This window comes from Cardiocondyla obscurior, linkage group LG04 (assembly GCF_019399895.1).
Source record: "Cardiocondyla obscurior isolate alpha-2009 linkage group LG04, Cobs3.1, whole genome shotgun sequence".
NCBI classification, from domain to species: Eukaryota; Metazoa; Arthropoda; class Insecta; order Hymenoptera; family Formicidae; genus Cardiocondyla; species Cardiocondyla obscurior.
In genome coordinates, this window is record NC_091867.1 from 5,606,310 (window position 1) to 5,678,398 (window position 72,089).

The 72,089-nt window shown below is 44.3% G+C and overlaps 1 protein-coding gene across 1 annotated transcript; it reads left to right on the top strand.

The window, feature by feature from the left end:
- The first annotated feature begins 11,730 nt into the window (after positions 1-11,730).
- On the top strand, positions 11,731-24,047 carry LOC139101475 (uncharacterized). Its single transcript, XM_070654630.1, has 3 exons — positions 11,731-13,367; positions 19,278-19,466; positions 23,354-24,047. The coding sequence occupies exons 1-3, from the start codon at positions 12,657-12,659 to the stop codon at positions 23,480-23,482; spliced, it is 1,029 nt and encodes a 342-aa protein (XP_070510731.1). The 5' UTR covers positions 11,731-12,656; the 3' UTR covers positions 23,483-24,047.
- The last annotated feature ends 48,042 nt before the right edge of the window (positions 24,048-72,089 follow it).

Here is a 72,089-nt window from a genome sequence, read left to right on the forward strand (position 1 = left end):
GACAGAGTTTCGCTAGCAGCTTTTTGTTGGCCGTCCGCTTTTTCTCGCGACTCGACCGCGCTGAACCGTTAGTGGAATTAACCGTCGAAGCGGCTTACCCTCGTTCTCCCCTTCTTCTCGCCCTCTTTTTTTTTCGAACGCTGGACGCGAACTTTCGCGAGATCAATCGAGGCACATCCGGTGGGGCTGTTTATCAGTCGCGCGACACGCAAGCGAAATCGACAGAGAGATGTCGATATAGCGATTTATTACGTTTATTTAATAATTACGAAAGAAAGAAAGAAATATTGTTTGCTTTTAAATATAAATTTATTTTGTTCTAAAATACATTTGATAAGAATTAATACAATAAAACTCTTAAAGTATAAATTGAATCGGTTGAAGCGGATTAAAGTAGCGTGATAAGCGCTGTTACACAAGTCGCGCCAGATACGTGTAATTAAAGCGCGCCGTAAAATTATTTAAAGATAATAACTATTAATTAATTTTCGATTTTTTTGATTCGGTATTTACAGCCGCGTTGCGCCGGAAAAGTGCAAATTACATTTTCATGAAATTCTTATCAGATTACGTTTTCACGAAATTCCGAAACGGCGTCGGCCAGTAAGACGCAACGTAGCCGCCAAAAGTGGCTAAATCGATATTCAATCGCCACGCAATATTACATAATTAGCGCCAACACATCCCAGATCGACGCTTCGAGCGACGGCGTGCTCGCGCGCGCTCGCATTTCCGTAGGATGCAATTATTCGACGCCTCTCGTAGAAGTGAACGCATGAATTATTCGGCGAATAAGCTCGAGGCTCGTTAACTCGCGAAACGGAACGGAGGCCCATCGACAATCACGATGTCAAAGCCAGAGCTGCAGGTGCTGGCGGTGTGCGACGCTCGCACGACTTCCGGCGCGTCGCTCGCAATCGCGCGCGCGCGGCACTGCGCTTATGCACTTGTTGCACAATCTGCCTAACGATCTCTCGAGCTCGCGAGCACGGATTAATAATCACGGCCCGCAAAGTCGTAGTTCTCGAGTCCTCACGAGGGACGCGCGGGCACGGTCCGGCGCGGAATCCTATTTAAAAATAATTGCGTTACCCGCTCGCCCGCCCGGTGGTTTCCTGTACTTGATTACGGCTAATTGTTCGGGATTTACAAGTATAATGGCACGTTTAATGCGGCGACTTACGTGACGGCCCTGAGACCGGCCGTGTGTCGCCTCGCAGACAACTGCGATTCTCGCCCGGCAAAAGTGTGCGAGCAAAAAAAAAAAATTATCCCCCCCCTTTCCTTCCCGCGACGACGCGTCCACGGGTTTCCCTCCACGAGACTGTGACGAAACGACCGTCCGACGAGCGCGACTGACTTTAGAATTGCAAAGCAGCATAATTATGCGAGAAGGAATTGACTCGGTTGCAGCTGTGTGAAAAGAGCTCATCGGAAATAAAATTATGTATCGGCGTAAAGGAGAGCGAAGCGTTTTAGAGAGCACTTCCGGGATGTTCAGGCGAAAAATTATAATAATCTCGAAAGGATTGCTTTGCTCTTCGCGTGTATAATATATTCGACTGGTAAATTTTCTCAAATTTCTTTCTGGCGTTTTTCAAATTTCACCTCTCTCGTGGCTTTGACTTGTGTCTGGTTGCGTTCTGGAGAGCTTTATTTAATAACGATAACACAGGGTAGGCAGACGACGCTTTGAACGCGACGATTCAAAGGATCCAAATTACCGAAACGCATTGACCTTTTGATTCGGGACTTTGATTTAAAACCCAGAATTAATCGGGAGCATCCCCCGCAAGGCAAAGCCCTCGTTCCCCCTCTGTCTTGCTCTCGCCTCTCCTCTCTTTCTTTCTCGAATCGTCACTACAGCGGAACGTCTTTATGAAGGTACATTTTGACATTTTCGCAATCTGTTTGAGCTATCAGCGAAATGACTATTCGCCATCGTATTAGTAGAAGTGAATAAACACTCGCTAGATGAACGAAGAGAGAGAGAGAAAAATAGGAAACAAGGACAGGATGGTAGAACGAAAAGAACATAGAGAATCGGCGGCGGCCACCAATCTGTCGTTGGCTGCATTAGCCCAGGGGTTAACTTTTCAAAAGCTCACGTTTGATGAAGCACTCACTTTCCCCTCGTCTCTCCCTCTCTTTCTCTCTCCCTTTCTCTCTCGCGTGACGGTGCGCCCAGATACTTTTAAAGTAAATTAGCTTTTTAGTTTTCTGTGTCTAAAACCTGGAAAATATATATATATAGTATGCACGTATAAAAGGAAAGAAGGGCTTGCTCGGACCGCCGTACCCGCCGGAGGGTTCAACCGCCTCAATGTCTGAATGGACTCTTCCCCTTCCTCTCGTTCCCGTTCGACCTCGCGTTTCACCCGCACTTTCGACCTATTCGCGTGTATGCGCGCGTGTCCAAGTCCGGCAAACCGCGTATACTTCTCCGCCGTACATCTGAATGCCCAAAAACACAAAGTGCGCCACTGCATCGGCAAAGAGAAGAGTGGTCTCCGCCCGCGAGTTAATTCACGTGAAAGACCCAGCCATGCGGCCGCGCCCTGAAGCGACGATCGCTTTTGCCGGCCAGCGTTGACTCTTTGCCGTCAGGAAAGAAAAAAAAGACGAAGCCGTTTCTTTCTCCGCGCGAGATAGCCGCCTTGGAAAGAGCTTCGTTTTCCGCGCGAAACATGTGCACAGCCACCAAAAGTGCTTTTAAAAAAAGGAACAAATGTTTTAAGAAGACGATATAGAGTACGGTATAAATTTTTACAAAAAGGAAAAAAGATAATTACTGTAAATAGACGTAGGCGATGAAATTAACAATATAATAAAAAGGGGGAAAAAAAAATCTGTTAAACCGCTAAATGTTTGTCGAAAGTTCATTGAGAGCTCATGATCGAATTACCAAACAAAATCTTTTGGGACGCAAAAGTGTATGCAAAGTCGCCGCAGCTATTGAATTTATCTCTCAAACTGATTTCATCGTATTACAAGGGGAGGGTTATGTAAATTGATGAAATGGAGATCAAGCTGGATGAAATTGAGTTACACCCGGCCGGGGAATGCGCAATTTATTGTAAAAATATTCGTTTTTAATATGGCGCGGCGAAAAACTGTAACGCGAGAAATGTACACGCCGCGATATTTATATATCAAATATGTGTTTTTTACATTTAATTGCCTGGCGCGAATTGATCGCGGAGATCGAAAGAACAATTCGTTTACGAAAAATGCCAAGCGTGGTTTAGTATTTATTTTTTACTTTTGTCCTTTATTGCAACCACTAGCAAACACGAGTACTATATATTTTTAAAATAAATACACAAATTATATATCTGTTTTACAGTTGAACAATTAATAAGGTTACATCGATCGGAATATTTCGCAATATCTCTCATTAAAAACCACGATTTCTAACTATATTATTTTATTGCGAGCACCGTATCGTCGCATAACCCGAAGCATAAATTCTGCGGACGGGCGAAATTATACCTCGAGCTCCCGACTTGGCGTTTTATAGATTCGCTGTTCCGAGATCGCGGAAGATTTCGCACGAGAGTAATTGGATTACGCTATCAAACTCTGGCCTCATTACGACGGCGGTTAGTTCTCTTCGATCTAGGCAGTAGGAGAAAGAAAAAGGGAAAGAGAGATAATCCAGATTCTGTGCGCGGTCGTGTATGCGATCCACGGGGCGATAAATAATCGGACGAAATGGATAAAAAAAAAATAATAAAAAAAAAAGAGGAGAGGAAAGCGAGAAAAAGGACGAAAGTTTAAAGGCAAATACTCACAGACTCCCCGCGAGGCGACCCCAGCTGAACTTCTAGCAGACGTCGCGGGGGGTCTTCTAACGAGCCGTGCAATTAACATTTTTATTAGACGGTTCCTCTCTGGCTCTGAGCCGATCCTCAGTCCTGCTCCACATGTGTAACCACCGTCGCACATTCGTCGATACTTCTCGGCGACGCAGAACGCTTGCTCCAGTCTGCGAAATGAATTTCGGACTTATTAGCATCTACTCGAGAACCGGGAAAATAAAAGAAAAACAAAAAAAAATTTTTTTTTATTTTTTTTTTTAATTCAAGGCAATGTTTCTTGGAAATAAAACGTGTCCTCTCATTAATATAAAGTTCGTTCTCGGCGAATAATCAAAGCTCAAGTCTTTCCGTCGAATCCGTTGACGCCACGCGTATCGTTTCAAGGGTGCAGAGCGCAGTAGAGTAGAATCAAAACGAACGATACTAATAAGACGTTTGCTGGATTGTATATGTCGTTCGCGCTCGGATCTTTCTCGCAAACAATTTTGCCAGAAGATAATCATCATTGTGTATACAATACGCGATTCCACTCTCGTCTTGAAATTATTTCTTAAGCATCATATTTGCACCTAGAGAGCGAGAGCACCGTGCAATTTCCCGACGCGAGCAGTCTCGCGCGGAGAAAATAAACACGAGAGCTATCGCTCTGGCGCGTAGGGCACACCATTCGAGCGGTTAAGTATCGTTGTAGCGCACTGCACGGCGATCGTTGCGCATTTCAGGGCCGCGCTGCGCCGTGCCATCGATGCACCGCGGTCGGCGTATCATCGGCGCGCGTTGTTGCATTGTTCGGCATTTCTCGATGTGCGGCATTGGTGTGCAACTACGTGCCGTACGGTGATTTGGCTAACCACACGTTTGTTGAACCATCGACGGCATCCGGCATTGTTTGCTCGCTTTGATGAGGCCAATTCGTGTTTCGCTTTTGCGTCTGCGTTCCGTGTGGGATACGCGCCCGCGAGAGAAGAAGAGCGAGAAAGAGAGAGAGAGAGAGAGAGATAGAAAGAGAAAGAGAGAGCCACGCACGTGTACATCAATATGTGCGTGCACCAGCTCGTGCATGCGTGCACGCGTGCATGTGCGCGATCGCCGCGCTGTCTGTATACGCGGCGAGAGTCTGCGTATGTCATTAGTGACCCCGGAGGTGACCTCGGGATTCGCTCTCACCGTACTGGGCTATCAACACCGACCACCGCGCATCACCGACAGAGAGAAGCTCCATTATACGCTCCTAACGATATCTGCTCCAACGCGCGAAACATTGTCGCACGTCGCCGTTGTAATCCGCTTTGTGGAACATCGCGATAATTTGCTTCCATCTGATTAACGGTAACTTAATGATCTTAATGAAAATATTAAACAATTTTGATGTTTACGGAAAACAATTTTTGTTCTAGCATAACGCAACCCACGGAAAGCAGAGAGCTCGATGTAGTCGCGAACTGCGAGCAGGGCTAATAAGCGCGAGGAGACTTTCTCGTCCCGTAAACGAGCACGTACGAAGACTCGAGTGTGCGCGATCGATCAGACATGGGACGTCTAGTCTAACGATGAAGAAGAGCGGGCGAGTATGCACCACGGGGGCACGGCCGAGCGCCGCCACCGCCGCCGCCTGTCGTACGATACCGCTCGTCGTGTCCCGACCGCGAATCCTCCCCCGACCCCGCCGAACTGGTAAGTAACTGGCGCGGTGCTATTAAATGCAGACACGAGCGAGCGCGGCCCGGAAATTGCCTAATTTCCTGAGTGCGCGCGCCGATCCGTCAACCTGACGTGACGGTGAGACGGGTGGTTGCACGGAATACCGTGACTTTTAATGTCAGGCGACTGTCGAAAGAAAAACCCGGTTATATCTCGTGCCCTGTACAAGGCCTGGACCGGGCCGGCGGATATACACGTCGCTCTCTCGCTCGAGTGGATTTCCGCTCAAGCCGAGCGCCACGACAGGAGAGACTCCGAGCGCGTTCGCGCGCGCCTCGCGGGACGCGATCGAAATTGCCCCGGCTTCTGTTCGAGTCTACATCGGAAACGGATATGCGCTTCTCGTTAGATTAATCGCGATCTCACGAATGCTCTCGGCATCGACTTCTGGTGGCGGCACGCACGGCCGTGCGGCGGCGGTCGTCGCGAGTGCGCACGGCTCTTCAGCTTGATGAATCGGACCGACGGCAGTTTAGTAGTTGATTAGTAGCAGCTGATTGCGGCGACGGTTGATTAGCTTATGACTATCACTCACGTGGTTCATGCTTGAGACGCATTTATTTAGATTATCATTTATTATACTTGAAATTGCATTTCAATTTTGGATACATATGTATAGATTATGTTTATTATCGTATTACGCAATTAAATAATAATATCTGTAATATAAGTTGTTTTTTTTTTTTTTTTTATCGACGATAAGAAGATAGCGAGGGTTAACAATAATTGTTACCCTTTTCGTTTAACAAGCTCGTTTTATATCACCACTTGTCAGCCGGAACAGTTTTTCAACGAGTATTGAAATACAAACCGCGTCAGTGTCTATTGATCCGCATAAATCATTTCGTTACGTAGGTATACGGTTACATTATTGTTGCCACGTCCCGTTGAAGTCGGACAAATTTTTGGATATTTCGCAATAATGTATTTCCCCGGCGCGAGTTAACGACCGTTAATTGAAACGTTCACTTACCGCAAAATCTGATACATAATCGACGAAATGTAATACAATGGGTAATACAAGGAGTAATTAGTGCTTGCAGAATGACAGATATTTCGACTATCGGATCGTGGAATACTCTGAGCCAGCGGGCAGCGATATTTGTCGACCGCGTCGAGAATTCCTACGGTGGAATGTACCGAATGGATGCAATAAGCCTTCAGAGCAGAGCGGCTATCGGAGAGAAAGATTGGCCGTCCGACGCGGGTCGCCGGTGATAGAGAGACTAATCCGCGAGCTTAGCGCATCGCAGCGGGAAGAGGGTGACAGTAGATAAGAGAAAATCCACAATTAAGAGATCCGTCAATCGCTCGTGACACGTACTCCGCCGTATTTTCCAATCTTCGTTGCGTGACGTATACGGGACGTCTCGGGATTTACTTCTAACGAGGGACATTAAAGCGTTGGGATTAAGAAGACACTCGTTTCTACATTTGAACATTGGTTCTTTTCGAGCGCTCAGTCGTTAGAACGCGGTTGAGAGACCTGTTTCTGGATAAAAATTGAGTTGACGATTCAGTTATATTCGTTGGAAATCGATTAGTACTCTGCCTCTTAATTTGTAATCGCGCTATCATTCTGCACGTTGCGTAACGCACTTGGCCGGGGTCAGCGAGAGTGATTCCCGCGTTAGCGCACGCGGCTAGTCGATGGCGATCTCCCCGCGTTAGCCGTCCGATGTCGTATCTATACCACCAGATGCCACACGCGCCACCGGCAGGGTCGCGGAACGACCAGGATGAGGGGGACTCTCCCGCGAGCCGTTTCTCCATCGCCCCACCAAGAGAGAATGGGCGTGTATCGGCGTCCCTACCAGCTGGGTCACTTCTCCTACGACCCCTTCGTCGCTTTTCCCACCAGACGGACCAGAACGACTCCGGACGACCTGGAGATCTCGCACGGGGAAGCGGGACAACGGGGGACAGGACGGTGGGGAACTGTTCCCGTGTCGCCTCTAGAGAGTCCCCTACTTTGCCGTTCGTGTCGTCCGCGCACACTGTCCTTCGCTGCCTGCTGCGATCCACGCCTTCCACCAGTTCCCATTGGCTCGATCTGTCCCCAGAGTTCTGGTGACACACGCCCCGTCGTTCTCCAGCATCAGCCGCGGCGCAGAAGATCGTTCCTGGACCCGTATGCCGCTCTCCTGGCCACGAGAACGCGGCGGAAAACGGTCCGCGCGATGGTGTCCTTAGGTGCGTCCGTCCGAGGATTGATCGGTTCGCCTCGGTTGGGCGTGTACGCGCTATCGCGTCGCTGAAGCGAACGAACGCGACGGACATATAGATCCGTAGACCCAGCGAGCACATCTTTCGATTCCGCGTAGATACATTATTACGTAACCGTGTTAGTCTGCGCCGAAACGTCGGGACATTGCACTCGAAGGGAAGCTGCCAACATCCCCTCGCGCAATTTCAAGTCACTGATTATTGCTTTTTACGGTTACCGACCTTACGATTAAGTCTCGAGCCGCGCGTAGGTTGAAATAAATTTTCCACGCTAATTGTTAATTTTTTTTTTTTTTTTTATTATAATATACAAAAAGATCTATGGGTAGATACAGCGATATATTCTCTAATACATTTTTTATTCTGATTTTGTGTGAATTGACAATAAAAATACGAAGGTAATAGGAGTGACGCTGCGATCGATAGACACGCGGTCGACCTGCACGCTCGTATATTCTTCGTGCCGCTTCGTCCAGAACAAGCAGCGTCTACCTAAACTGCCGGACAGCTGGGAAGCGCGGCCCGATTGCGTAACGGAGACTATATTCGCCCGGTCGTAAAATGTAATCGCTTCCGAGCGCGCGCGGCTCGACCGAGCTGTGTTGAGGCATGCATTATCTCGTGACGACTGATAGCAGCGGAGTCGTACGGATGTCGCGAGTTGAGATTTTTAGATCCCGATATGTCCATCGATGATCCAATCCGGGACGTATCTCGTGTCCGAGCGTGATAGCCATTTCCTGCACAAGATGTGTCAAAACAAGTCCTGCTATCGGTCGCGAATGAATTCGTCTTATCGAACGCCGGCTCTCAATGTGTGCGTATCCGATATCTGCCGTTCGGTACTTGCTGTTTCATTGTCGTTATTGATTTTCCTCAACTTAGGAAAAATTTGTACGCGCCGATCTAAAAACGCATCTTTATATCTCTCATGGCATTTCGTCTCTCAAGTATTCACCTAACAACTGTTCTCGTAAAACTTACTCCGAAACTTATGAATATATAAATAATATCGATGCAGTCTGTTACGTTTCAACCACGAAGTTAAACTTCCATCAAATGTCTTCCTTATTACAAGTCTGAATCAGAACAGAACTCGAATTGATATTACCGGTACGGAAATTCCGATTCGCTCGATATAATTAAACATGCGCTCTGGACCAGTCGCTTAGGCTGATCTTTATCGCGGATATTCCTTCGATAACGCGCGCGCCCGCGCACGCTCCGGTCCGCTCGTAGGAAAGGTCGCGAGGCGAGCAAAAGCGAAGGCAATGACGGCTTTGTCTCGTTACTGCCGGGTAGATTGCGGGAAGGGAGAACGAGGAGTCCGGCGAGGATGATCCGAACGCGGCCCGAGCCGAAGATGGAGGCACGATAACGACGACGGAAATTGAATTCTCTCACCAGTCATCCCGCTGTGAAGAGAGTGCATGCACACACGCATCGATTCGCCCCGCGAAGTCGTATAAGCCGAGTATCGACGGGCTGCGGCGCGCCGGGAGGAAGGAGAGGAAAGGGGAGAGAAAAGGGCGGCAGCGGGCGAAAAAGACGAACGGAGAGAAGGAGACAAAGCGAGAGGGTACCCTCGACTCTGTCTTTCTTGCTCCTTTTGTCTCGGCAGCGCGGTATATACGGATGGGTGCACGTAGGCTACCTCGAAAAGCGAAGCCCGCAACGGCTGTTCTGCGCAATACCCGCGGCGTCGTCGTTTTACCTGCCACGCGAGACAAAACACGGGTAGGCGCCTGCAAAATAAAAAAAAAACCTCGTTTCCCGCGGAGGAAATCTCTATCCGCGTGACGGTTATACGAGCTAAGAAATCACCGCGCGAGCACCGGAGATGAATGCTAAACGCAGATGAACATCCGTGGAATGCCTCGCCATAAATCTTCGACATCGTCAGCGACGGCTGACGATGGAGGACTCGCTTGACAATCTCCGATAACAGGCTCTTTCCTTTTTTGACTGCAGTTCGAGGACTGTAGCGAAATTTTTAAGTCTTTAAAATATTCTCAAAAATAATATTTGTATAATGCAAGGATTGAAAAATAATCTCGCCTTTTGTCGTCCACCCTTCGTTGTCGTGAAATTTAAGCGACGTTCGCGCGCGGCTTCTTTGATTGTAATTGAGTAACGCGACCACTTCTAAGTACTATTTATTGCAAACGCGAACGCGTGTTTTATTGTCTCCGCAGCGGTCCCGCAGCGCAACCGCCGACGAATCGGTTGGTAAAATCGTACCTAGAAGCGTGTCCAATCGACATTACGATAATTTATGGCTTAAATAAATGCCCGATCGGTGTACGAGCATGTACAGGTATCAATTTACATGACGCAACGGATATGTAACCTGATATATCGTACGGTGGCGGGGTACAGGCGGACCCGCGATCCGACGGTTCTCATTGTAGGATACTGGGAAGAGGGAGGAGAGACACAAAATAGAGAAGAAAAAAAAAAAAAAAAAAAAAAAATACAGAAAAGAAAAAAGTTGCTCTCACGCAGGAAAAATGCGTGGTGTCTGGACTCGGTGGTCAAGAAATTTGTCGGTCGGTGCTTGAGCAATTAAACGCAAAGTACTATAGATACAAATGAGTCACGCTCCGTTGACGCTGCAGCGAAACGCGAGACTTGCGGATAATCAAATTTGTAAACGCAATTTTGCATCGATTTCTGTCTCGCGCTCGATGATGAACCCTGTTATCTAAACCAGCCGTCTCGATTTTACGGGATTCGGATACCATGTTTAATTGAATGAAATGTATTTTCGGGATCAACGGTCGGAACCGATTTTTACCTTGTTTTGTGTACTATTAACATGTATCGTTATCGACCTCGCATGCATGTAGCATCATCGCCGTTATGTGTATAATTACAATGATTTCCCCGCGTCTCTAATCTTTCGCGATCGTCCCGCCGATCGATTTATCCGAAACATCTCATAACAAGTTTGCGCGGAGAGAGCAACGAATTTTTAAAGTCAGTGTCGATTTTCTTTCGCAACATCTGGCGCAATGTATCAGCCGCCTGACCGTGTGCGAACTTAAGAAAGAGAGAGGTCTATTTTTATTTATCCCATATGCCTCGATCTCAAGATTCAGTTGTCTGGAACCGAACTTGTTAGACTCAAGGCATGATAAAGTGCGATTCCACCGGAGCAAGCGGAAGACCCCGGCTGCCTTACAAAAGGTGAACCCACTTCGTGGATGTGTGTTGATTGCCGCTGCCGGCGCTGCCGCCGCCGCCGCCGTCGTCGGCGTCGTCGGCGTCGTCGGCGTCGGCGTCGGCGTCAGCGGCGGCGGCGTTGGCGGTGGAGTTGTTCGCAGAAGGCGGGAGGCGGCCAGAGTATTCCGCAGGTAGAGATATATTGAAGGCCTTCTCGGCCGTGCTCGGGTAGATTCGTGCGATCCCGTCGACTGGTGGTGGCCGCCGCGCGCCGCGCACCTCTACCAAGAGTTTCACGCTGCGTGGAACGAAACTCGTACGTACGCGATCAGCTCGACCGAGGCCGCCGGCCTTCCTCTGCGTATCGGGCCCCGCTGCGTGCTTCGCGCCGACCGACAGCCTCTCTCGTCTCCCTCGTGATAATACCGGTTACGGCTACTTGTGATAGACGACGACAACAACGACAACGACTGGACGACCGCTGGTGCCCTATACGCGTCCTGCGTGCGAGCTGACGGTAAGCGCGCGCGTACCAGCTCGCACACGCGTCAGCCAAGACCGTCCCGGTCCGGTACTCGACGCGGTTCCGCGCGGGAGGCTCGCGACGCGTTCTCGCGGCAGTGTACCGTGAAGAGTTCTCGCGGCTGCGACGACGACGACGGCGGCGGTAGCGGCAAGAAAACGCGCCAATCGCGCGTCCGGTGTTCGCGTGGTGCTTCACGCTCGGCGGTTTGTCGCAGAACAGGAGAGGGAGGACGGAGGACGCGGGGTAGGAGGCGCAGGGGGAGAGGAGGAAGTGGTGGAGGAGGAAGAGGAGGTGGTGGGCAAGCGAGGGTGGCAGCAACGGGGGAGAGAGAAAGAGAGAGAAAGAGGAGTGACGCGGGTGACCGCACGAGAAGTCGGCGAAGTGACACTTGTTCCCGTTTCCCTCTGCTGAGAGGGATCAGAAATTCTCGTTTTTTTTTTTCTTTTACGTGCGCTTCCTTCTTTCACCCCTTCTCTCGTCGCGCTATCGCTTTGTGATTCGGCACGAGTTCGGTGAACGCAATATTCGGAAAGGCCAGGTAACGATCCGGCTCGTTAGGGAAAATCGAAGTCGTAGGCGGGGCCTAAGGTCGGTGGACACGTAACGCGGAAACTGTCACGCCGCCCTTACTCTCCCTTCGTTCTCTCTCTCCTCCCTCCACACGACCGAAATCCAGCGGCGGACGACCCACGGCTTCTCGACCGTGGGGTGTCGTCTGCGCACGGACGACTCCTATTTCGTGAGGCTTGCACGCGTGTGCGTGTGCGTACGTGCGTGCGCGTGAGGAGGATTTCCACGCGGAATTGCACCGGTGAAACGCCACGATGCAGAACTAGGACGATCACGAATGCCTTCGGCGGATTATACGTCAGCTATGCATTTGCAGCGCGCACCGGATGCGCTTTTCGCGCTAAGCGCGACGCTCTGATGGAATTCACGCGTCCACGTATTGTGCGACATTCTCGCAAAACGATCTTATCCTTCGTTGTTCCCCTTTGACTCGCGACTAGGCCAAACCGCATTGACGTAACTCTCGCGATCGAATAATGTGCACCCGATCCCACTCGTCCTCGACAGTGCTTTCCGTTTCGCTCAGTTTGCGCATTTTTGCAGCCGATCAGCAATCGAGCGTACCACCAATTCGCAGGACAATGACGCCAACGCGGTCAAACGAGGTACGCCGTCGCGACGTCGAGTCGGCGTGAGCCATCCGAGAAATGCAGCAAACGAGCGTAGGTGCTTGCGACGAGGACTCCGGCACGAAGAGTCCCACGGCAAGATCGCCGGTCGGTTTTGTGATTAAGAGTGAGCCCGACGCGGACCGGAACGACGGCGTTAGGGTCAAAATCGAGATGCCCGAGCCCACAGGGGCCGGCGTCGAGGTCAAAGGTGAACCCCGGGAAGATTATCAGCGGCACCGGGCGAGCAACGACGGCTATCACTACGGCGACAAGAAGCCAGGATACGCTCTGGACGCTTCCGGACAGCCGCCACCGTCGCTACCACCTTCCCATCATCAAGGATACCGTCCCGTGGGGCTACCGAACTCGTTTGGCTTTCCACATTTTTACGGGCATCATCCGGCCATGATGGCGTCATTCCCGGCCGGACGTCCGTCACCGGACGGACCGATGGGCAAGATCGGCGATGGTCACGAGCAAATAACGCCGTCGCACGTCGAACGGCACGCGGCCTATGGTAGAATGCCACCGATTCCCAACGACGGTTTCCTACACGAGTCCCATCACCACCGCTTCGACGCTGGCGACTTCCAGCACGGCATGCCGTACCCGGGCTTCCGGCCCGCTATACGCTCGTACGGCAATCATCAGAACAATACCGCCTACGGCAGAAGCGGCCACTATCATCCGGCCAGACAACGCAAATGGAGCAGCTCAGCGTTCCGCGGACTTCATCCACCGATGCCGGTAAGGTTTTAAGAATGCTTCTTTTCTATCTGTTTTTCTCGTAGAGCAAATTTTCGAAATTTTCCTCATTTTCAAACGTCGTTCGATGCGGTTCTTTTATTGCGAAAACGAACACATCCTCTAGTCGTTCAAAGTAATAAAGTTTTGAACTGGATTATCGTGCTATTATAAGGTAATAATTAAATTCTTTTTAACGTTACTAGAATACTTACGTGACGGTATGTAGCAGTCTATACTAAATAATACGACGCACTTTTTTTATTTTTACTCATTATACGCGCTTTTTTTACTTATACAGTAATTAGTATAAATCATTCTTAAGAGGTCGTTCTTGTCTCTCGAGAGTCATGCTAGAGATTGTCAGATCGTTCTCTCTCTCGTGTGTAATAATCTGCAGTCCCGCATCGTCGTTTGAAAACTCCCTTGAAATCGCATTGCGCATTCTTTTCGAGATTGCGAAATGAGAAATCGCGCTCTGATCGATGCGTTTTAGTTATGTGTATTTCATATTGGATTACGCGATTACACGGAACGATATGGCACTTAGCGCGGGAACAATACCTCCGTGACGAAAGCGAGAATATCGCGCCCGCCGCGATCACACGATCTTATTGAGCCCCGATAAAATCGGTAATCGGAGAATGGCTGATGGTATCGCGTATCGATATCGGCGACGTAGGCGGCAGGAAGAATTTTTTATTTCCCTCGCGTACGAATCATCGCCGAGAGGCGCGTGAAATTTCCAAACACGCAACCGGCACGTTGCATCTCCCGTATATCGTGCAAGCGACGCATTACCGTGCGACGATCGTAAATCGTCAAAATTTCTTAATCCACCCTACATTATAGACGAGGTCACAATTCACGTATTATACAGATGCGAAAAATTAAATACATAATTGATAATACTTTACTTAAAATATACGTTTTAGCGAACCAGATAATATTTATAGGTTGTTAGATATTTAAAGATACATCAAGGGAAAAATGGGAACGCAGAGCTTTGAGAATTTAAATTTAGGCTGCAAAAAAAAAAAAAAATTTGATGAGGTAACAACGAAGGAAGAAGGTGGAATGTGCGACGGAGACTGCGGAGTACTCGGGTAGACGTGAGATGAGAGAGCGGCTTTTTGCCGGGCGTAAATTGTCCTCAGACCGCGTGAATGTAATGAAACGTGACGCGCGGAATTCCGCGCGACCGTCTCCGCTGTCGCTCTGCGATTTAATTCATCGGCATAACGCGCCCGCTCGTCTCTTTCTCGTACCGTTCCTCTTTCTTTCTCTCTCTATTTATCTCCGCCGGTGGCATGACGGAACGCGTTTTATCGTCACGTTATGCCGCGCGCGCGCCGATCGTTTTGTCGCCGGCAATTACGGGACACGAAGTGGGCGGCACATAGCGTGTCGCACGCGTGTCGGGTCTTTGATGCGCGGATCGCGCAATCCCGGTCCCGGGGGCCCCCCCTCTGGCGTTGTCGTGCGGGTGTCGCCCGACGAAGTCACGAGACTGTGACATGACACGCCGATGTCACACCGTCTGAGCACGGGGCTTCCATCAGATTAGAGAGCGGTTAGCGTCGGCCGTTTAGCGTTGCGCGTTTTTTTTTCTCGCCGCGCCGTCGCCGCCGCGGGAACTCCGCGTTTAATCGACAATCGTCACTTTAATTAAATAAATGCATGCTGGCACTCAGGGATTGCGGAATTAAACTTGAGCTCGTTTTTATTGATTTTTTTATTAATATTATTTTTTTTTTAAAGAAAAAATGTCTTACTTTCTCGTTGCAGCAAATTTAATTTTCCCTATGAATTTTACATAAACTGAAATGACTAGAATAACTTCAACCGTTTCAATTAAATATTATATAAGAAGACAATATTTTTAGACACTTAAAAGGCATCTGGAAAAAGGACAAATGGGTAGAATAAAATATTCTGTGAAATCAAATCAATCTCGTAACGTAATTACCCAATACATTACATTTACTGGCTTTAAATTGAATTTATGGTTATCTATATTAACAAGCCAGTCATATTGAATTGTTAATTTTATTCGCTTATGTCATGTTACTTTTATTCTGCTATATTATATACTTTTTTATCATATACGCCTTTTATGTGTGATTATACGACATGATCGGTTAATAAATTAAGAATATAACATCTTTTTATGGCCACAAGATACCGACGACATTATCGGTGTGTGGAGGGGATTGACGCTCCCTCGCTCGCTCGCTTCCCCGCTTGCTTTCGGAAGGCTCGTCTCGCGCGCGTCGGAGGTCGAGGATGAACGCGCATAAATACATACAGCCGTCGGATTTGCATAGGTCGAACACGAGGCTGAACTCCCCGGCGCTTTTACGGCACGGGTTATCCCGCGGCGCGCTCGCGGTAGCGTGTCGCCTAGGAAATTGATACCCGTCACCGGTTCGCGCTGACGTAAGTGCAATGTGTTCGGCAAGACGCGCGATTAGGCCCCTTTCCGCAACGCCGTCACTCTCCGAAACGGTCGAACACTGCCGTAGCGATGAAACGCATCGTTCGCCCACCGGGTCGTAATACCGCAGATAAGTCCTCGCCCAAAGGGGGAGAGAGACTACCGTAATTTTCGCTTATTCGTGGCGCAAACCGTTTCAAGGTATCGAGTGTAACGTTGAGATTTTCTCCGGGCTGCCACGTATTACGCTACACTGCTCAATACTGAGATTTGGTACACCTATTGAGACAAGAGAAGGTACGCTTTGCGGAAGTTATTCAGATTTTCTAACGTGTTTGTAAATTGCACGAGACTTTTAAGAAATATCTTAAATTTAATTTCAGCTATTGAAGGCTTTATTGAAACGAACGATTAGATTAGATCGGGAACTGTTAACTCTCGTAATTTAAACGTGGGCGTTCTATTAGCGACTGCGTTCTTGCTTAGCGAGTCTCCACGTGGATTTCAGAAATCATAAATTTGTTATTCAGTCATTTGCGGTACAACGTTCTAATGGCGGCAATTACCCGCACGACCGTCGTCGTCGCCGTCGTTATTGTTTACGGGGAGGTCGTGCGCGTGTCCGTATATGTTATACCACGTGTAATGTAATATATGCACAGTACGCCTGTATATTACACGCGTTAAGCGCATAGACACATGCAGTCGGCTTTCTTCCAGGCCGCTCGTTAATGAAGCGGTGTTCGGTTCGCGTTTTTCTCGTTGGATTATCCTTACTTCGTTATTATACAAGACGCAGCCTCCGGGGCCTGGAAATTTCGAGCCCTCGCCATACGACGCAACGCGAATAATGTCACTTCCCTTATAACCATGGAAAATCGCAAAGCGATCCTCTCGCGGCGTGTGGTTCGCGTGAAATTTGATAAATTGCCTGCGTCTTTACATCGCGCGACGTTGAGTTAGAAATTAAGTTCGCGGTAAATTTAATTCATAAGCACATCCGCGAAATTTCGCCTTCTATTGAGAAAATTTTATATATATATATATTTTTTTTTTATTTATTGTTCACGGATAAAGCACCGGAGAAATTATGATTCCTTGCGAGACACGAGCATTCTTTCCTCGATTTACGAGGAATTCTTGGCGATTAGAGAGAGAGTCGGCTCGAGTCACGCTTCTTGTCACGGATCGAACATGTGACATTTCGTGACTACGGGAACTTTTTTGTCCGCCGAACAAAACGTCTTCAGGCTTCTGCGCAATCAAGCGGTATCCTTGATCGTATACCTCATAAGCGCTTTCATTGACAGCCTCAACTCTCTTCGCGCACGGAACACTTTTTATAGAATAGTGATAGTCATACGTTATCCCGCGTCAGAAATATTCTTAGGATAAAATGGAACAGAATGACGTGATATATAAATTTCTAGCTTACCTCCGCGTGTAACAGGAACGTAACTTTTCTATTTTAAATTGCATATAAAGTTTATAAGTTTGCATAATCTTATCTATTTATTTCGACGAGCGATGGTAATTTTCGCGACGACGATATATACATATATATGTATATATGTATATATATATTTTTTTTTATCCGATATTCTCGTCTGAAAACGGCGAAATATTCAGGCGGATGTATATTATAGCGCGTGGCCGGTTAGAACGATGATTCGCCAGCATGGAATTTGGAGAATACCACGGCGCGTTTTTCGAGAGCACATCCCATGCTTCGTATAAAAATAGTTCGTCCGATATTACACGCGGTTCCCTCACTCGAATACCGCTGGTTGGTTTCATACTGGTGCGCAAAAAAATGGCGATAATACTTCACATTGCGCGTCCAGATAAAATCCATCTCGACTTTAATGCTCGGAATCGCCACAATCGCGAACTCCTGGTTAGAATGTTTCTGGACCGCAGGTGTCAGCATCACAAACGTCAGTGTTATAAATTACTTTCAGAGATCGAGTGTTCCGGTTAGGAGGGAAGTTGAAAATTCATGCCCATGTCGGGTCCACCGATGTCGAACTATTTCCGCCGCGCGCGGATCACCGTTACGGTAAACAGAAAATATCACTGGCGTCGAAACCTCGACGCGAAGTAGCGCGTTAACTCACGGGCTTTAGGAGTTTGTTATTTCGGTTTTGGCGTTAACTCCCCGCGTGCCAACGACAAGAGACATTCGCCAGACCACCCTGAAATCGTTTTTCTCCGCGCTCCCCTTCCCGTGTCCCTTCCACCGGTTACTGACTTTCTACACTGCGTCGTGACCAATAGCGCCTGATGGTGCTGATGCTAAGCCCTCGGGCACGAAAATAACTAAAACGCACGGTAGGTTACGGCAAACAGCGTGATGTAAGATTTTCCATGGTATATAAACGGAAGTTTGCCGGTTGTATTGGCATGCACATACTGTCGGTAATTCGACATCGACGTTGAAAGCTCGGAGCAAAATCTTATCTGCCGCAGTCTCTTATGTCTCACGTTCATTTTCGCGACAGTCCGAAAGAATGCGAGGAAAAATGAAGAATATGCGATGGAGCGGCGCTACGACGAGCGATAAAAGTTAGTGGCGATGTTTTTACGGTGCTTTTGCAGGGCGGGTCGAATCGCGCACGCGGCCGCGATTAATCGCGTGGAATTCGTGTCGCAGCTCCACACCGGCTTCGTCCGTGGACGATCAAAAAGTCCTTACCGCGTACCGCGGTGAACGGGACGCGCCGCGCGCGAGCACGCAGCGAGAGAAGCTCCTTTTCTCCTCCCGAGCCTCTTCTCTCTTAGCGGGCCGGTTCCTCCGCAAGAAACACTTTCAATGGACCACACGCGCGACGACCTCGCGCTCGGCGAGTACGCTTCTTACAGGGTCAGGGGCTTATGTCATCTATCTTAGGGAGCTGCGTTCATATTCAGTCGCGGCGACACTCCAATGCACCGCTCACAGTGGGACCTTTATCCACCGAAACAGCAAAGAGGCCTTTAAGTTCCGTGCGCGTCACGTAGTAATGAGCGACGAAATGGATGAGCTCGTTTATTAGCCCCTCCATTGTACTCGACTCCCGATTTTAATGTTTATAGCAGTCGAAATTACATTTCGTTTGCTACTACTGCGGTTTCAGAACAAGATTAATTTTTACCTTTCGGTTGTGATTTTTTTAAGTACGTGAATAGATCTTTTGACAATCGCTTTTTCGAAGCAATACTTTCTACAATATTTATCATCGTACGTATTTCCCACGTGAGAAATATAAATAGCCTTACCTATATATATATATCTAACATATTATTAATTATCTAATATATAATCCCTCTCATTAATCGATTACGGATCACTATCAGGCAAATGCGATTTAATATCTTGATACTATTTGCTAGATTTGCATACCTACTTAGGTCGACGTATGTCTTACTAGAGTCAAGATATTTAAAGAAAAAAATATGTTTATAAAATAACACGTAATTTAACTTTTGCGTTACAGTGGCCTACGTGGTTTTTTCGCCCAGATCTTTCGCTTGGCACGCAGCTAGCAACGAGTCACGTTCCAAATTCGAGTAACGTTCCTACTTCGTCGCCTCTGCCATCTCGGGCACATCTGGATGCTGCGAAAGGACCGGAGCTTCCTTCCAACAGCAACAAAGTCCATGGACAGACGCCAACGATATGTACGGTGAGTGACACATTAATGTGGCTAAGGCCACATGAATACTTTATTCGCGTACCGGTGAAAAAGCAACTGGATTTTTTTATTAATCGGATCGTCATCAAAGTGGGATTATTTTTTAGCGATCTGCTTGCTTATTCGTATCGACGAGAGACGTTTTGCATAGTAACATCCACGAATTCATTATGCGTATACTTCAGGTAGTGGATTGGTACTAGAGAAATGCAGATTCGACGTTTAGAGCTCCCGCGTGCGCTACGAAGTTTCTTTCCGAGATACCTTAATTTATGCGCCAATAAAATGTCCGTAAGATTTGTTGAGCGCGCTTTACGAGATGCTTATTGAATCTGAATATCGTACACAGTGCCTACCTCTATCGTTAAATAAGAAAACATCCGCGTCCTTTTTCGACTTTCGATCACTTTAAACGTAATTTTTTATATTTTTTTAATTTTTTTTTTAAGTTTTTCTGTTCTTTTTTTTTCTATTTTATCTCGTTGCAGTTTACACGATATAAATTACAGCGATTTCTTTTATCAATATTAATTATTTATGCACTTAGACTTTAATATAAAAAAAATTTTTTTTTATTGTCTTTAAATACGGCGTTTTTGTGAGATACAGCAGGTGAAGAGAGAGAAAGCATCTCGTAGTGTAACGCGCTCGGTCGCAAAATAAGACGGTATTCGTCTCGTTATTAGCTATTCGACCAGTAACAGACAAAAAACGCAATAATTTTATCGGTGCCGGCCTTAACGACGACGGAGTCGCGACGACAAAAAGTTCAATCTATCAAATTGTCACTGGCCTTTCTATTCCATAGCTCCGCGCCTTACCTAATAAGCAATCTTCTCGGGGACCTTACCGTAAATCGTCATTCACCAGCTGAATAGGTTCTGAACCGGTACCGACTGACCGTCTTCGATCACAGGGCTGCTTTCTTGTCTCTCCGACGAGTCCTCGATCACGAATTTTTTCTGAAAATATTGATTTGACACACGATCAATTTTAGAACGGCAAGATAGACGCAGCAATTAATATCAATTAACCACAGAATACACGTGTCCATAATTGGACTTTTTCACGTTACAATTAATTTTAAATTCCATGAAAAAAAAAAAGAAAAAAATGATAAAAATTAATATGCGAATACAATGTTTCAGAAATAATTATTTCTACGTCAAAATATTTTCGGAACACGGTTTCGAGTCCTTTTCGTTCTTTTTTTCCCCTCTCCGATCACAGGATATTCTCATGGACCAGGAATTTCTCGACGTGATGCCTTCCGTGCGGTCGGTATTTAAGTTCGTTAAGTACTCGCGTTCTCCGATTTGCTTTTAGCCGTGCCTTGCGTGCGCGCGGGTCACCGTTTCTGGACGTGTACAGTGTGTTCTCTCCGAACATATACACTGGCTACCAGATGCCAGGCACGAATCGACGAAGAGCCGCGCCGGTAGTCGTCATCGCGCCGTCGTCCGAAGACGAACAACCGGCGGTTAATAACCAGCCGATTTTGTTGTCCTCTTTTGCGGCCGACGAGCGTTGCGACGTGGCGCGATGCGGCACCGAAGTCACTTTGCTAATAAGTCATTTGCCGTGCCGCGTTGGATGTCGCCGCTTGCTCATGAAGGCGTTCCTTCATGGCGCGTACAAAAGGATGTTTCATTAACCTAAGACACTTTATCGCGGACAATTAATTATTTCTGAGAAGCGATACGCGGGGCAGTTGCGTGGCGCCGCGTTCCGGATATTTCGCTCTCTCTTCTCTGCGCCGATCGCCAAACGAGACAGCAAGGCATGCAGAAAGATAACCTGGTTGTCGCAGAGTCGCGGTCGGACTTTGAAACAATTTTATCTTTGCATTTATTCTCTTTGAATAAATCGAAGCGAATATTTTTTCGATGAGAATAAACGTAATAATTTTTTAACATTGTTAACAATGCGAATATAATGTCATTAACACCTTTGACGTATAATTCCTTCTCGGAAGATATTTTTTATAATAAAGAAGCATGCATTATTTCCTTTAAACTGGGCGCAGCTCCCAGTTTAAGGTAGAGCTAATCTGCAAAGAATGCGCATAACATTTTTGCGTAAAAGATCTTTATCTCCCGAGTAGACGAGCTTAACGACGTCGAGGTCTTGGTGAAACGGAACCGATATGCCGAGAAGGCAATAAACAGGTCGCGCTCCACGCGTGTAACGTCAGTCCAATGCTGTGTCGAGTGTAAAGGCTGCGGTTGTTCGGGGATCACCTGTAAGAGCAGCAGCAGCAGCACCAGGTTTAATCGCAAAGTAGAACGGTTTCTCGCGTTTTTACGGACGCGAACGTAGAATCGCGGTGGTCGCGGGTCGTTAGCGACTGTCTGTTTTTACTTCCTCCTGCATCGCGTGCAGCAATCGTCCTCTTTCGTTTAATCGTCCAGATGAAAAGCTTTTCTCGATTGCTGCTGATTTTTTTTCATCTTGTTTCAATTTTTTGTTCCCTGTACAGAGTAATAGATGAAGAGATTATTCGGAAAAATTTTAATCGTCAAAATAATTTTAATTAAAAATATATAATCAGAAATTTGAAGATATTTATTCAAAGTGAACTTACGAAAATTAATTACTTGGTGTAAATATATCTTTTCGACCAGAGCAAACGTAATTTTTATTCTGCAAAAAAAAAAAAGAAATTAAATATAATAATACAATTTAAATATACAGTAATTAATCAACAATCTCACTCCTTAAATGAATTAATGTATGCTCCAACTGAGTCTTCCTTTGATAACTATACGCGCATACATCAATTAAATAACGCACTCATTGAAAATAACATTTAAAAATCAAAAAAACATTATATACGAATTAATTACATTTATTTCGTAAAACGAAATAATAAAAATTACTTATATACATATATAAAGCATAAAAATAAATTTATCTTACTTTATATCGCACCTGAATATTTCTCCAGGTTTCGTTGTTGCACAGTGTATTCAGCGCGGCATTACGTACGCATTCACCATACATCATTAATAATTCTTATTATCGTGCGACGAAGTCCAATTCGACAGACAGCGACACGAGATGCGTGTGATTGTACATACTCTTTCAACGCGAGCAGGCCTCTGCAAATTAAGGAGCAGTTCGCTTGGGACACCCTGTACAGATTAAATTATTTGTTAGAAAAATTTTGAGCTTTGTGAATAGCGCTATCGTTCAGTTGCGGAGTTCGATTCTCGATATACGCAGTTCTTGATGTCACGCGACTCGTAGTTAGGTTAGAGATCTTTTAAGATTACGCAAACGCGCAGCGCTGACTTGGCGAGGGGGCGGTAAGGTGGAATGAGGGAGCTCCGCGCTACACTGCGTGTCGCATAGTTCTCTGCTCGTTACTTTCTTCCTCTTTCTCCGTTCGAATATACTTCGCGTTCTAATTCCGGTAATCGTGAAACTGTTGTAATCAGTAATACGTAACTCTAACGCGTTTATTATCATCCGCTGCGAGGTAATGCGTGAACCGCTTAGCTTCGATCTTACTTTTTCGGCAATTTCTCGCATCGCAGTTGGCAATGCAGTCGACTTGTGTCGTACCAATGTAAAGCTCGCTCTTTTGTTTTCGTATCAGTCATCGTGTCGCGGCCGGGTGGACTGCGCGATCGTGTGGCGTCGCATTTTGTTTGACCATCGACTGCGATTTACACATAGTGTCGAATACTTACTTGTCGCACAGTGTGAGTTTGGTGTTTATGTATATCGGCGACACATCGGTACATATAGTAGGTTGCAGAATTATATGATATTCGTCGCGATCGGTAAATGTAACATATGATCGTCTGTTCTAAACGTTATACAATACTTTGTAGCTGATAGTCTCTAAAGTTACGTAAATTTTTTTGTTGCAGTCCATCCGCTGCACCGTGAACGGCTGCTCCTGCGACTCCTTTACACCTGGAAAACGTCACTTGCGCTACTGCGAGAACTGTCATCATGGATGGGTGCCTCACGGTAAGTCCAAACATATTTTAAAATAATTATGCATGGGAAAAAGTATTTTATGTATGTTTAGAAATATGTTTAATGTTTATTGATGCACATTAAAAGTTTTTTTTTTATACGTTTATTAAAGATAGCGCGTTGCATAACTTGTTCTATTGCTAGGCAATTAAGCCGCTACTACGTTGCAATTTAATTACTAATACGTCTATGATTCAGAGCAATCATACCGCCGTTATATTTTTACGCGAAGTAATATTATAATTCTTGAAACCGGGCCACTATTTCGTATCTCGATACAATTCTTATTTCGACTAACTCGTGTTTTGGTTTCTTCTTATAGAAGAACTATACTAAAATCTACTAAAAACTATACTAAAAACTATAAAGAGATTCCGTTCGCTTTGTCTCCCTGCGTTTGCGTCATGTGAACGGCGCATGAATTTCTCGCTATACCGTACAAATGGGAAGAGGTAGAAGACGTAGGAAGGGACGCGGCGGTGGTCCAGAGGGAACATCTGCGTCCTTAATTATTTTACAGATTTAGTAGATCGTTATGGCTTGTAAAATTACTGCCAATTTCACGCCCCTAAGCTTATTTTATCCGCACGTTAGCTGCCTATCGGTGCATTGCTGAGCCGCCGTGGCTCCCCGAAGGATATTGGGCATCCTTCGCGGCTAAATTAATGGCCCTGTTGTTTATGACTGCATCGGCACCGAACACGCAACGATTCCGTCGCGAATTCCCGTAAATATCCCCGATAATGTGATTCGCTTGCACTCCCCCTTCTCACATGACACTGTAAAAATGGATTATAGGAATTTCTTGTCAGAAATAATCGATCGGTTACAATTCGGACACTGAGTTTATTACAAGAAAACACGGACAAGTTTATAATAATACAGCACGTTAAATTTTACGACACGACTTATAATATATTCGACTAAGTATATCGGCTTGAACTGATGCATCGTCTCGCTCGCGCGTTGTCGGTCGCTTCTCCGCACGCGTTGTCGCATCGTTTCGCTCGCGCGTTGTCGCATCGTCTCGCTCGCGCGTTGTCGATCGCCTCTCCGCACGCGTTGTCGCATCGTTTCGCTCGCGCGTTGTCTCATCGTCTCGCAAAATAACATGAGACTTTTACACTTGTCTAGGAGATCTACCCACCCACCAAGTATCCTTCGTTATGTCGAGGACACCCTGTATAATTGTTTTGCATATGCGTATAATTACAGATGAAAATTTGTCAGACCGGAATAATTATTTGAAAGCGCGAACTAATAATATTTAATACTTAAGTTTATCAAAAGAGAGAAATATAATACAGAGAGAAATATCATATGAGGAGATAAAAATAAGTTTGAAATAATTAGAATTCATGGCAATAAGTCGATTCGCCAATCTATCGGTAATGGTGTCACGTATTCCGAACCGTGTACATAACGTCTCATCATGGACAGTAACCCAAGGCATTGCACGGCCCGATATAAAAGATTTCAGTAAAAAGAAGCGGCTCCTCGCGCGCTGATAAGAGGCGGGCGGGCCGCCCCCCGGGAATGGGGGGGATCGGGGTCCCTCGAATTACGGCGTTGCAATAAATTTAATAAAGCCGGAATTAATGCGTGGCTGCTCGTTTCAGCTGAGAGCGCGGTGTTCCTTTATACTTACGATCCCGCTTTCGCCCCGAAATTTGAAATACAAGTAAGTGCGTGCGCCGTTTAAAACGTAATACGCGCATAAATTACCGCGGTAAGCGTAAGAAATTGCTGCCGAACTAAAAGCCGCGCCTTATATAAATTCCTATCTTATTACCGGGCCGCACGCGCGGCCCGTCACGATAATTCGCAATTTTAATTTTGCGTCGCGGTCCTTTCCGCAGTTTTCACTCATGCGAATCCCTCTTTACATGTGGCAAAGGACAATTTTACAGAATTATGTTTATTGGCGTTCTTAGATTGGTCAAGCTGAGCTCAAGTTAAGAAAATGTCGCGGCGTGCGATTTGGAGGCACGCAAATATTGCTTGCATTGAACTGATGCATCGTCTCGCTCGCGCGTTGTCGGTTGCCTCTTCGCACGCGTTGTCGCATCGTTTCGCTCGCGCGTTGTCGCATCGTCTCGCTCGCGCTTTGTCGGTCGCCTCTCCGCACGCGTTGTCGCATCGTTTCGCTCGCGCGTTGTCTCATCATCTCGCTCGCGCGTCGTCGGTCGTCTCTCCACACGCGTTATCGCATCGTTTCGCTCGCGCGTTGTCGCATCGTCTCGCTCGTACATCGTCCAATTCTTGAGTCGAGTAGGAAGGACTTATACTTCCGAGGCGAAACCGCTTCTGACCGCGCGCTCCTATTTACCCTACAAGTTTAATTTTTAGAAATTCCTATCTTTATCATTCGTGCAAATAATGCAAAATAACATGAGACTTTTATACTTGTCTCTAGATCTACCCATCCATCAAGTATCCTTTGTTACGTCAGAGACACCCTGTATAGAATCGCGGAAAAACTAGAGAAAATAATTAATCTTGAACTCTATTTCTCTCGACTCCAATTTTTCTACAATATATTGCATTTATAAAAAGAAAAAAAAAAGGTATTATTTAAGCAGTGCTAAAATACGTAAATTCTATATCTGACCGGTAATTTGCGTAAACTAGAGATATAACGTAGAAACAGACTATTATGTTGTCATCGAGTTGTCGTTATGATGATAATGCGAGATGTGCATTAAGCGGTCGAGGAAATACGCCGAAATTAACTGGAAAGCACGTATGTACGCAACGCACGATGATGCGTGTATAATATATGACATGACGCTGCCGCGCAATCAGCGGTCGACCGCGTATATGCTCAAGGGACGGGCAGAATAATATCGCGACTTATTGCGGTACAATAAATTAATTGCGCGGGCGCGGATTACATGAGTTACGCAAAATTTTTATTCAATAACGTCCGGCTCCTCGCCTCTATACTGACAGCCTCCGACAGACTGCTGCCGGCTGACGGCTTCTGAATCTAACTAATGGAAATGCCCTGCGCTTGGGAAGGGCAAACCATACATTAATTATCGTAAAATTTGCTAAAATAAACGATTTTATAACGTAAAATTCTTTTTTTGTTATTGCTTTTTTTTCTATCTTTTCTCGCGCGTTTTATTTTATTTTACTCTTCTCAAAAGTTTTTCGTTGATTGTAGAATAAAACTGTTCATTTCAGCCGTTTTCTTTCTCGGACATTTCTTTCTCGAATATTACTTTGTCGGACGTTAAAACGCATTTTCTTTGTCTATGTTTCAAGGAAATTCGCCGCGCTACTCGCTAATAAAATTCTCCGGGCAACTGATTATACCTATTTCGCGTTAAACGGAAAAAATACTCTATGTTCTAAAGCGACCACCCTACACGCGTAATTGCAGGTCGCCATTTTTCTGAAATAAAGAAGGGGTCGCGAAGACTGACTCGTCTCAACCTATCGACTAAAGGTGCATGCAGATCCGCCGTCCCTTCGGTCGTCACGTACCGGTGTCTTAAATAAGAAATACGCTAATATTGTAGTGCAAAAGCGAGGTAACAACAGCAAATAGCAAAGGCAACTTATGATAGGGAAAAGTCGTCGGCTTTCCTCCCTCGTACGCCCATCTTTATTCGTAATTTAATACTGAACGCTCCATACTTGCCAGGCTACGCATGTCGCACAAGTTCCAGCCCATTTAAGAAGAAAACTACCTGCGTTTACAGTATATTCCAAACGTAATATTGAAATAGCGCTGAAAGTATTCCTCTCGTCTCACGTAAAACTGAAAATTTTTTTATAAAACACAAGTAATTAACCTAGGACCTCATGCTTCGTGGCTCGTTCTACCCCACTGATACCTTACTACGTTACGTTAGCCCCCCTTCTCCTTCCCGTCCCCCTGAGGCTCTAGGTACACATTATAATTGCGCATATTAAAATGGCGTCATGACTGCGCCAGCCAGCCATCCATCCATCCGACCATCCATCCATCTAGCCAGCCAGCCGGCAAGTCAGCCATCTTTAATCAATAATGGAGCATCAGGGACCATGACAACAGATACCCTTTCCCGGGGTTTCCGTCTCGTGGACCCCCTTCCCCAGCTTCGACTTCTACCCTTAGGCAAGGGTTGCCAGTCTTCCTCCTCGAGTTCAGATACGACCGCGTCGTGTTACGTTCCTCAACCCATTGTACCCCTGCTCGTCCGGCAACCCCAAAAGTCCGTGTAACTTGAAATAATTCCCCCTTTTCTCTTGTTCTCACAGAGAAAACATGTCCACTTGGCACGTAAATTATTGAATATCATAATACTGATATCTCCGCCTAAGCATAGCAATTTTTTTTTTTCTAATATTACGGACGCAGTTTTCGCCAAGAAACTCATCGAATAACTTAAAAAAAAAAAAAAAAAAAAAAAAAAAAACAGCAATGAATTATCCGCCATCATTCTCAGCTCCCGTTGCGAACTTTCCCACAAGAGAGAAAAACGCTCGATTATTTGCTATCGCGAGGAGGTAACCAACGAATTAACTTTGCGAAAAAAAATACGCGGGACAGGCTTCGCAATAAAACATTGAGCTGCCGGTAACAGTCGTTGATTCTGTCGTATTACCGTAATAAAGGAATGCAAATACGTGAATAGGGGGACACGCGACACGCGTCCGCCGATCGCGGAGCGAAGAGGAGCCTTCCAAGCGGAACGAAGCACGGCGAGCAGCACGTGCGTAACGTACACGCGTTTCCTCGCACGCACCGGCGCCGTACGCGATCTCTATATCTACTATAAACGTTAGGGGTATCGCGAGATTCCCGATAGCATTGTTCTGAGCATGATTCGTGCGCGCAATTAATTGAGATCGAGGAAACTGGCGGCTGTGGACATTTTTAAAAACGACGGGAGCGACGTCGCGAGGGGGGTTGTCCTCGGTTTTCGTTACACGAGACGCATGTACGTTGTACACGCCCACTCGGTATGCGCCTGCAATTAGTTATCGGATGTGTGCTTGGAACGAGAAAGAGAGAGAAGCGTAAATAACTCTTTTAAAAATCTCACAGTCGTAGTACTTTTTGCAAATTTGTTTTGCGTGGTATATTTGAGAATTTTTCAGGCTTTACGAGGAAAGAGAGAGGTTTGGGGTGGCGGGGAAGTATACTTTAGGTGACCCTGCTCCTTGGTAACCGGCCCGCCTTCTTTGTTTGCCCGAAATCAGAGGGGAACCGTGTAATTGAGGAGTTAATTAGGACGCGTTCGGTGCTTTAATTGGGTTCTCTTCTGCCGTTCTCCCTGCGTTTGCGCTTCTTCTCGCGATATTCTCTCAACAGGTAGTCAGTATTTGCATGATTGCGTCGTCCAACGAACATGAAGGCTGATTTTGCAGAGAAAGATCAAGTAATAATAATATGCAATTCTCGATCGAATTGTCAAACTGTAAAGTCAAAGTTGTTGAATTGGAAAATTCGAATTTTAGATTAATTAAACACGTTAGAGGTAAATGAATCCAAAGGGTTTTTTTACGGTTCACGTACGCGAGACGAAAGGGTTAATGATCACAAACGTCAAATCACGAGTCGCAAACATTCGCAATATACTTCGTAAAATGTATTTTGTTCTCGATGCTCACGTTGTTTCGCATTCGAGAATTTCGACGTTCGTTAATATGTGGCGAATTGATTCGTCCGCTCTTGCCCATGGAATCGACGAAACGGAGTTTTGAGGATAGTGCGCGCCTATTGAGATCACATTGGTTATCGGGAAACTCGATGAGATAACAATGAGGCCGGCTCGTTAGCGGCGGGGTTACAATGACGTCGCATCGGTTCGATATTCGACAACATCGTTGCCCAGTGTTATTCATGATGGATCGCGGCCGCTTGTAATATCGCCATTAGAACGAGTTACGGGGCGGATTTTCTACCATTGTGTCGTAAAATGACTCCCGCAATAATGGCCGAATTGCGGCGCACCGGTCACTGCTCGGCTCGGTAACGCGCGGCGCATTGTGTTGCACCCGTAATTATTTCTTTCTCTCGCAGGAACACGGCAGATATACAGGGTGTTTCCAAGTAATTTATTTTTTGCGCGCGAATACGCATACAGGGTGTCAGACCCGTTAGGAATAGATAGGACTCGGGTACACAAAAATAAAGTCCCATACCATTTCGGTTAATTCGCATAAGTTATCGAGATATGAATTTTTTGTTTTTAAACTTAAATTTGTAATAAAATAAATTTAATTGTGAAAGATAATTTTGCAACCAATTGTAAAGACACGTCGGAATTGAAAATATACGTATTGGAAATTACGATAAGAATTAAGATTGCCAGGTACTTGTTGCAGGAACGTTTTACTAACGCGATAGCCAAGTTAATGCATTTCTCATACTTTCCGCAAGCGCGAGCAAGCGATTGATCTCGCGAAGTGAGTCACGCCTAGCCGATCGGCGCCGATTCGTACGGTCACTGATAAGGTCGCTCGTGAAACTCTTTATAAGCGTTCAAGTTTCCTGCAGATACATCGAGCCGACGAGAGCGCTCGTTCGGAATCGGTTGTAGGTATATTATACATCAAGTCTCACGAAAGCCACCAGTTGAATCGTTCTCACATCATAAATTTGGAAACGCGACGGAAAATCATAAAGCAAAAGAACCCGGATGTAGACGCGAGAAGTGGCACGCGCGCGCTTTAATCTCTGGCCCTCGTCGAAAACTGCGAGGCGAAATTGGCAAGTTCGACGAGCTAATCGTCGCTCCGCAAATTAATGCGGCCGCTTAACTGAATTTTCGAACGATATTCGGTCTCTTTCCCCTTCTATTCGCCTGCTCGCTCACTCGTTCACTCCGGCCAGCGATAAATTATAAGAAGCGGCGGATTACGTCATAATGGACGCCGAGCACGCGCATCTGTTTTATGAGCGCCGCGTTACCGGTAATCGTCGAACGAGAAACGACCCATTCGCCATCGCAGCCCGCGTTTCCCCGCTTATAATCGGCCGAACTCTCAATGAGTTCTGTATCACTCTGGCAGCTTACGGGCAAAAGGCGGGGGAGGGTAGAACGAGGGTGAGAGCTCTCTCTCGAGGGTGCACAGCCGGGGTACCTTCGCCGAGGGGCAAAACCGCGGTGCGTATAATCACTGTAATTTCGGCGGAAGCGCAATTTTTGTCCAGACCCCGATCGCGACGACTCGTCCGATTTCATTAACCCTTCATCTCGATCCGGCAATTTCAATCGAAGTACTATACAATGTCCTGTAACGGAAGCAAAATCGTGGGAAGCGAGAGGCCGGCGAGACATCATCTATAATTGTCTGTTATGAAACATCTTTAGTTGACATTTACTGTCACGTGCTTATTATCTTCTATCCGCGCATCTCTGTGACATGCCCGACGCTTTGATTGCCTTTGATTAGCATTACGTATCATTAGTAATTGCTCTCAGCGACTTAAGTATTGTGGATACATCGCTGCGTTCAGTAAGATTACATTCGTGCGGCTCGGGGCACTGTTCGATGAAGAGAGATTCGAAATTGATAAGTATCAACTTAAAATGCAAGAATATGGTAATCGCGCGTTTTTTTTATGGGATATAAAAATTAATATTGTCGGCGCGAGTAAAATAAAATTATTACAATGACGTTGTACCTCGATTCATCGTGGCTAGGCTCTATAATACGACTTGGGTGTGTACGCGAACTCTAGTCAACCTCATTATAATCGTGACGATACGCTACGACCTCGCGAGCATATTACAAAGAGACACACTCGTGGAATGGCCGCTTATTAACCGCGTCGCTACGTATTATACGTGCTGACATCGGCTCGCGAGCGCTTAGCTATCGCAGACATTACGATCGCCTGCCATTAAAGTAATTGACGCCGCTCAGAGGAGATAGATACGCTTCTTGTTGACCGACCCCGACGACACCACTCAACGTCGCTTCAATGAGCGTCCAGTCTTGACCTCAGAACGTACACTCAAACGATCGATTAAACGCCGCCGCCGCCGCCGTCGCCGTGAGTCGCAATTTGCATTAAGAACGCTGTTCTTCGGCTTTCGTAATTCCGAGAGCCGATCTCTTTTCTCTTCCGCCATTCAACGACACCTATTCATCATCGTTCCGCGCTGGTCGAGGTCGAACGTTGCAATTACGCCGATGATCGCCGTGAATCGATAATGCCGGCCCGACGCACACGAAATCGGCATCGTCACGGGCGTGCTGAACACATGTCCTTTCCGTGAGAACGAAATAGATTTTGCTCGGCTCTGCCTATCCGTCATCGTGCTGTAATTCCTTTCGCCGCTCGAGCCTCCGAGATCTCGCCTTTTGCCGCCGTATAATAGGTCTTTACGCGCGAGCTTCGGTAAAATCGAGCGCGATCTTTAACGAGGAGGTTCGATTATTGCGCCGTTAAAACGCGTGCTTTTCTTTTTCCCTTCGCCGTAGCAAACGTTAATTCGACCGGTATTCCACGTACCGCGCCGATTACGCTACGAAAGCAGAGACTCTCGAAAGCGCCGCTGACTTTACGACCGCTGACACCTACCGCGACCCGCAATAGTGCGCCGGGTATGCAGCGGCGCGCGTGCATGCTTGCACCGGGGTGTTACGGCCGCGAATATTAAAGTAATTGATGCCTCCATAAAGCAACGAGCAGCGGCACGTCTTCGATGTCCCTGCGACCCTGAGCGCTGTTTAAAGTCGTGTTCACATAACTTCGCACGCGTGCTCCATCCTGACCCCAGGCCTGGCGATGTGTATCCCTCCCATCGGCTACATCTCTGTTACTCGGTGTCCGGGAATTTATAATTCCTCGCGTTCGCAATCTAGCGTTCGTTACGATCGTGCTCGCACCTCCGTGTGCGATCGCCTTTAACTTCGCAGCAGTCGTTTGCCGTCTCATATATTTCCTGGATAGATACAAGCAGAGATATTTTTCTTTTTGAATTGCTCTTTACTTTTTTGGGAGGCGGTTTTTTTTGTCCTTTCAATTTTCAGGGTTTAACTTTTCTATTTTTAAAAAGTGTTTAGGATTGGTTTTTACTAGTATCTTTTACGCGAAAAATATCAATTTTCTTTCGGAAAATAAAATAAATTTTTTTTATTCCCAATATCTAAAAAAATTGCATTAATTTGCTCGTATTAGGATTCTGAAGTTCTATAACGCAGCAGTTTTATAAAGTAGCAGCATTAGTGTTAATTGATCTTTATTTCAGTACAGCGGTCTAAGGACATTTCTTACAACGTGTATTAAAATGTAATTATACATCGTGCAGTAATTGCATCTGGACGATCGTACTCGGAACAAAAACTAACATAATCAGTAGTTTTGACGAAATATTACGGGGCAATTTTCACACGCCGATTACTTAGTATTACCTTTGCTAGCAAAAAGTTAGATTATTCCGTATGCTGTTGCGCGCGATGACAATGTCAATGTATGCTTGCATATGTAATTTGGAGTCACGCGACGTATAGGTACCGTTGTTTGTTAGATTTTACATGAGAGAGAAAGAAAGAGACAAAAACCGGTTGCTGCTGTTTTTTATCTTTTTTTTTTGATTCTCCGAGATTTAAATGCTTAAAATTAATTCCACAAAGAAAACAGCAGTTCCTTTTTTAATACATATTAAAGATGGTGTCGCCCGACCAAAAAAGTATTTCTTTTTTTTTTAATCGCCCATCCGTCTTTCTCTTTTATCCCACACGATAAAGAATTAGCGCGTATCATTTTCTGTTGGTTTACGTCGACAGGCCGAGTTGAAAATGCACGCGGTTCTCTCAGTCAGTCGTGGCATGCGAACAGAACTTAATTAAGCCGCGGCTTTTAGGTCGCGCGAGAACGGGAGATTATGGGTGCGCGAATAAGAATGAGAAACGCGATATCGCGTTACGGTCGACCGGTTAAAAATTATCAGTCTTTTGGTATGTAAGTATAATCTCGCTTTTTACTGTGAAAAAAAGAAAACCGATTATTAAAAATCAGCCGTATAACCAGGAGTTTCTTTAAATAAGAGAAAGCCACAGATTCGTTACTATGTAATTAAATCATTGCGGTTTTAGTAAAGTATTGCGGTTTAACTGACGCGAATGCACGTTTTCTTTCTCTCTCGAATCCGCGGTACACAGCACGGACAGACTCGCGACTTTTCTTGTGCACGTGCAACTAACAGATTCAGATCCCACTTCTGAATTAACTGTAGGATTATTATAAGAAAATAATATACAGGATGTCCCAAACCAAACTTAAACTTAATTTGCGCCGAGCCATCGGAGAAAATTATTTTCACCGCCTTCATTTGCGAAACGCCATTTAAAACGTATTAAAAATTTCAAACTTCCGAGTCGCACTTAATTAGTTTTAAAATGCAGCGCTAAAACATTCCACGAGCTGCAACGGCGTGTAATAAATAATAAATACGCGCGGTAATGTGCATAATAATTGACGGGCAGCCGATCTTGGCGATCGGGAAAAGCGCGCTTGAAGAGCGAAGCTCTTCGTTTTCATCTCTGCATGCATAGTTGCATCGTCTCGCTCGCGCGTTATCGCATCGTCTCGTTTGCACACACCGTCGCATCGCCTCACTCGCGCGTTGTCCAATCCGTGATTCGAGTGGGCAAAGCTTAATCTTTTAGCGTGCGCCCGTTCTAACCATGCGCTCTCATTTACCCTGTTGCTCAAATTTTCCAAAATTCATATCTCGGGTAATAGCGCAAATATTGCGAAATTATATGGGAGTTTCTTATTTATCTTCTAAAGATCTACTTATCCTCAACGTTTGTAGCGTTTGGTTTGGGATATTCTGTATACGGGTGATTAACGGAGTCGTCTGACCTCGCAATTTGGTACGCCGTCGGGACATCTCACGAAAATAATTTCGCGGAGTACAAAAGTGAAATTTCGATTAATACTTTCTCGTACTCGTACTTCTTGATTTACACGGGAGGGGATAATCTTCACGATTTTCCGGTTGCAACTGATCGCAATTAATATCTATTGTAGGGATCTTTATTTAACAAGCAAAAGCTGATGGATTTTTATTGTTGCTCTGTATATTTCGTTTATAGATATATATTCGTACAATTACTTTTCACGCTCTCGCGATGTAGGTTTTCGGAGACGCACTCTTCTTAACTCTTAATTTGAGTTTTAACTCTGTTGATGCTTAGTGTCGACTGTCCTCGTTTGCGACCGATACCTCGTTTTTGCCCGTTGTCTTCCGCTTATCCGTTGTCGACTCTTATAAGAGTCTTGTAAATACGATTGCGACACCTTTTGTCTCGATACAACACAGAGTCAAGGCTGAATGTGGGCAAATAAAAAAAAATAAAAAAAGAAAGAAAGAAAAAAAAAATAAGAGAGAGAGAGAGAGAAAACGTGTGTACAACTGCGTTCCCGCGGGATCGGGCAGAAAAGGAGAAACCCGAAATTGATATGTATTTTATGCTGCGCTACGTCCAATCTATCGCGGGTCAAGCAGGCGGAATTTTAAGCGCGATTTGACGTATGCGCGTGTATGTACGTGCACGCGTACACACGTGTGGGTGTCGAGATAGCCCCGGACGATGAAACTGTGCGAAGCACAGTGAGTGGCCACCCGCCGGATCCCCCGGATCACCTTTTCGAATTTGAAAACTTATGAGGGCATAAAATATCCCGATGTCTTATATCGATGAATACGTGCGTATTTTCGATGTACGTGCGTAGGCTTACGCGCGCGCGTGTGCGTTTCTTTTTATTGTACAAAGAAGTGGCGTGCGATCGCGATGCCCAACGAGGGTTGGACGGTGGTCATCGTTGGAAAATTGAATTTTGTCCCTGAGGGCTCATCGGATGAAGTATGCTGACAGTTGGAAAATTTGCATTTAACCGCGCACACACGCGACATCAGGCGCTGAAATATCTCTCGGAAAATCTTTCCTCAATCGTTCTTCGCCGGGTTTATCGCCGGGTAATCGCTGATCGTTCGAAAAATACAATACATTTAATATACAAACGCGGTACATATATTTTAATTGCTCTAATATAAAATTTTGACCCTACACGATTAAAATTTTTTTTTATGGTCAAATTATGGTTATTTCAATTATATTTTTCTCTGGGTACAATAAAAATTTACATTTACATTAAAATTTGTTTTTATGGTCAAATTGTGGTTATTTTAATTATATTTTTCTCTGGGTCCAATAAAAATTTACAAACTCCTAGTTTTACTCTTCTTGAGCACTTTCGATACTCAATGTAAACGACTCGGTGAAAGTTACATTGTCCCTTTTATATTAATTTTTGTCGTAACGCAAAATTACGTGCTCTATGGTTAATAACATTGAAGATGATTAACAGTGCGCAACGATAAAATCTGTTTTGAAGCGAGACAATAAGTTCCCGCGTTGCAAGATTAAAGCTAAAAGATATGTCCTTAAGAACGATGGCTTCTTATGAAAGAAATTTGTAATCGTGACAAGCAACCAAATTAATTCGGATGACTCTACGTGGTACTGTCAGCTGGTGTTTTAAATTCGCGATCGACGACGCGCGATAAGTCAATCCTGACATTTAGTACTCGCGAATACTCGATGTTGACGAATATTTGACGTTATCGGGACTATCTGGGGAGTCCGCAGGAAAAGGTGCAAGTTGCTCTGTGCTAATTACCACGTCGAAGCTGCTCTCAAATCTTTCAAAACCAAAACCCTTCAACGGGCGTGATGAATCATCGGTCGCAGGCTCCTGGTGTAATGATGCGCGCCGAAAAAGTGAGCCCTTTCTTTCGCCTTTTTTTTTATTTCTCTTGCCGTCACCGTGCAAGTATTTCGATGCATCCCGTCTTTCGATTAAATCTCGATCAAGAAGCGGCGGGGCGCAATTAGCGCCGCGCTAATTTCCCGTAATTAGTTCGCGGTAATGAAGTTATTGCTGCTTCGTGTCCTCGATTACACGGCATTTACATACATAAAACGCCACAACGCCGCGGCGACAAGCCTGTATTTAAAAAACGATAACACGATGTCGTTAACCGTAACTGATTAACGACGACGCGGCGTACGGTTCGTCATCGCGGCTCCGCAGCCGTTTGTATCAATTCGCGGAAACATCCGACGTTTAATGAGATGGCGATGGGAATCGGGGGAGAGAAAAGAGAGAGAGAGAGAGAAGAGCCGGTGACTTAATGGCACGTCGCGTAATATCGGAATCGTATGAAAACTCGAACAATTTTCATATATTATCGAACCGCCGGCGATTGTGTTGTTAAACGCACGCGGCGTGCCGGATGCAATTAATTCACGACGCGTACTATGTATATGATATTAAATATTCATATTTATGATGCGCTTCCGTAATTGCGGATCGCGCGACACGATTCCCGGAGAGTTGACTCGCGTGAAAAGGAGAGAACGCGGCTGTCACGTCGCCGAGACGGCGTCGGGAGGGAAAGGACACCCGTCTTTTGCGCACGCCGTTTCCATAAATTTGTTAAGTAATTGCAAGGCACTGCGCCGCGCGTGCGTCACACGATTTAGCGACGATGACGACAGCGTGAAATTAATTTAGGAGTCGCGTACATTACATAATAAGGGCGGGTCGTTCAGAGCATGTGTTGACTATAGTGACAGTCGATGTCAAAACTCATTTACCGTTCTTTATTCATGATAATATGATATATAATTGATGCATATTTTTTTAATTAGAAAAAGTTTAATTGAAAAAGAGACTTATTATATTAGTCAAATATTTTGAAAGGTTTATGCAGTGTAAACACTTTTTCGAGCGGCGCATCAGTGAGCGTGCAGACATGATACTTACACGCTAGAGACGGCAGCATCCGCCAAAGATTCGTGATGCGCGACCGACGTTGCGAAGTGACCGCTATATTAATTCGCACATTAGCACTTCGCCGCGTTAACCGCCGTGCAAAATCGCTTCCTCTTTGCCATGGGAACCACCTGTCGAACGTTTTACGGATTTATCGACGGGTCTTGCTCGATCTCACGTATGTGCGGGCGATATGTGATCGCGATCGCGCCTCGTAAATCAATTATAACTGCCTTCTCGCGCGCGCGCGCTGGTTTCTTAATTTACATTTTAATTTCGCGCTCCGGGAGGATCGATGGGACGAGTTATTATCCCAGCTGATTTTCGGGGTACACACGGAGCCCCTATTAATCTGAACGCGCGAACCTGACGTCAATTAAGTGTACACGGTTATTAATTTATTCTCGGTGCTCGCGACAGTCACGAGTCGACGTAAGATTATTGAGATCACTTAACGTGATGGTTTGTACAAAATTAATACGTATCTGCAATAGAACTCTTAATCATCCGCATATTAAAAAAAAAAAATATATATATATATATATATATATATATATATATATATATATATATATATATATATACAGGGTGTTCCAAACAATGTGTCGCTCCCAAAGACTATAGGTAGGAAATTGGAATTGAAGACTAAAGTCAAATGCAATTAAAAAAAATTTTAATAGTTTTCGTGAAAAAAATTAATTTATGTACGCGTAAGAGCGACATGAAAGCTGCGTGCGAGTGAGCGCGACAGGCGAATGGCGCCATCGTCTGTCGCGCTCACTCAGCCCATGCTTCCTTACGCGTACATTAATTAATTTTTTTCTCTAAAATTATTGCGAGTTTTTTAAAATTGTATTTGACTTTTCGTCTTCGGTTCTAATTTCCTACCCATAGTTTTTAGAAGCGACACATTGTTCCGTTTACCCTGTGTATATACACACATATATTTTTTTTTAAATAAAAAAATAAAACGCCACAAAATTATTCGCGTTATCCGTGCATCTATCTACTTTCTCGTTAACAATCACCTCTTTCTTCCTCCTCGTTTTGTCCTCATGAAAGTCCAGTCCGCGGTACAAAGTACCGAGCGAGTTAACGCGACGTCGTACAAACGGCGCGCTAAGCGGCGTAATAATCGGCCGCTACCGCAAGGAAAAGGGAACGAGTGCGCACGGGGCACGCGAGGCCATGACTGAGGGGTTAGTCCCGTAACTTCTGGAAGGCAAAGCCTCCTCGAGCGGTGTGCAGAGGGTCGATAACGGCCGTTCGTATTCAACGACGTGCACGGTGCGATCGCCGTGTCGCCTCGATTTAAAAAGGGTAGGGTAGGGTAGGTAGGTAGGTAAATTGCGTAACACGCCCCCTTTTGTGTACCTCTTCTGGATCAGCGCGACAATACCGCGGCGAGGCAGTGGCGTTTGTCACAAAAGGGGTTGCAGTGCACTCCTCCATGCGCGCGCCTTTCCCTTCCCCGAAGCAATATGCAGCTTGTGCCATGAAGCGAAAGTTAGCCCCGATTTTCATTGTCACAAGCCGCCGCGAAGTGATATAGAAGATTGCACTTTCATGATTTATAATACCGTCGCGACGTCTCGGTGAAATTTTCTGCATAAATTAAAAAGTAAAAAAATTAAAAAGAGCCGTCTCGTAATCGCACGATTGCCAGCTCGATATTTCATGTGTTGTGCAATTTGTGTGTCAGAAACAAAGATACGTTTAAATATGTGATAGTCTGGTCGGATTACACGTTAGGACCCAGCCGTCACCCGATCGCGGATTGTCCTTCTCTTTGCCCGTCATTCATTTCTCCGCAAAGACGATCGTCTTGAACGTTGAGAGAGCTACGGAGAAAACTTCGGGATATGTAAGAGACGTTCAAATCTCCTATTCTCGAGCAACGGCTCGTTTTTCCCTGGGCGTTCACGCCGTTGAAGCGCATCGCGCACCGCAGTCTAAGGTCGGCAATTAACTGTTACGCCATACGCGAAGGAAGACACGGAAAGATGAAGAGAAAGGCAGAAGGGAAACGGAGGACAACTGCGATCTTGAACACCTCTTCCCTTCTCAGCCGTTTAATAAGACTCGCTTCAAGATACAATGTTACACGCGCGATTCACGAGCCGTTGCGTCGGTCGGCCGTAACACAATCAAAGTTCGTCGCTTCGTGTGCAAATTGCAGGCTGAGGAGCGGACCGAGGTAGTCTATCGGAAAGTATATCAAGGTTCTTTTCGCCGTTCACACTAGACAAATTCGAGAGTACAACGAATAAATAACGCTTATCTAAATTTATAAAGGTTACAAGACTGCATTGAGCACCGTCTTCTTGGGGGATTTTAATTACTATTAATAATGCACTAAATAAAATGATAATTTCAGAGAGGTAAATTTTTAACATAATTTATTTTAACGCGAGGTACTGTGACAATAATAATAAAAATTACTTTAAAAAAATTAGACTGTTAATACATCGCATTGATTTTGAACAAAAACGCCGAACGAAGAAGCGCATATATGCGTTTCATGGAGATTTTATGCAGAATCCCCGAAGAACGGCGTAGTCATTTTCCCTCTCACGGGGGGGACGGGTTTCTTTTGATGCGGACCGTACTCACACGGTCCCGCGGCCGCAGGCACCATCTCCTGGAACGCTTATCCCAGGTATCCGTGCAAGTCTTCTTCTCGTGTGCAAGCCCGTGTCCCTCGCGCATTACCATAGTTCGCCCGCGAGCACCGACTCCGAAGCGCGGCTTTGTTACTTCTTTCGTGAACGCATAATTCGCACACGTCGGTCGGCGAATAACATGCCTTCAACGGTATATTCAATTAGAAATGCTAATAGACAAAAAACAGAAGAAAACAATTTGATATCGATTTTTATAAATGCATATTGTATAATATAATAAGTACCTACTCCGAGAAATTTAGAATAGAATTTGTTCGGTTTTCCTAAACGATCGATTAAATCGCGGTAAGACGAATTGATATACACTTCTCGCGAAATCATATTTTAAATAACGGTAAAAGTCATCTCGTTCTCGCGGCAGTTTCTCATTGCGCTGCTCGTTTCCTTTCTGGCGGCGGCGAAAGACGACTTCAAACGACAAAGAACAGTGCCGTGGACGAGGGTTGCGTCCCCGCGCCTGATCTTCATCCCAACGAGGGCTGTGCGGCGCTGTGCGAGCGGGGGCACGCGAGGATGATACAAAATATTAATATTGCGCGTTTCCCTCATAACTCACGGGTCGCTGAGCGCGTTACGCACGCTCGGCGGCGTCTCAAGGGACCGCGGCGTCCTAGGATGAGCAGGATATCGCCGGATCGCGGAGTGAGGAAGCAAGAGAGAGGAGACGGAAAGAAAAGGACGCGAATACGCCGGCAGTGTGTGTCTTTGTGCTTTTAAAGGCTCAAGGACCACCGCTCTCGGCGCGGCCCATTGTAGGCCACGAATTGCCACGGAAGACGCGGAGTTTACAGTGGAAAACCTCTACTCACTTTTTTTTTCTCTCTCTCATCTCTCTTTCTTTTTCTCCTTTTTGTCGGTCCCATTATGGCCTGACATAACTCGTCAAAAATATTGTGATTGGTCGACCATTGAATATGACGTTACCTGGCTCGATCTTTAGGTCCTCGGCCGATGACAATGGAGTCTATCTAGGAAGCGAAGCGCTCGTTTGCTAAACCAGGCGGATCGTGAGTTGCTCTCCTTTCTTCAGGGGAGAAAATACGAAGGGGGGTCAAAAATATGATATTTTCCCTGCTCGCGGTACGCGACGTGTCTCTGGAATTTCATACGGTTTTTTTTTACTCCCCTTCTCCCTCTCTCTCTTCCCGCGTTACAATAGCCATAGTTGTTCGAACGGTCGACGAAAATGTTTTTGACGACGATGGAGTTCGACATGTGGAACGGCGTAAGGAGGAAGTGTGCCGTTGGCGCACAATGCTCGTTTACTTCTGTTTTCTCGGAAGATTACATTTATTATCCGTAACATCAAGAGTTCGAGAGGAGTTTCTTTTTATAAGAAGCCACTTTAGAAATCCGGTCGGCGAATTTTATTGTTAACCGTTGATTAATCGAATCATTTATTAATAGAAAAATCTTGTCGAGATATTTTCTTTAATCGTTATATTGTCAGCAGAAAAAAAAGGTATTTAAAGAGCAAATTTTATCACGTAATAAAACGTATCGTAATTATAAATGCCGCGTCATCGCGAGAAATGAGAATTACGTCTGGTAATTCTCCCAGGACATTCGACCTTTTGTGATGTGGCCCTAGTACGTTTCTTGCGTCAACAAAGTGCCCAAAATCTGAGACCCCGATATATCCCGGAAGACGCCGGCTCTTCCCTTAAACCACGAAGTCGAACTCCTCGTTTCAAGGCCTGGCCGTTGGCTGCAGCCCTTTACCGGGCCTTTAGGGTTGCCGCGATGATGTTGCAAATTTAATCATCTGCATACTTGGCGATTACACGGAACACCGATCACAGAAAGGTCGTCGGGCGCTCTCCCCCGGCGGTTATCCGAGGGAAAGGGGGGTTACGTCCGAACTCCGTTTACGGTTCTGGGTACATACTCTGTATCTGTGGACAGTAACGACCGCCTCCACCCCCATTCCGCTCTTACGCTTTCACGTGCCCGTCCTTTCTCGTCTTCGTAGCTCCTTCGGCCCACGAGCACGTACCCGCGAGATACATACGCTCAAGGATGTATTTGCACACTCGAACTGATTTAATATCCGGATCCGGCCGCACTTCGCGGCTAGTTTTAGCTCCACTTTCCTGTTTATTTAGACGAAGGTACACTCCGCGGCCGAAGGTAAGACGGTTCGCTTCGAGTGAGGCAACCTCGGTGTAACTTTCTTTATTAGACATCGATAGTTTATTTCAACTCGGGTTCTCTTACTAGTCTCGTGCACCGTCTTTATACTTGCGCTACGAAATTGTAGGTACGAGATTGGAGAATTAATGTTTTTCCTTCGTTTCGTCTTTCATTTCTCGTTTGATCAGGATTTTATTAAAAATTTTAACTATGCATTTTTTGCCATTTTAAGTCGTTAAGATATGCAAACTTATCTTTTTATTTATTAATTCTTATTATTATTATTATTATTTTTTTTTTTTTTTGTTAACCGTTCGTATATGTTACAAGGGTTAAATGTGTGATCAATATTGCGAGGGTGAAAAAAAACGGGGGCGCGGTAATTGCTGACGGCGTCATAGTCCTGGCCGTCCAGCCAGGAGTCGAACCTATGCCGTCTGCATTTGGTAAATGAAAACTTAACGAGGTTTGCTGACAAATTTCCGTCCAGCGGTACGCGGGTCCTCCCCACGGACGCGCTTCAAAGTGACACGTGCCATGCAACGTAGTCTCGTTCGCCCCCCTTTCCCTTGAACACCCGCCGGTGGTCCCTTTTTCCCCGCAAGCGATGGTCTTGTTTCTCTTGACATCGGATACATTTCGACCGGCGCGATCCTGCGGCACCCCCCGTTTCCTCGCCCCGCGACCGAGTATTTTCAATCCCGAGCTTACGTTCCAGCGCTACTCCCGGGGGCCATCTCTGATACCAATCAACAGAGGCATTCCCACGTAATTGGTTTTTACGTAATGTTAAGCAGGCCGGGGAGTTACTCCGCGTCGGACTTCGTATATTTGTTTTCCGTCGTGGTGAACTCGCGATATTCCGCCGATGGCGGGATCAAAGCCTACGAATCGGAATTAATTAAATCGTTCGATCTCCTCCTACGTAACTTCCTTGCTTTTTTCCGTCCGTGCGCGTCGGGATCCGCGTGCTGATATCCGCCAGTACCACACCACCCCTTCATCCCGAAAGAGAGATTTGATCGCATTGGCAACTAGAAGTTTCACGGGTGCACTCGGGTGGGCCGAGAATCGTTTGAGGATGCATCGAGGAATTGCGGCCCTCGCATTTTTGCCCTTATCCCGTGTCGGCCGTTGCGAACTCTGGTGATCTCGAGATGAGCTCTTTGTAATGAAAGTCGCGTAGATTTTTTTTATTTTACCAATCGGCGGTGGGCGGATATTGAGAATCCACATCGACTTGGGGTGATAGTTATTAATAAATCTTTATTATATCGGTTGTATTTTTATAGAATTAATAATATTGCGTGAGAGATGACACACTCACAACACACTCACACATACATACATTCTCTCATCGTCGGTTCCATGAGTAACTCTGCGAAAAAAAAATCCCGTAAAATTTCTATCTTCCGCTTGACGGCGAAGCTTTATCTGCTTACGCGTGCGATAGGCCGAATTACTGCGAAACGAGAGGCCAAGGAAAAAGAAGGGGAGCAAGAAAAAAAGAGAGAGAGAGAGAGAGAGAAAAAAGGGAGCCGGAGGTGCTTCGATAAAATTCCATTGTGCCGGCTTGACGGTATTTTAAGCCTCTCGTTCTGCTTCCTGCCCGTTCACTTCCCGCCTGAGTTCCGGGCCAACCCTCTTGTCGCTTGTTGTCACGGGCCTTTATTAGCCTCGCCCCGCGAGGATAAGGGCGACTTTTTTATTTCCCCACGACTTGACATCCGTCGATCTCTCTTTCACATCTACCACTTGTTGCTCACGCGACCCGGCGTTTCTTGGCGTGACATCGGCCACCCTCTCTCGTTTGCCAGAGCCTTCCTTTGTCATCCCCCGCTCGGTGACGTCGCATTGTAATCCTTCACGGCTAAACCACGAAAAAAAGCTTCCGAATCCGTGAGGCACGAGCGCCACTTTAAAAAAGTACTTTATCGCGTGCGTTCTGAATTCTAAATACCGAAATCGTCTTCGTAAGTTTCTACAATATTCGTAAAAAAAAAAAAATAATAATAATAAAATTGTACAAATATTTTAAATACGCAAAAGATATGAAATGCGTTGTTCGCATATATCGTATATCATATTACGTTACATTGCACGCGAAAAAGTCACGGGGATAGGACCGCGCGCGCGCGCTCTTGAAATGCATATAGAAAATCGCGATATAGAATAAATTGCGAAAATTGCTCGGGAGGTTTTTGCGCGCGGTGCAATCCGTTTTTAATTCCGCGCGGTGTAACGCGGCGCCGGTTGCATTTTACATTTTAATATCATTACTGGACACGCGGAACGACGCGCGGAATGTTTTGCGTTTGCATAACCACCCCCTCTTCTTTGTCCTCCCCCTTTGGGCACGTTGTGAGTTTATAAAACTCACGCCCACCCTGGAGTCAGCGATGCGCATATGATATTTCGAGAGCTGCATTATCCACCCTGGGAGCCCCGGAGAAATTCGCGCGTGATTACGGTTTTTTTTTTTTTTTTTTTTTTTTTTCTCTCTCTCTCTCTCTCTCTCTCTCTCTCTCTCTCTCTTCCTCTCACGGTACGTCGGTGGGCATTATTTTTGGTATGATCCGCGCGCCGCGGGAAGGACCATGATTCATATTGTCGTTCCACGTGCATGCCGAATTCCGGTCTTGATTGGCGATATTACAGGACGAGTAACATCCGTAAATTAGAGCTTCTCAAAAGCGGCTTGAGGTCGGCTATTAGAAGTTAGCCCCCACTTTATAATTTTTGATAATTTAACAACTGTACTGAACTGTACTAGAGTTGTACTATATTGTTTCTGAATATTAAATTTGTTCTTTTATAACGCGAAAAAAAAAAAAAAATTTTTTTTTGGACTACCTCCATTTTTATATTTTTTCATTTTTTTTGCTGTACACGATTGTAATAAGTTGTACTAAGAATGTTCCGAAAGGATACACAGAAAAATTATTAGGGGGACATTCGATTCTTAAATTATCAAAAATTATAAAGTGGGGGGCTAACTTCTAATAGCCCTTGAGGTTGAGCTCGCAGAAATTGTCCTTTCGCCGTGTCGAGTTTCAATCCGTCGCGAGCATTAACAACGACTACCTACGTTAATTTCGTATTAATCAGAAGTTAAACACGCGATCAAATAACAGCGCGACATACTGCGGAACATCCGCGGAACTCTATTTCCAACATAAACGTTACGCAGTATATTACATAATGCGATGCAATATAATCCTTTTGTTAATTATCCGGAATCGCATCGCGCTTGCTTTCGCGTTGTTGCGCATTACAAAACACATTTATTTAAAATATTGAATAGCAGAGGCTCAACAGTCGATTATTAATCTAATTACATCAAATTATTCGCCATTAATTCGCTTTGCGAGAGGACTCCAAGCCGAGGGATACCCGGGCGATTTCGAGATCGCTCAAACGGAATGAGAGCCGCTGTATCAAAACCGCAAACTACGGGCCAATATAATGAGATTTAAATTACTGTGGGACTGTGACATAGTATGCTTTTTACGAATCGTTACCTGCGCGAGTTTCATCTCCCGTGGCCAATTAAGGATGGAAATTTGATTTGAAATCCCGTCCCGAAATAATCGATTACCGTCGGCCGCAACGGCGCTTATTCTAATTTTGTTAAACGACCGACGACAAAATGCCCCGAAGGTATAGCCTCTTGTAATAACGCGTGTCACACAAAGCCACACTCTCGTGGCGGTAAAATCGAACGAGAATCTCTCTCTCTCTTCTCAACGTTGACGAGAGTTCCTTAAACGTTTTTCTATCCCATGTAAGAATTGCGTAATAATACAATTTAAAATTTGTATAGTTAAAATTACTATAAAAATATTGTTGGTTCCTTTTTAATTTTTTTTTTATAGCCAAATTATGGTTATCTCAATTATATTTTTCTCTGGGTGTGGGCATTCAGCCTTAGCAAGTCAATGCTCGGGCCGATGTTGGGTCATTTCTTAAGCATCGGCGTTTCCTACATGGGATATTAATATTTTTAATTGAAGTGCGCGATGGTTTTTTTATTCTTTAGTAACGCATAAAAATTAAAATCAGACATAGCGATCAAACAAACCGGCGAGTAATATATTTTCTTACTTCATTGCCCGCCCAATATGATTAACATTATTATTGTAATATACACAGAAAAATTATTAGGGGGACATTCGATCAAGTTTTTCGCAGGCGCGCAACCTCGGATCCCGAAACCGAGGAAATCGCGGAAGGAGGAGGAATAGGGGGAGAGAAAGAGACGCATTAAAAGTCAATTTGTCAAGGGAACGATCGCCGCTCGAGGTGTCGGTGAGTCGAGTTGAGGGGCGGGGGGATGATTGTATCGCGCACGCGGAGGAATGAACGAGTAACACGGCGACGTAGCCGGCCTACCTGGCACTAGCACGGCGCGTTATTTCATCAGGCAGCGACCCGGCCTTTTTCCGCCTGGCGCTTTTTGTCAATCAATTAAAGCGCATTCGCCGCAATTTAGAACGCATTAAGACGCCCGGCGGCGGCATTCCGCGCGTTTCTCCCGTCGTCGTTCTCGTCGCCGCCGTTGAAAACACGCGAACGCAAGAAACTCCGCGGCTCTCGGCGTAACGCGTCACGGCCAAAGTGGCGAACGATCCGAGGAACGTCCATCGAGCGGGGAGGTAAATCTGCGCGCTGCTCCGCGCGTTCCGATCGGCTGAGTCCTAAATATCTTTACGCGCGATTAACGGCGTATGCTCCATTTGATCTCAACGAGATCCATTATCCCGTGGCGTGCCCCACGTTAGAGTGGATCGATTATTATCTGACCGTTACCGGGAATACACACTCGCTCGGTTTAATATAAATCGCAAGTATTAAATCAAAGGTATTATCTTCGCACGTGCGCGCAAGCTTGTCTATTTCCCTCCTTACATTTGTAAGAATTATTAACGAATTACGACGAATAAGACCACTTTGATAAAAGATATACTGGTATAAATGGACGTGTATGTGTTCGTCGGGAGACAAGTTTTTACTTTTTATTTCCAAATGAGTAATAGACTATCCGCGGAAAGATGTATCAACGAAGGCGTAAAAAAGTTGGCCGAAAGCGGGGCAAGAGGTCGGACGCGACGGTGCGCAAAGATGAGCGATCTCGCGCGGCCATCGTTGCGTCTCAAGCACGCTGAATCGTAGAGTCGAGTCGGCTCGGGAGGTGTGTTGAGGCAGGACCTGTCATTACCGAAATCTATATATTTAATGCCGCCGTGCGGCAACACTTTTAATCCCGGCATTATCTGATTATCGCGTCCTCTTCACGAGAAAAAGAGAGAGAGAGAGAGGAAGAAACGAGCGACGCCTTCTCGCCACGGTCGCGATCGAATCTCGAGCTGTCCGCTGAGGGAACCCTTCTTCGCTTCGTCCGATGGCTCTCGACGACAAAAAGCCTGCGGTAGATTTTCTACGGTTTATAGATCGCATCTTTCTTTCTCGTGATCCCCGCTAAAATCTCCGCCGCATTTACGTTATCGAATCGTCGTGATCTGCCGACGGAGGCTGTGGCACGTACATTGATTTCGATAGTTATCAACCGCCATCTCATTCACTCCCTCGCTGTCATTTTACTCCACCCCGCTCTCTTGTCCGAGAGCGCGCATCGCGAAAACAAAATGCGAACAGCATGATTTTGGTAATTAACAGATAACGATGCCAGATAATGCGAAATAATAACTCGATAGAGTGAGCGTTTCGCGAGCAAGCGAGCAGGGCTATTAGAAGTTAGCCCCCCACTTTATAATTTTTAATAATTTAAGAACTGTACTGAATTGTACTAGAGTAGTACTATATTGTTTCTGAATATTAAATTTGTTCTCTTATAAATACGCGAAAAAAAGAGAAAAAAATGATTTTTTTTTACTAGGTCCCCATTTTTATATTTTTTTTCATTTTGTTTGCTGTACTCGATTGTACTAAGTTGTATTAAGAATGTTCCGAAAGCATACACAGAAAAATTAATTGCAACAAAAGTTAAAACAAAAAAACGTTTTTCGATAAAAATAATATATTCTCTATTTTTCTTTGTAGTAATTATTATGAATATTATGAATATTATAAATACATATCTGAGTAGTACTACGTTAGTACAACACAAAATAGGTCTCGTTTTTACTAGTACTTTGATATAAAGGGTACTTTACTCTTGTGCGCGACCCTTCACGTTTCCTCTTGCCTCCATCTTGCGTCGTATCCCGTCATCGCTGTGCCCACCGATTTCATCACACTCCGGTCTTTTGGTCTGTTTCTTCTCGTTTCTCCGTCTCCCCTTCATCGCCACCCGCTCCTCCTTCTCCGCTGCCTTTCTTGCCTTGGCACTATACCGGCTTCGTCATCTTGCCTGGAATGAGACCCGATGCAAGCGGAACGGTGCCAATGCACCTGGTATCTTTTCAGCCTTGAGTCGTCCCGCTCAAGTTTTGCATCGCATGGGAATGGCTCGTGGGAAGTGACGGAAAAAGAAGTGATATTACTCGGATCTTTGAAGTCTCTTCTTGAATCTCGCGACTTCTTTGGCCAAGTTTTTCAATTATCCCTGGATAATTGAAAAACTTGGCCAAAGAAGTCGCGTGTCAATTACATATTTTGTGTTTCTAAAAGAATTATTAAATTCACATAATGCACGCTTTTTTCACGACGACGAGCAGAAAGCTTTATCTTTTTCTTATTCTCTTATATTTTCATATTTTTTTGCATTTAGAGAACCGTCGAAAGAATTTGTTTAAAAAAACTCTATTCGCTAGTGCTCCACCTCTAATCTTCCTAGAAAACTACGAACGAACGAACAAAATCGTCGAGATTTCAGCACCGGATGGTAAAGCGCTTAAATCGAAGCTCGCGCGTACCTAAGATAATTACCATCCGCTTCGTTAGATCCGTGCTCGCTGATTAACCTTTGTAAAAGCTTCTCTATCTCCACGATCGCGATTTAATATCTGCCTGCGTTCGATGCCGCGCGCGTATGCCTCGCGAGGAAAAACGCCATTGACGTTGAAAACGACGATTCAATCTTCGCGATCCGGCCGAAAGGCCGTGGCCTCTCGAGGTCGACAGGTTCACTGTAATGCGGCCATCGGCACAATGCGACGTAGAGATGCGACAAAGAGCGCGACTTTTCGTTCCCTTCGTCCCTTCGGTGGAAATTGCACGCCACATCAATATCGCGTCGTTTATTTTGAGTCAGTGCCACTCGGAAATATCCACTTACAAGAATGGTCCGCGTAAGATTTTCCATTCCGCGTATTGTAAGAGAAAGTGAGGCGCCCGCTCATCGTTATCCTTTTATTTATATGATAAGAGTGGCCATTCAAAGAGAAATCGACGCAATGATAAGATAAACATAATCTCGCCACATGATTATTTTTATAAAATAACTAAAAAGCGATGATTGAACCAAAATTACGATTTTTTTCTATCGGGGAGCGAAAGAACCGTCGTCTTATGCTGAAAGACCTCGTTTCACGTGTAAATTTTGAGAGGCAATGGCGCGCACGGTATATCAATAATGTAAGATTTTATCGTGAAGAATAATTGATTAATTAATATCTCTGTTCCAAGCGTTGCTTAATAAAACACGTCGTGAAATGGAATGTCGAATGGGTCGTCGATACGTGCAATGTATACGATGAAAATGGGCTTTGAAAGCGCGAGTTTTCTCAACGAGTCGAAAAGCGCCTTGCCCGCGGCACGTTCACCGGACGAGGCGGCCGGTGTGACCCCTTTGTTACATATCCCCTTCGGCAACGGCGCGACGATTAAAAGACAAAAGGGGTGCCTACTCGCTGCTGCTTTCGTCCACCTTGTTACGGCAACGGACGCGTTTCATTGAGCTGCAGAAAAGGTCCGCGGAAGCGCGCAGTCGGTTTTGTACCGCGCGAACAATAGCAGCGTCCGCTGCTCAGCTGCGGTCCGATGTTTTAACAGTGTTTCCAAACACACTCCTACGCTTTTACGGAGAGGGTGAAAAAGAGAGAACCCGTCCTCTCGTTTGCTTTTTCTCTCTCTCTCTCTTTTTATCTTTCTCTTATGGGATACTATTAACATGCAATATTTGCTCAGTCAGCGAGACGTCGCGTCGGGAAAGACGCGACTGCGCTTTTCTGCCGGGCACGCTTACCGAGGAAGACATTGGCTCGTATTCTCGATGCATACTTGACGCTGAACGCATTTACTTATACAACGCGAAGTACAATTAAAACACAATTTAAAATTAATTTAAAAAATTACGATAAAGTTCACTGGGAACGCTGTGATTCAAAAACTTGAAGAGTATTAGTCAATTAAAAAATTTTATTATTAATTCTTTTATTTTCTTTTTTTTTCTGGGTGGATGCCAAGGAAACATCTAAAACACACGTCACATATATTAATATTATTCAAAGCTTCGAATTAAGTTACCGCGTAATTAATAAATGCTATCGCGTATCGTGCCAGCGCGACTTATTTGCGAAGAACGATAAATGAGGTTTCCATCGTATCGAGACACGCAGGAGAAACGATCTTTTTCTTCACGGCTCAATGGTAACTCCGAGAACGAACGACCACCGAGTGGCACTCGGTCGGCTATCTCGAAATGATGCTCGACGGTTTAATTAAGTGGCGTCTCCCTTTTCCAACGAAAGGAGCACCCGCAAAAAAAAAAGAAAGAAAAAATACCCGGTCACCCTTTCCTCTAGTCCACAGCAAATGAAAAGCTTTCGAGCTTCGCTACGCTTGCGATATCCACCTCGGCGATCGCCATTGTCCGTCAACGTCCTATTTAGGAACGACGTGCAACAAGTATCGGCATTCATCCGCGTATTTTATGCTCGTCTCAAGCTGTGCGGTGTAGTTCTCTTTTCATTTTTCTTTTTAATTAATCACTTTGCGTACGATAAGATTGCTTTTAATAACGAACTCGTCGCTTCTTCCTTTTGATTGATGCATTAATTTAAATGATTTTAAATTATTTTTGTTGAGTGTTAGTTAATGTATCGGAAGATAAATTAAAGATATTCGAACGAAATATTGCAAATCGTATTATTAAAATTTATTTTATGAGATTTACCGCGGTAGCTTAAATAGTTTCGATGGTACGCGATTTTTTGGCAAATCTTAACGCATTTCTTCAGAACGCAAGACACTTTTTTTGGTAACAATATCGGATGGCGAGCCTCGTACGGCAATGTCAAATTTCGCAATCTGTCTCCGACTCTTATAATCCGATCTTTATCGATGAACGACGTTAGAGATATATTTCTATTCTAGTTAACTATTGTAGTTCTTGCTATTGTAGGTTCTTGCTCATGACATGGTAAAGGACGCGCGAAAACGCGTAACATTTTTTAATTTACAAAATTCTCATGAATTGAAAAAAAAACGTGTTTTAAAATGGATATAAAAAGAAAATCCAACGATTGGTGATGACGCTATATTATCTTTTTCTCTCTTTTTTTTGGTAAACTGTACTAGTACGTATACAATAGTACGATCGACTTCGGAAATTTTGATGCTGACTTTGTGGCATTATCCCGTAGATAGAAATCGCCGGTGCATTTTCTTCCGCGTGTAATCGCGCGGAATCGACTCACGCGTGTAAAGCAATGTGCGGCATAATAAAGGTTAGCCGCGTCGCATACCACGATCACCGGTGATGAAACAACGCGCGCGTAGTAGCCGTGGGGATCGGAGAGAAGAGGACGGAGGGAAATGAGGGGGAGGAGAAGAGAGGATCGGCAGTTCATGCAGGATATGGCGATATCACACGGTGTATATGAAAGCAACATAAATTTAATCTAACAGAATTAATTATTTAAATTTTGCCAATTTAAATTAAATCTTTCTCGGTCTCGCGGTCTCCGGGCAGAGAGCTCATCTCTCGTTGCTTTCATCGCTTTGAAAGCCAGGCTTCGCGTTGCTACCACCACGTCGATTGTCGATAAAACTGCGACGGTCGGTCGGCGCGGCCCCGTGCCACCGGCCATTACGCCATTACGGTTCATTTTCGTTTAACAGCCCCGACGATCGTACGACGGCGCAAGGTGTGGCCGTCACGATGAAAAGACGAGCCACAAGGCGAGATCGTGGCCGGTAGACAATAGCGACGCGATGATACTCCACCTTCGAAGAAACGGCGACCCAATCGGAAATTGCCGATAGATAGGGGCGATAGATAAAAAGCTCTATTAAAATGTCTAGTCATTTTTTTAGGTGCGACTGGCACACGTCGCCGGTCGGGCTTGTGTTCCACGATCGAAGATCGCCGGTACGGATCATTTTTTATTGTTTTCCGCGTTTTCCGAAGAGTTCGATCAATGCGGACTCTCGAGTCTAAGAAAGTTCGGCAAGAAATTCCTAACGCTCATTTGCGGCATTTTGGTCGGAATCCTTTCGAGTAATACGGTTGTACGCGTACGCGCACGAGAACGTATGTGTGCGTATACATGTATCCGCACGGTAATCATCGTTTTACGGTTAAACCGGCGGATTAAGTCCTCCCGCTATCTCTTCTACCACGATAGCCGCGCGTGGCTTGACGCACAACCGCTCGGTTATTTTTCGCATTTGCCCATGAGATATAATGACGAGATTTAGAAAACACTTCCCCCTTCTCGCCTATCTGTCAAGGTTTGAGCTTACATGTCCGAATACAACTCAATTATGAAATTAAAATTGAATTTAAAAAACAGGTCGACAATTTAATTTTATAAGGTCTTACGCTGGGTCGCGTTTAACTTATAAAGTTTTTTTTTAACTATGCAATTTATCTGAAAATTAAAAATTGTATTATTTTAATGTTGGTCTTTTTTTTAATTTTTTTTATATTCAATATATGGTTATCTCAATTATAATATACCCGTATATAAAACTTGTCACGGTTTCAAGATCCTGAGAAAAATTGACAGTATCGCGAGGGCACGAAAGGGGGAGGGAAGTCCTTCCTCTCTTTCGAACCTTCGCGATCCCGCCAATTTTTCTTAGGCGTCTTCCTGACGGGCAAGGAGGACGATAGCTTTTCGGTCTGCTTTTCAACGAGGCATATCAATCTCTGCGTCTATATGTATAGCAAAGTAAATGTGTAACAAAAGTTTATTTTTAATCAATTTTTTTATGACTTACATATATGTATGTCTACCAAAAAATGTAACAAATAAGTTTACATCGCGTCTTTTTTTTTTATTTTTTTTTGCAAACTGTTCAAATTTTTTACGGACGTCGATCGACCCCAGGCTTCTTTCTGCAATCCGGCGACGATGACAAGAGGATTCCCTTATAAAAACAATGTGTGAGGATGACTGTCAGTATGTCGGATCGTTGTGGTAGGAAATCGCGCCTGTCGGTTGAAAAATGAGAGCGACCGAGAGGTCCGCCGGGACGATCTCCGAGGGATAGATGCGAGGCGTGAAGAGGCAAGAAAAAGAGAACACGGAGAGCTTCGAAAGGTGTGACCAGTGCCCCGCCTTTCGATGTTGGTCGCGCTGCGAGGAGAAAATTACGGACTAAACAGTACTTTCACCGGTCTAGGCTATTTGTATTATTTCTGACACCATCTCATATGCCATTGTTTTTCTGCCAGAGCAGATCGGCAGCGACCGATGATCGACGCTGCGGCGCGGCCTGCACCGCAAATCAGCGAAACGAGCCGATAATTGAGGACACCGCTTTTATTTTTCCGAAGCACCTACGATGATTCCCGGTCGTGAAAATGCGCCGCATCATCGCGTTCTTAATTTGTATCGATTTACCCGTCGCTCTTTTTCCCGCATCACGCTCTTTCCGTACATTCCTACTGGCTCGCCATTGTCTGGCTGTCAACAATTAGTATAGATGATGCTTCAACATCTCGCCGTACAATACCACCTGAGACACACAGTTTATTTTCGGTATTTCTGGAATATAACACGACCGCCGAGAAAATAATAATCTTCGCCTTCGTTGAATTCGTTACGTAAAACTCTCACCAAGCGATCTCGAGTGTTCGGGCACGTGCAAATCGGGCACGTATAGATACTTATTTAAATCCCAAAGAAAAAAAAAAGAAACAAAATTTGATATGGAAAATAAGTGTAAAAATACTATCAGACACAATGATAAATGCAACAACTATGCAAATTATAAATGATATTACTTATTACAACGCTGTCTTTGTAAGTTAAACGCGACTCAACGTAAGATCTTAAAAAATTAAATTGTTGACCTGTATTTTAAATTAAATTTTAATTTAAAAATTGAGTTTAACATAATTTCGAGATTCAATTATTGCTATTTACCATATTATGTTTTAAAAAATTTTGCAAGATTTGATATGCGACTGCACCCAGAGAAAATGAAAACTCGATATAGCGAACAACAAAACGTCGTTGTTTAGCGTGTTTGCCGACGATGAAAAGCGTGGCGTGGCATGTTCGGGTGCTCAACGATAGCTCTTTCCTCGACGATACGAGACGAATCGGCGTGCGGGGACCCGGGCCCGACTCCGAACACGGGGTCTGCGTCACCGCCGCAGCCGTAGCGCCATGTGTTGCGCTCAATTGGAGGCCCTTCAGATAGAAAAACGCGCATCGGCGGCGTGTCCGGCTCGCGCACGCATCTGGCGAGCGGAACCGCTTCGGGGCCCCATCGACATGGAGGCGTGCAAACGTATTCTTTTCTTTTCCATGGGTCCTACTTCTCGCTGAGCCCTCTTCCCCTCAACCTCCCTTTCATTCCCATTTATGCCCGTTCGTAACGCGTGATCGCGCGACTCGTTACTCGCAAATTGACGCGGTTTCGCGTTTAAACTTGATGTATAGACCGTGTCGGCAGGTTATACTTAACGATCGATGAGCGACAAACACAAAAAATGCGGTCGGTTAAAGCTCTGCGCGACCTGTATTCATGCCACGCGACTCCACGGATGAGTTCGGTTGTGCAAATGCGGATAACCTGTCCCTCCTCCCTCCTGTTGGGCGCGGCTTCTTCTACGAGTTTTTGCATCCGAGATATCACGAAGTGACTACTGTTACGTTGTGACGGGCTAATTGCGGTAGATTTCGCGTTACGTAATAATTAGGTCGCTGAGAGTATCACGGTTATGACGTGCAGGGAAAGGGTGCGCGTTCGCAAGCAAAAAATAATACTTTCTTACCCTTGACATGCACTTTTTTTTTTTTTGCTTGCGAACGCGCACTCTTTCCCTGCACGTCATAACCGTGAGACTCTCAGCGACCTAATTTTTGAATAATTTTACGCATACAGTTTAATTGTTTCAGAGCAACTTATGTCCCTAGTCAATAATTATTTACAAAGTATCGAACGTTTTCGAACACCCCGCCCGCCCTTAAGGAATTCCCTTTCAAATATATTAAACTTCTTCCGAACGTGGAAACGCTTGTCGTCGTTTCGGATTAAAATCTCGGAACGCTTGCGATTCCGCCGGCATCGACGGCACGGCAAACCGCGGGAACTATGAAATCACGAGTAGTGCGCTGACAAAGGCCTTTTTAAATTGTAATGAGCTGTCAAAGAGTGAATTATGTGCCGTCCAAGTGCCATCGAGTCCTCGGAACCCCATCCTATAAAACCCCACCGTATATGCGTATATATCCTGGCATCCCTATGGCCGCTCGGCCACCCCACGTCATGAATATATTTACATTGATCGGCCGTCTCGGCATTTTTCATTTGGCCCGTCGTTGTGTTAGAACGAGCCGGAGTGTGTCCATCCCTTCGATACTTTATTTATATCGACAGGATAGAACGTGTCTGTCTTTTTTCCATGCAGTTTTCATCGCGCAGAAACTCGCGTATGAGCGATGAATCCGGTCCGACGCTAATGATTCTTTCGTCCTTGTCCGGAAATCCCTGGAGTTTAACAAGATGGCTTCCTGGCCGCACTCACGAGATACGTATCGCATACGTGAACCCGTCAAGAAGACCGTCGATTTTAGAGGAAGTAAAAGTCTGCTTTAAATGTCATATTTATAAAGTACATTTTACAAATCTCTACGCTTGATAAATTCCCACCACGACCACTTTATAAATAACGAAATAATATCGCTTGATGCTATAAAAAAAAAATTTTTTTTGTGTACGATTTACGCGATTCGCATAATTTCGAAAAGCAGCGGGTCTGCTCTATTCGTTCGATGGAAACGAAGAATTCCTCCGAACCGATTCAAGTATCATCGCGGATAAGATCTCGAAACGAGTTAACTTCGTTAGAAAAAATCCGGATAGCGAGAACGTCAGGGCGTAGGTACACGTACGTGTCTCAAAGTATTTGTGTACCCGTCCACACAATTTTGCGCATATAGGCCATCACATATCGATCGGATATTTATGAAGATTCGGGAAGAATGGACGATGATCCGCATCTGCAAAGGCCATTAGCCTTGCCTACCTTATCCACGTTAGGGCCATAGCTGGGGGCGCCAGGTGTGACCTCCACGGATTTCTAATGACGAGCCACGATAATCCTTACGGGCGATGCCGACTCGGATATATATAAAATCTGTTAAAAAATTCGTCTTTTTTTTTTTACTTTAATTACATCAGTAAAAATATAATTTTTAAATACAGAAAAGTACGTTGTTATGTAAAATTACGACTTATCGTTTTTCTACGGCCAAATAATTGATCCAATATGGTTATCCTAATTATATTTTTCTCTGGGTGTGGGCATTTAGTCTTGGCAAGACAATGCTCGGGCTGATGTTGGACCATTTTTTGACAATCGGCGTTTCCTACATAGGGCTGTCACGGTGTCACCCAGAGGAGGATAATTTCGACTCGAAAGTCTTCGCCGCGCGCCGACCGAGAAAGACGAGAAGAGAGTGCATTCTTGCGATTCGACGATCACACCCTAGCGTCGGTACCTGCGGTCTCTTCCTCTTCGTCGCGTCACCGCCGATCACGTCCTCGCCGCAAAATTATTCCGTGCCACTTTCCGATGTAAACCGACGCAATTGAGCGCAATCTATACGCACGAAACACAAAGTGTCCCCCGGGAGGGAACTGAGTTTTCGAAATGATATCTATTTAGCCCATGACTTTTCGCTTATTATACAAATAAAAGGTACGAAGTTTTTACATTGTAAAATAATTACCTACGATTCTGTTCCAATCAATTGCGGTATTGACAGATGCGGTCAATCCGCGCCACAGCTGCTCGATATTTTGCGGTGGAGACGCGAGACCGCGACAATAAAAAGCCTCCCGCAATTTTACTTTGCCAATGACAGGGGATACTCACGTTTCGAGTCGTGAGGTCCCGCAGGTGTCCGTTTTCCTAGCGGGTGCCGCCTTACAAATTAAACATCCGGCGTAAATATGTTCTTAAACGCCCGTTTAACATCCGTTGCCGCGGCGAGGTTGCTCGTTGCGATCAGTATTGTCATGTCGCGCCTCCGAGCGTCACAATGGAACCCCGTTTCTCGTTCTGCGGTCACCTCTCCATCCGGAGGGGGTGCCTTCTTCGGACTCTCGCCCACCGCCTCTCCGCCTTTTGCATACGGCCGCGTAATAAATAGCCGCTGGGTGCGTTCCGCGGTCGTGCGTGAGTAAACAGGATATCGCGCGGACGTATCCTTGGGCCCGGGAGTACCTAATAATTGCAAAAATGCACGCACGGGATCTGCACAACGTCTTCGCGGTATAAAAGGCATTTCAGCTGCGCGACAGCCTCTTCTCTTCCCGTCCCATTCCCGCCGTTGTGCATCACGGCACTCGACATGGAAAACAGATCTGGGGAGAACAGAAAAAAAAAAAAGAAAAAAAAATGAATGACGGGAATGCCACACGACGTTCTCGATTACGCAATCGGAGAAAGAGGGCCATGTGCGTATCCAGAACTCGAAAAAATTGAATTTAGGATTCGCACGCTCGCATTGACGAGGAAGCTGCGTTCCGGGGGCGTGCGCAAATAGACGTCGAGTTTTTTAATAGCGGTAATAGCCGGTTCACATCACATTCCTGCACGCAAGCCCGCCAGGCGACACTTTGGGTAACGATCGGTTTCGCCGGGCGCCAGAGCCGTTCTCCTCGCCGTCGAGAACGACGATGATGACAAATACGCTCCTCCGCCGAGGGAAAACGCGGGGCGGGCGCGTAATCTTTTAATAAATCGGGTACCTAAATCTCGTAATTATATTAAACTCAATTTTGAAATTAAAATTAAATTTAAAATACACGTCAACAATTTAATTTTTTAAAGTTTTACGCTGGGCCGCGTTTAACTTACAAAGCCAACGTTGTAATAATATAATTTATAATTCACATAGTTAAAGTTACTATAGAAATAATGTTGGTATTTTTTTTTATTTTTTTTTATAATTAAATCATGGTTATTTCAATTATATTTTTTTCTGGGTGTAGTTGCAATTCAAACCTTATATGCAAAAGAGGAAGAGAAGGGGGGGGGGGAGGGATGAGAGATCCGATCAGCACAACGCGCAACGGGAGAGCCTAAATCCTTGAACTCATTAATGAGCTCGCGCAGTCGACGGGCGACGCGCGCATATGCCAGGCTTTATACTTGAGGTTTAATTCGGGCCGGCCAAATTAATTTCCCACGATGAACGAGTCCGTGTGTGTATGCGCTGTTAGCGTTGCGTTTCGAATCGACGGAGATTAGCCCTGTTCATTAAACACTAGCGTGCACGAAATCGACGGGCGGACGCCGTCGGATTTGCGCGGAGCTTCAACGGCTGCGGTATCAGATCAGCATCATCGGCATCATCGTCGCCGAGAGCCGTCGAGTTTTCGGCACTTTCGCGCTACGCCTGCGTTTCCTGTAATCGACAGGCGTACCGGCCGAAATTTGCGGTCAGTTTAGCAACAACCATCGATGTTATTCGCGTTAATCTTCCACTCCGCGCGGAAACGTTGATGAACTCGTCGTAATGAAATCTCAATTTATTTCGGATACGAGCTACAAATACGTGATTGTTGCAAACTTTTGTATAAATTTGAAAGTAAAAAATGATACGTAGCACGTATTAGAGAGAAAAATCTTGCGCGTTTTATATATTCAATGTATTGTCGTCGCGTTTTACGCTACATGTATTAGATCCGACAATCGGGGTGGTATTATTTCATCGGTCGGAAAAATAGCGGAGGGTGATCTTTCGGAGAGGCGGCCGGGCACAAAGTTAGCATAGCCCGTGACTTAGTGGTCCTCGGGGTGTCGTCCGTCAACCCTCGAGAAAGACCTTTCTTATTTCACGATATTTTGCTGCCGGCGCGATATTTATCGTCTACGCAGGACTGACGAGCAGTAGTGTCGCGAGCTGCAAGACATTGTCAATTAAAAAAAAATATATATTTAACAATAGGTAATAAGCAATAGGCATACGAGCAAATTAATCTTTTAAAAAATCTTTATTATAATTCAAATGATATAAACATTATTACAAATATTTTTTCGTAAATTTTTTTTTTAATGCTCTTCGTAAATTTCAACCGCTAGAAGTGCGGCGCACGTGCCAAACCGCGTATTTCCATAGACGCGTATGACAGGCTCATTTCTCTCTTTCTCCCTTTACTGCCTGCTCTTGTTGGCACTCAAATATCCGGCCAGTTAATTCCGCTACATTTGAACGCGTCCCGGCGAAAACGGGCAGATATATCACGTAAATTGCTATTGTGGTTGCGACAATATGCTAAACGCGCGGCGCGTTAACGGTTGGCTGTTAGCATTTCGTTATTCCGCCGACGCGAGTATATGTACATGCTTTGTGGATGAAAGATGTGCGTTTAAGGCAGAACGAAAAATTTACATGGATTAAATATTGAATGAAATAAATTTTTATGTTCGTGTCACTGCGTCTTATAAAATTTCTGTAATCGTGTTGATAATGAGGAAGCGTCGAAATCACTTAATGACGTACCTATTAAAAAAATATGGGGAAAAGAAAAATCAGAATCGTAAATTCCAATTTTTTTACTCGAGTACGGTTTACAGCGAGAATTTGACAGAATTTACGAAACGCGATCAGCCCGTGTCTGTGAAGCTGATACGACATTCTACAAATATAAAAAAAAAACTAAAAGTTCTAATAGCACTTTGCGAAGTTCTACAGTTTCTGATAAAAATTAGAAAGAATTACTTGTTTTTTATATTAAAAAATAAAAGTTGAAATAATGCCGTGTTAACTTCGCAAATCTAGTACGGCACTTTCCTTTCTAAAGTACTAAAATACTAAAACGCATTGAAAATAATTATTTTTTAAAAGAATTTCAGATAATTCTAATTAAGATTTATATATATGTACATTTTTCAATCAATATTTCATCAATTACAACTTTTAAATAATTCTTATTCTAATTACATATATTTGTTAAAAGTAAAGATGTGACCTGCTGGTTCCTTCTCGGTATTTTTAACAGTAGTTTTGAAACAGTTTTATTCATTAGAATTAGTTGAGCACAGTTTCGGTTATTATTTATATTTTTTAATAATGGGAATAGCCGGATAAGCATTCCAAATCGGCCCCTACCGAGTTTTTAATCGGCACTGTGAGGATCAATTTGGTACCGAATAAAAATAATTTAGTTAAAATTTCAGCTTTTAATCAAAACACTTTGAGTAATTAAAATAAAACCCATTTTTTTGGTTTTTATTATTTTTTTTGATAGTAAAATTTAAAATTAATTAACAGAATGAGTCTTTCACACATTTTTGCACCCAAGAATTTTTTCAATTTTTTTGATTTGGTGCAACATTATGAAAAAAATTAAAAACTGATTTTTTTTTTTAATAATTTTGTATTTTAACTACTTGGTACTATATTCTATTAATAAAAAAAAAACTAATATTTAGATATAGAAAATACTATTTATAAAAGCATTAACAAAATATTTTAAATTAATCTTTATTGCTGTTTTCATTGAATACTACACAGTGCTCGGTATTATTAAAAATGCGAATTAAAATTTCTGCTGATCTTACAATTTTTAATAAATATTTAATTGTGACAAATAATATAATAAACCCTGCTACATATGACATGTATGACAGGTATGACAACCAATTTAAAATAAATGCAAGTGAGATTTCGGCATATTAATGGGAAAACATTTCGCTGCTTCATTGAAGCGTGAATATCATTCTGACAATAATAGAATGAACCGAATTTCTCGATACTCTGCTATGATTACGCTAATGATAAGCGTACAACTGTACCTCAGGTACTGTATCAGTTGGTTGCTTTTGTCACATACTAAATATTTATAAAAAATTGTAAGACCAGCAGAAATTTTAAGTCGAATTTTTAATATTACTTGGCACTGTATAGTAATTAATGACGAAAGCGATGAAGATTTTTTAAAATATTTGACTACGTGTTATAATTGTACTTTCTGTATCCAAATATATATTTGTTTTTTTAATCAATAAAATATTGTACCAAGTAGTTAAAATATGAAATTAATTTTAAAAATCAGTTTTTATTTTTTTTTCATAATGTTGCATCAAACTAAAAAAATTTAAAAAGTTCTTGAGTATACAGGTGCATGAAAGGCTCATTCTGTCAAAATTTGTTAAAATCTGTTTGTTCTGTTTAAAATTGGATTTTAATTTGGGGATTATGACGAAAGTGTTATTTTATGGCTTTTATTCGTAAGTATTCGGATAAAAATTGCCATTATATATTTTTAATTTTTACTATTAAAAAAAGAATTAATAATTAAAACCAAAAAATGGGTTTTTTTTTAATTACTCGTAAAGTGTTTGAGGTTAAAAGCTGAAATTTTGACTAAATTATTTTTATTTGATACCACATCGATTTTTACAGTGCTGATTGAAAACTTGGGGCCAATTCGGCATGCTTATCCGGTTATGCCCTTTGTTAAAAAAAATAAATAATCGGAACTCTGCTTAAAACTAATTCTAATGCATAAAACTAATTTTAATGCATAATACTCTTGCAGAACTACTGTTCGAAATATCGATAAGCATCAGCACGTTACATTTTTATTTTCAGTAAATATATATAGTTAGAAAAAAATTATTTAAAAGTTATAATTGATGGAATATTGATATAAATATATATATATATATATATATATATATATATATATATATATATATATATATATAAATGTACATATACATATATATATAAATTTTAATTAGAATTATCTCAAATTCTTTAAAAAAATAATTATTTTCAATGTGTTTTAGTATTATAGAGAGAAAAGCGCTGTGCTAGATTTGCGAATTTAGCACGTCACTTTTTCAATTTTTATTTTTTATACAAAAAACGCGGAACTCTTTTAATTTTTATCATAAACTGGTAGAACTATGCAAAGTACTATTAGAACTTTTAGTTTTTTTTAAATATTTGTAGAATATCGTGCCAGCTTCACAAACACAAAATTTCAGCTCTTAGTCTCATTTACATTAATATCTAAAATTGTACATAATATGTCTCGTTTGTTTTAAACTGCTACATGTATACTACGCAGCCATTTAATACAATGCCTATTGCTTGTTAAACGACAATTTACTTCGAGAAATTGAGTTTGCATACATGAATATCTCGCACATCGAAATATATCGTCGGAATTACGACCGACGTCGATGATTCGCGTCGCAAATCAAGTAAAAGCATCCTTTGGTATTATAATCGACCCTCTTAGACGTCGGGCGTGACGCGCGCGTCCTCCGATCGCGAAGCTACGCGCTGCCCTCTCGCTCGGATAATAATGATTTCACGGGATCGAAGGATGACGAGCGGTGGCGTCCCCGGGGGAGAGCGAGAAGTGGCTGATCCATTGTTACGCTATCTCTCCTATTCCGCGCGCCGCGTTTAATGCATAATCTATTACGGGCTTTTAACAATGCGAGCCTCGCCTCTCTTGCCGCGACGCGGCTAGTCCAGCGCTCTCTTCTCTTCATTCTCGAGGGTGCCGACGAATCGATCTTCCGCGTGCCGTACCCTCATATTTCACGAATGTTTTGACGTCTGCTTCGTAAGCATCCGTAGTAAGGGTGGATCGACGACGATCAGGAAGGAAGGAAGGAAGGAAAAGGAAGATTTTGCCTTGTCCCATCCTCTTCTTTTTCCTCAGCTTTACTCCGCGTGTAAAGTACACCGTTCTCTCGATCTTCGGCTTTGTCCACTCTCTAATACCGCCTACAATATAGTCTTTATCGCAGGTACGACGTCGGATCTAGTCGAAAGATAGACGATTGTGTGACGGGTTTTTGACGCGCGCGAATAATGGCCAGTCATCGTGAACAAGATCATTATTAACGAAAGACGGCGCTGTGCATTTCGTGTATTTACACTATCGATGATGTCACCACGAAGCAACGGGGGTCTGTACACAAAAAAAAATTTAATGCAATTGTTTGAAATAGACTTTGTCGAATTAGCATAATATTTCTCTCAATATCCGCGTCGTTGAATTTCTTCCCGGGCAACAATAAAGACATTCCTGCATGCGAAATATTTTCACGAGGTTACGCTTCCAGAGGCTCTGTCCTGCGAGCGATCATCCCACTTGTAAGCGCGTTGCAAAAACTTTATTACCGCGAAACAAGAAAAGCCACGGCGGTCAACGACCGATCTCGTAACGGCGGTCCATCGTCCGAGCGTTTACAGGAGCGACGTGCTATTAGAGTTGCGTTTTCTGACATAATTTGGCCACGCAACCTCATTACGAAAACTAATAAAAAATTTCAAATATATACCTCCCTACCGAGAAGAGAAGATAATAAAGAAATTAAACAAAAAACTGAAGCTGTAATTTCCCTCTCCACGTGGCCAAAAAATTCCTCCGAGATTCTTCTTGTCTCTAAAAAGCAGCAAGTTCACTTGTGCACCTAAATTTCACAGTAATCAGAGGTAGGAACTTTTCAGAGACTCACTCGATGCTGCGTTAAGGACCCGGTAGTAGAACGAGCGTGTTCGCCTCGCGAATTTCTACCAGACCCCCGTCGCATTTTTGCGCGCGAGAAATTCCATTTCTCCAATCCAGACGCGGCTAAGAGTCGAATGTCAGACGAATTACCGGCCATTTCGCCGTCGAGCGGATCGAACGTAAAAATAATGCATGTAATCTGCTCCATAAACCCGTTTGACCTCTCGTCCTCGGGTATAATGTCTAACCCTAGCATTACCAAAATCAGACACGATCAGCCCTTGAAGATCTGAAAATACTTGTCAAGGTAACGGTGTAATTCGGTGCAGCCTCTTATCGCGGGACGCTTACAAAATGACTGCGGCCGTAGGTAGACGTAAGACATTTCTCCCTCGGGCGATTCTCCGCGATCGAAGTTGCTTGCACGCAACAGGCGAGAAAAAAAGCAGGCGAGTTCGTCAAAGAGGAAGTACTTCGCTCGTTCAGCCGGCGCGGCGTATAGCGAAAAACAATGAACGGAGAGAAAAGTTCAAGTCTCGGGTAGAATTTGCCACTGCCAGCCACCGCTGGATCGTGCATTATCATCGATTAACTGTAATTGATCATTTAGCTGTCGGCTTAATTGACGCCGGTTACATACGGGATCCGAAGAGCCCGTGGCGGCGGAGGCGCGCGGCCCGTGTTCCTTCCTCCGCTCGGCTTGGCTCGGCTTGGCTCGGCTCTTCCTGATTAATAAAGCGACGTCAAAGTGCGCAATTTGTGCAAATCGATTTATCGACGGGGCGAAACAAAACGGACGCGATGGGTTACAGCCTTGCGCATCTGTCGATTATTGCGAGTTTCCTTCGAGAGAACGAACCGCACGTGCGAGCGAGCGAACGGCATGCGTGTGTGTGTGTACATTACGAATAATTATCACGTTAAATGCCGCGTTGAAGCTCGTACACATATTCCACGAGAACTATTAAACGTCATAAGAGACTTATGTTAAAAGGAAATTATTCGTTGCGATATTTCAAACTCTTGCGCACAGTATATTTATGGCAATAATAACTATCGCCATAAATTTCTAAAAATTATGTATTTTATTTTTAACAAACGTCGTTGGTTTCAGGATTTGTTCAAAATTGATACTTTAAATATACGTTAGATAATCGTTTGTAATATAATAAAAAATCTGTTAATATAAGCTTCTTCGTACGACGATCTAGTTCATTAGTATGCAGAAACACTGTCGATCGATCGTCGACGACTCTGTACAGGAAAAGCTCTCTTTCACGCAATTACCCGTCTCTTCGTCCTTGATGGCGCGCTACCGTCATTGAATATGTATATCGGGAAGTGCATTGGCCTTGGAGCGCCGCCAATAGATTAATAGCCACGGAATGATGCTCGAGATTTCGACGGTATATATCGCATTACGGGAAATGACGCGACGAAACTCGTCGAATGACTTCGCGAACGGTAGAACGCATTCGAGGGGACTGGCAAACCAGCCGTGGAGCGCGGGGGAAGGAAAAGGAAAGAGGGCTACGAGAAGAATCCGAGCGATATCGTATAATCACCCTTGCTCTTTTTTTTTTTTTTTCCTCCCATCGATCTTTTCCTCTCTTTCTCCGCGCCAATCTCGGGTCTCGATACTTCTCCGGACCTCACGCGTTTCTTTATTTAACGATCGCGAGACAGGAATGTCATCAAGCGTTGGAAATAAATTTCAAACAAACCCGCGAGGCCTTCTGTGTGCGGCGATAGGCGCGTCCTTTGATTTACAGGGATATTACCGGCACTTTACTATTATCGCGAAATAAGCAGAACTTTCTAAATCTTAAAGGATTTTATTTATATATGGTCTCGCAAGGAATACTTTTAAATATACAGGAAAATAGTTTGAAAACTATTTTAAAAGTTGATCTAATTTAATTAGTTTCTACTAGTTAAACTAGTACACAATGTGTGGTTGTTATGTGTGGTTGTTTTTACATTATATTTTTTTTATATATGGTTTTACGTATATCGTTTGTAATTACATACTTTACGGGGTGGCGCCAATTACGGTACCGCGGAAATAACGTCACGGTATTTATTATCTTCAGCATCATCGTCGTTATTTTATGGATATCGGGATTAATACAGATTACGGGTGCTTCAGTGGGTACGCGTTGCGATACATGCCCGAATGCAATTACACGACAATATTTTTACCATGGCTTTTACAGGAATTAAATTTTCTTCGTTCACACGATCGTAAAATTCACGGGTACAATGCACATTAATCACGAAGGCTAATGATCACGAATATCCTATTTTAGCCGAGGGCATTTTGTATCGTAATAATTTTTTACAGCGAGCATTTATTTGACAGAAATTAAAGTACTGAATTCTTGCAAGATAATATTTCAATCTTTGAATACTTTTTATTTTTATTTTTTTTTTTTACCTTTGTGTAATGATATAGGCGTATCGTCGTTATTCAAATAACGTACTCGCTCATCTGTACGGTCTAACGTCGTCGAGTGACGTTCGCGGACCTCGTCTTGCACATTCCACATCGCTCATATTTTTTGCCACGAGAGCATCGAATCCGTCGGATTTTCTTTGCAGTTTAAATTAGAATTATGGTATACCATCAGAGCAAATGGCGGTGACAAAAACTCGTTCCATTACCCGCCGCGATTACGGCACGGTATTCGACAGAGGCTGTTTCCGTATTCGTGAAGTCAAATGATAATTGTTCGATTATAGATAACCTTAAATCGTGCCCGATTGAAGAGGCAATTTATGTATTATAACGTTTGATTGCAACGAGCTCGTCAGGATATAATTTAAATATGACCGGGACATGATTTAAGTATCTAAAAGACGGCTGTAGATGGATAATGCGATTTCACTTTACTCCCAGCTGAGTTTTAGAGTCCGCGTATCTTTATGTATTACGTATTTTATTTTATTACAATTGAATTTTGAATGACATATCTCGGCAAAGATTTTTTTTTTTTTTTTAATTTTTTTTTTCTTTTTTTTTTAATTGAAGATTTGATTTCTCGCCGGTTTTCATTTCTACGGTGATAGTTAAGTCACGATATGTCCATTGTGTTTGACGCGAGTTTAAAAACTCGGATAAGATACAGCTTGTGTGTTTGACGCAGGTGCGAATTTAAACATCTTACTCTATCGGGATAATCGAAGTAGCATAAAGCCACATCAATTTCCGCCCACGGAACTAAAAGGTGACCCGCGAGGCCGATCATGCAATAAAATGATCATTAAAATCGTTTCTCCGCTTGTTACTCGACAATTGTATTGTATTTTCTATTCACTCGTCTTTTCTTATTCCATCACGCGCGACTCATAATTCAAGACCTTGCCGTTATAAATACAATATTGCTATCTTTTCAGTTATCATATCCTAGATTGTATGCCCAGAGTAAAATTGAATTAAGTATCCATTTAAAGGGAGACATTTTTGATAAAGCTAATGAACGTTACATGATTATTTAATAAAAAAAAAAAAATGCAGTTTTTTAATTTTTTTATTATTTCGATAATATGATACTTTCTTTCTTTATCCCGCAATAATATCGCCTGTGATTGCCTATCTTGTATGCCCCGTCTCCTCCACTTTAACGCTCTCCTACGTTAATTAAATTTTACCAGCGTCTACTTCGTAACCGTTCAGGAATGTTAATCAAGCACAGATTTAATATTAATCTGTAATCCGCATTGCACGCAGTGTGCCAATAGTTTAAAGGTTACACGACACGTTTACATGATCAAATAACGTTTTTTAAGCGCCGAGATTCGCGGGGAACGGCCGTCGTCGGCAAGTGAGAGAGACGCCAATAATCTGAGAGCCGCGGAAAAGAAATCATGCCGGTCTGATGAGAAATGATCAAGAAGTATCTCGCATCGCGGAACGGGTCCAATATTCCATTGCGCCCGCCTACGTGGAAAGGTCCCCGCAGGGCCCGATCGTTCAGGTCTTGCGTTTGTCTTTAACGAGCTGCTGCGGCGCAGGTGTACCTCGTCGACCACGCAGGGCGTGGCACTCCTATTCGTTAGCACGGACAGATTCGTCGGAAAAGGCACGGCGCACGCACGCTTTGCGACCTTTCGCGATATTACGTGGAACATGCGGCTGCGAGACTTCTCGGTCATGGGATTCTTGCGGCACGCGAGCAGGATATACCGCCGGTATTTCTCGTCATTTCTGATCGCCATCTCTGAAAGAGCGACGTAACACATTGCAACGTACCAGAGATCGACGTCCTTCGCTTTGGAACGTGCCCGATTATCGCGAAAATTTATCAACGATTTGCCCGTTGTGCGTCTTTAGGCAACTTGTATATTAGAACAAATCGCTAGTATTCATCGCGCACTAAAGACTTGTAGGGAGAAAGAAATACTTATGCGCGGCCAATAACGTGCGTGTGCGTGAATGGGCGTAGATGCTAATAGAGAACATACGCGTTACAGGCCGTAATTAGCTACCGTTCAGCAAATGTTCCTGCGGCAATTGTTTGAAAGTAACAGACGTGCCGCGTTACGATAAGTCTGAGTAATGTAACGGCAACTGCGTCGTACAATGAGAAAGAGAACGGGAAGACAAGCGTCCTTTTATTAATAAAAAAATCATTTCTTATTTGTCTGTAAGAAAAAAAAAAAAAAAAAAGAAAAAAAGGCACTTTAATTTATTACTTTCGACGTAAATTTGCGCTCATCCGTTTACGATGTCGTTTTACCTACAAAGTCGTGTCTTCGCAGTCCTCTGTCACGGAAAGAGAGAATAATTGCTAGAACGATTTATCGAGATGCGTGGGAAACGTGCGTTTTCAATCCTGCTGAAGAAACGCGAGTGATCAGTCCGAGCTATCGGAGGGAGCCTCGGGCCCGGAGACGCTTAACGAGCGACGTCAATTTTTTTTCTACAGCTCGACGCAATTAGACTCTGTCTCGTTTGCCGAAGGGACGCGAGAAGAGTAATGACGGCGCGCTAAATTGTCGGTCGTAAAAGTTGAATTAATTTATTATTATTATTATTTATTAATACTTCGGCTTTCTGTCAAGAAGGGACTCAGTTTTGCAAAAAAAATTTCCCTAACTCGTTCAATCTTTTCTCACATTAATCCATTCATTCCTCTTCTTTCTCGGTAGACGCGCACTTTGTCCGAGCATTCGTTCGCGCCTCTGGAATTCAGCGATTTTGTTTTGCACGACGAAATGTAATCTGTCGTTCTAGCACCGCGTCGGGAAGGTTTCTCTTGAATTACGTCGCGTCAGAGAGCTTGACTTAAATATCGATCTCTGAGGACGATCGCGGTGCCGCATTTAAACATTAATTACCGCTATTCCCATCGCAGCGTAGATCGGCAATCGAGATGAGCGGCGTGCATGAAATCGCGAATGGTCTCGCGTTATCTTTTGGTTTTGATCTGTGTCATTCGCATGAGCGATCACGACTGTCTCCGCCGATAAAGAATCAATTACTTTCCACAACGGGCGCGCGTGTTCCCTTTTCCGCCGGTGTGATTTACACCGCGGCCGACTGCTCTACGGAGTCGACGATCCACGCCGATAAATCGAAGGTCGCGTAGAATTCAATACCGGTCATAGACGACACGGCATCGCGGCGAGGTTGACCTATGATTAACGTGAAACAATTATTCGCGCGTTTACGCGATCGGCGGAGTTAACGGCGAGAGAGGCAGTATGCGTCATACCGACGCTCATCCGCTGTTCGTTTGTGTGCAAAATATCCAGCTATTTATCGGCAGGCTTTATCTGATCGCATCAATCGGTTATCGCCATGACTAATCCCGAAGAATTAATCCCCCGCGCGATGGAATTAATATACCGCACGAAGCGAACTCATGTAAATGGAGGGAAAGCATCGACGCGGTTTTTACATGAACGCTTGTTCGCCACAGAGAGATATTTCTAATCGAATCTCGCATATCCGGACGCTGACGGCTTGTAGATAATATTTCTGAAGATAGAGATTTATTTATCGCGGCTGGTTTTTCTCTAAAGGTTACTTTGCATTTACGATACTTATTTTTTTTAATTTTTTCCCCGGCACGTCGCTTTTATTGTTCGATAATAGCGAATTAACTCACAGATTAATTAAAAAACATTTGTGCAAACATAAAAAGTAAATAAAATAATATTCCCCATTTTAATTACCGTTATAAATAGCGTTTTGCACAATTGAGAGGTTAAATTAAAAATAAAATAATTAGAAATTTAATAAATTAGACTGAGGTATTGTGATGTAGAGAAAACGAGCGCTAATGAAATCCGTCTCGAGACAATAGGGAAATCGCCTGCGAAGCACCGGGACAATCTCGCGCAACTTTTTTTATTCTGATATAATTCTCCCTTTTACGCAAAGCGGGTCCGCTAATATCGCCGTATAATCTGTCGCCATTCCGTATAAATAACCTGCGGCGTGGCTAATAAAATTTTACTGTCTGCGAAATTTTGTCTGCTACGTCGCCTTTGCGCGTCGCGCTTCCGCGCGACAGAAGATTCTCGGCGGATGCGTTTTTCACGGTGGCACGGGATACTGTCTATATAAAGACACATAGCCGTGCGGGGCGGGAGACGGCACAGCGTGCGCCACGGCGTCGCTTCATTTGTCTTTATATTAACGCCACCGTGTAACGTCGTAACGGCGTTATGACGACAACGCAACGGGTAGTGTCGGCGTCTATGCCGCCGTGAAACAACTTTTTACCCTTCTCAACGTTCTCCCGCTGCCCCTTTTTTCCGCCTCTTTATATAAACGCGCTGCCGTTTTACGAGGGACGAAGGCACCGAGAACTGCTCCTGATTCCAAATTATTACTCTTGCACATCGTCGCCAGGGGGGTTACGTCTCCCGGCAAATTGCGTTTTCGCTGATATGGAAGACACGCTGTGATCGGTACCAAAAATAAAGTCTAAAAAACGGGGATTTACTTACATATTTATTAAGAAAAAGAAATCGAGCAAATCTTAAATTTATTGTTAATATATTATTGACACAGGGCAGTCAAAAAAGAAGGGATACTGCCTTCTCGTCTCGATGTAGCGCGGCAGCGACGAGATACGTCGATATCGCGATGTAGATATGTACATAACGACCCGCATGTAACTTGTAACGCTGGAGAATAAAGTTTTCTACCACATTCTCGTACATGTAAAGTAATACCGATACGAGGTCCGCTTCTTTTCTTCTCCTCGGGGGGTGGAGGGGAGAGTAGAAGAGGGTGGTATCGAACGACCGTTCCCATGAGGTTAATTCTAAGTTGAAGGGTGGAAAATATTCACGGTTCCTTAAAATCCGACGAACTTGTCTCTTACGAGCTTTCTCTGGGGTGGCATTACGCCTAACGGTCACTCAAAAATACGAGGCACTCCCTCGTCCATTTTCCGCTCGCCCGCGAATGGAGTCACACAGCTTTTTTCTTTGTTAATAATAAATCCAAGATTTTCCAATAATTGACACGTAATTCATACTTTTTCTTTACAAGAATTAGACGAGAGTTCCCGATAAGCAAAATATCATCTAAATAAATACAAGAAATATAACTTAATTTTCGTAACCGGAAGACAACCGGATTTAATAATTTAGTGAATACATAAGGCGCCGAATTAAGGCCGAAAGGCAAACGTTGCACGTCTCTTTTTCTCTCTCTCTTTCTTTTTTCTTCTCTCTCCCGTTCTCATTCTGCCTTCGTTTCTTTTTCTCTCAGCAGCCGCCGCTGCAAATGGAATTACGCGGATCCCGCACTTCAAACGGCGCTTTATTCCACTCAACCTCCGCAGGCTGGGACGAATTGACAATTGACAGAATTGATACAGTGTCGGCGGGAGAGAGCCACGTGTGCGCTCCCGGGCTAGAAACGCGTGTTTCGCCCGCGGCCGTCGCCTCTACCTTCCTCGTAAAATTGCATCTGCCCCTCCTCTCAACCTCGCGTTCATCCCCCGCCTGCGATCGCTTACGCCGTTATGCCTTTTTTCCATTACGAGATAGTTACGGCAAAAGAGAGTTGGTATGGTAAACTATAATTGAAGTTACTCGTTTGGTTTCTCGTTGGAACAAACTTCGAAATCTTAATCGATAGTCTTGTTATATATCAAGTAAATTAATTGCATGCTGGTATCGTGGAATAAA

What these genes read in the sequence shown, in the direction of transcription:
- LOC139101475 (XM_070654630.1), top strand. Translation starts at nt 12,657, where the DNA reads ATGCAGCAAACGAGCGTAGGTGCTTGCGACGAGGACTCCGGCACGAAG. An exon ending in GACTTCATCCACCGATGCCG is followed by an intron (nt 13,368 to 19,277) that starts GTAAGGTTTTAA and finishes TTTGCGTTACAG; the next exon opens with TGGCCTACGTGGTTTTTTCG. An exon ending in AGACGCCAACGATATGTACG is followed by an intron (nt 19,467 to 23,353) that starts GTGAGTGACACA and finishes TTTTTGTTGCAG; the next exon opens with TCCATCCGCTGCACCGTGAA.